The sequence below is a fragment of the Helianthus annuus genome, chromosome 16 (assembly GCF_002127325.2).
Source record: "Helianthus annuus cultivar XRQ/B chromosome 16, HanXRQr2.0-SUNRISE, whole genome shotgun sequence".
Classification (NCBI taxonomy): Eukaryota; Viridiplantae; Streptophyta; class Magnoliopsida; order Asterales; family Asteraceae; genus Helianthus; species Helianthus annuus.
The window spans coordinates 118507334-118578508 of NC_035448.2; the positions used below are offsets into that span (position 1 = coordinate 118507334).

Here is a 71175-nt window from a genome sequence, read left to right on the forward strand (position 1 = left end):
CATATTAATTTCATTAATTTAGTTGTTATTTATTTACCATATAATATAGAAATAAAAATGAAAACATGTAGAAAAATAATAATGTCATAATTTCAACTAAAAGTTGGATCCAAAACATACTGTAAATCTTAGCAAACAAATGAATGTCTACAAAAGAAGTCAAAACGTTCTTTCGATACGAATCATACTCTAAAAAAAACTTAGTTCCAAGCAATCCACTAATCTTGTTATCTCTATTCCTCCAAGGCTTCACATGTTTTCAGCTCTGTCATCAATATCGTCACTTCTTGAAGATGATAATTCGTTGCTAGGTAACGAGTTCCTAGGAGCCGAAGAACCAACGCGAGGGACCTAAAAAATTTAAATGAGAATAAATGCCAATACAAAGATATATATATATATATATATATGTGTGTGTGTGTGTGTGTGTGTGTGTGCATGTAAAAGACCACATAGTAGTACATGTATGTAAGTACCTGTATGTTTATATTGCTAAGAACTGTAGGCTACTAATCGAACATACCCTCTTTTCTCTGGGCCTTTAACTTTTGAGTATTCATCATTTGTAAAACCATGCGTATGGGTTTGCTTGCAGAGTCATTTGCAATAGCTTTTAGTGAAGCCTAAATACATAATAATATAAGTAAGCTTATAAAAAAAGTGAACATGCACATGAAATGTAAAAATATTTTAATGCATAAAAATACATTACCACAACGTTAGCTGCTTTATCATCAACAAAACTTTCGTCTTTACGAATGCGAGTTGTTATTATATACATTTCTCCTCGGGTCGAGTATACACCATCATTCTTCGTTGCCTATAATTTATGCTTAATGATTAGTAAAAGAAATGAAAAACTAAATTTTATAATAATATGTCAAAATAACTAGAATAATACCACTTCATGAGCAAGTCTAGCAAACAACTTTGTCCCGGTTACATGAGGATCCTTCATCTTTGAGCGGCTCAATCTTTTTGCAGCGCATGTAGTCTATAGTAAATGGTAATTTAACACATGATAGGATTTCTTTCATCTAGTTTCAGAATTATATATATTGCATAAGAAATAAAATTTACATATCATTGTTACCTGAAATTTCGGAGTGAACCAACGAGTAACAAGTTCTTTAAATTGAGTTGGATTCACTCTATCGTCATTATTAGTTTGTTGCGTCACAATTTCGTCAATAGTAAGGCTTGGATCATATCCCCGTGACTTTAATAAACCTTTCCACGTTCTCCATTTTTCCCCATTTTTTGGAATATCCATTCTTTAACCTGACCTGTTTCATCTGGATGAATAGCAAATTTGGACTACAAAAAAATTACATATATATTAGCGTATACCTCTTAACTTAATGAATGGATGCATATCATGTTTGATAAAAGACATAACTTAACAAGTGAATACATATCCTCTTTATTTTTCATGGGAACTTTTCTCCAGTCAGAATGCTCAATTGATACATGATCAGCCATCCTCACAAGTGTCCCAAGATACTGAACAAGTTCTTTGCCTTCTTCCCCCACTGGTTGTCCAAAGTCGTTAAATGTGACGGCTATTCTTTCAGCAGTATTCATTTTCCATATTTCGGCCTTTTAGGTATGACCTCTAACCTTTTTGGGAGCACCTAAACAAGTTTCGATAAAATAAGACAAATAAAAAAAACATTATATGTATTATCATCTTCATGAAGTCACAAAAATAATAATGCATATACCGTTAAATGTTCAAAAAAACTTATATATATTTTAAATCAGAACCTGTTGCTTTATCTTTTTCAGGGTCGTGCAATTGTTCTTGATCATTGTGTTCATCTTCAGAATAATTGTGATCTACCATTTGTATTTCGTCTATGTCTTTATATGCGTCATCTACTTCCATATCCACTGTGTTACCTTCTTAAAGCATAGAAGACAAAAGGTACTTTTGATTGAATAAAGTTTAAGATTAACAAAATAATACCTTGAAATATTTCCTCGTCCTCGTCGTGATCCTCATCAACAAGAATCATCCTTCTATTTGCTCCTGCTTTATTCGGTTTTGTTGCATTTGAAGTAGATGGAACCTTTTGAGAGACATTTGGAGCAAGCACCCGGCGTAGTTTCGTGAGATTAGCAGCTCTATTCATGGACATTGGTGGAATATATTGTGAACGGTGTCGCTAAAACATATTTATTTTTCGTTAGAAAACAAGTTTATATAAAATAAAATAAACAAAGTTTGAATAATCAAATTACCTTTTTGGGTACTCTAACACTTCTACCAACTTGTTGGTTATCTTCCACAATCATCACCTGGATTTGGAATATAGTCTACATCCCCCGCATGAGTGTTCTTCTTCACTGTTTTTTCTTCATTTTGTTACTGTCTACCAGACTTTCCATAGAGTCCACAATGTTTTTAACTCCAAATTCTCGTAGTCTTTTTTGGTTCTCCTGAATCCTCGCTAGTCTAGCTTCCAAATACTCATTTCCTTTTCCTGTCAAAGTCAAAAAGTCAAAAAGTAACCAATGAGAAGAAGAAAACAAACAATAAATCAAAGAATTTGGATAATTTGCATTAGTACCATGTGCATCATGAGAATTTGATTGATAATCTTGCATTTTACTAATGTCTGTAGAAGTGATGCGTAGTTGTTTGCGCCTACCCATACTGTTTATTCAAAAACATATAATACAATATCAATATTTAATATATAATATTAGAATAACATGCAAGAAACAAAGAAAAAAAAGAAATACAAGTATCCTAAATATAATACAACTGTGAACAGTGTGATATGTGTGATCGCAATAGGGTTCTGTGTTGAATCCGATCAAAGGTAGTTTTGAGTGAACAGGTTCTGTGTGAATCAATCCAGAAAGAAGAAAAAAAGGAAGGCTGATCTATGTGATCGAGAGAGGAAATCAAAGGCAGAAAAAGGATTTTAGGTGAACAGATGATCTGAGTCACGATGAGAATGAAATTTGGAGTTAAGTCGGATCTGTGTGAAGTGATCGAGCAAGTATGAATTGAAATTTGGAGTCACGATGAGAATGAATATCAAGTAAAAAACGAAAAGGTTAAGAAAGGTAGCTGTGCAGCAACTGATGGTCCGAAAGGCTGCAATTGATGGCTTGTAAAGTGGTGATCAGCAAGAGGCATACCGGTGTGATTCGAGAGCTGAACTGGGTCTGTTTCGGGGCTGCATCGATGATGAAACAATACCAATGGCACTGGTATCGGGCTGCTAAAACGGGTGAGCAAAAGAACATGAAGAGCAGGAGTTAAGTCGGATCTGTGTGAAGTGATCGCGCAAGTATGAATTTCGAGTCGGAACAAGGAACCTGTGTGGTTTTATCAAGGAGCAAGAAACGGATCAAGCTCAAGAATAAGGGGGTGAGTGTAGGTTAATCTTGACGGGTTTTAATATAGGTTTTCGGGTACCGGAAATGGAGCCTCGTCATCGGATACGGGTCAAACGAATCAGCAGAAAAGTTATTTATGTCACATGGATATGTTTTTATTTGGTCAAATAGTGGGTCTTGAGTCATGGTTAGTGTTCCTAAATCCTGATTTGTAGGAGTGCTGGTTAGTTAGTTTCCTTCATTTACGTAGCTAAATGTGTGTGTATATGTTTGGTTTGGCAATGAATAAAAGTGTGCGTTTTGAGCAGTAAAATAAATCTATTTTCATGAGTTTTTATTTGTGTGTGGTTGAAGCTTGAAACCCAACATCGAGGAAGAACGCATCAGTAGTAGCTGCTGAGAAAATAAACACCCAACAGCAACATTGGGCCGTCTGGTGGAACTGCCAGAGCAATCCAGAATCTAGTTCAGAGCTGGATGAATTTCAGCAGTGTACCAGCTTAATTTACAACTTCATTCTCTCGGATCACAGCAGCGATAGATGGAGCTGGGGCCTGGAATTGGATGGTGCCTTTTCAGTGAAATCATGCAGAGCACTTTTGTTCAGGTTCGCGGTCCCTTTCTTCCCAATCGACTGGGTCAAGGTGAGTCTTTGGTGTAAAATCCCACAAGTGTTCGCCTTTCACAACCAAGGACCTATTGAAGATACCCAGCTTATGCGAAGTAAAGAAAAAAAGTGGTTCAAGGAATAATAAGGGTGACATGTTGGGCAATATGGAAGAGTCGGAACGAACAATTTTTGTTGGAAACGGGTGGCAATTGATCAAATATTTGGGGAGATACAAGGCACAAGCTTCAGCATTCCTTAGAAACCACATAGACTAAAAAGGTGAAATTTTGTTAAACTAAAATTACTTAGACCAACTCACTGAGACTAAAATCAAGAATTACAAAACAATGGAAAACAACAAATATATAGGCTGCTTCTGATGGTTACACCTGCAAACTATACGCAACTTTAAATTAAGGACTAATTCCATTACAACAATTGAATATTCATGAAGATAAGAACCTGATGTAAACCAAAATCAAATGTATGAACTTATCTACTCTTAATGATATGAACAGATATGTACAACACTTTTCCAGATCTACATCGCCGATTTCATCAACATCCTTCCTTTGAACATATTTTAATTGAACATAATCATCTATCTTTTACAGTTTACTGACCTAAAATTCAAGGTGGTTGAGGTTGCGATTGAACCAATGGTAACCCTCCGATCACCGGCAGTTGACCCCTTCTAGCGATTGAACAAGTCGTCAAGTTCGATTTTCCCTTTGATCACCAGAATTAGGTTGGGAAACGTGGTTGGATAGCAGTTTGATAATGAGAAAGAGGGAAAATAAAAAAGTTTTAATTGTAATTACCGCCTAATTGCCTTTAATAATCTGCCGCCCATTTAAATAGATAAATTTTAAAAATTTAAATTAACTTTTTTACTCCTCCTATCCGTATATATTAATCTTATTCTAAAATTCAAGTATATCTAGGGTTGTTCATGAGCCGAGCTACGGCAAGCTCGGGCTTGGCTCGATTATAAACCGAGCTGGCTATTTGCTGACCACGAATTAGACACGCTCCACGAAAGGGATCTCGAGTGTCAAGGCTTTCGTTATTGGTTTACATCTTTCCCTTTGTTTTGACGCCCGAACGATCGGTTTCTATGCGAAGAAACAGATCCGGAGTCCTTATGATCGTCGAGCATAAGTATAGCTAAATCATTTAACGCCTTTCTCGCCCTCCTAAACTGCCACTCACTCATCGCATTCCTTTGTTTCGAATCAGAAGCGCTCGAAACAATCTCTAAATGCTTATTCCATACCCGGACTTTCTCAATCCCGTCACGAACAGCGTTACAGATATCAAGAGCCTTGATATCCCTATCGTAAAACTCCATAAGCAGCCTATCTAAAGGCGGTTTTGAAACATTTTCGTTGTTCAACAAAACAAGTTTGAAATCTTCTAAACACGCGACAAACGCGTCTAGCAGTTTACACATCCAATCAATGGAGAGAAAGTCATCCGTAGAAGAAGCTGATAGCGGATTAAACTGGCTAAAAACTTGATTCTGAAACTCGTCAAGTTCACGATCTTGTAACGATTTCGGCTCATTCTTCACCTCCTCAGAATGCACCTGAGTGTGATCACCCCCAAACCCTAAAACCGTTCGACGAAACGCCTTAAACGATTTACTAGAACTACTAGTAGAAGTCATTTCACTCCTACAACACTAAACCTCCACCAACTGTTCGAAGAAATGCCTAAAAGAATCCAATCAAAACAAATCAATTATACAAAACCCTAGCTAAACAATTCACAAGATAATAACTAAATTCACACAATTAGTCACATGGGTCTTGCAACAAAACAGCATATTCAAGCAAGCTTAACAAGAAATTAACAATTTTGTTTCATGTATATCAACAACTTTGATCACACATTCACTTTCAATTACCAAACAACAACACAAATTAACTTGCTTCTCTGCTTCAGACAAAAACCCACCACCCAATTTAACAAATTGTACAGAAAGGAATAATCAAAACCTACAAGAACTGTGCTTCTCTGCTTCAGACAAAAACCCACCACCCTCCAGCGACTAGATCCCTGCGACTTCTTCCTAACCCTAGATAAAACCTCCGGATGCGAATCGAGCAACGTTACGGCCCAGAGTAGTGACGAAGTTGAGGTGTCTTGTGACACAAACAGGAAGTCAAACAGGTGGCCGCCGATCTCAGTGTTGGAGGTGTGCGGCGGTGGTTTCTCGACGGAATCTTCCGCGACGATGATTTTGCGAAGTGTGTTTGATTTTGGATTTGGGAGAAGGGGGAGGACCGTCCTAAACGTTGAGACCCCGATGTTGGCGACAAAATTGGAACGGCGATGGAGGGCATGAAATGGAGAGGGGCGGCTTCGTACCGGGACGCGGCGGGGACGAACCCCGTACCGCATAGCCTTAGGGTTAGTAATGTTTGACTAGAGTTATTGATTGTCAACTTTGATTAATGGTAAGTTGGGGCATTTATTATTGTGTTTAGTCAAATTATTTTGGTTGACGTTTAATTAGGATGAATGATGGTCAATTAAGAACTTTGATGATAATTTAAGGCCAATAGATAGTGAATTGGAGCGGTTGATGTTCAATTATCGCCATTAAAGGTAAATCAAGGTAATGGATGGCCCATTATGGTAAATTATAATTAGTGGTAGTCGATTAGGGTCATTGGTGTGGGATTAGAGTCAATACTTACTGTTAGGGATAGAATTTCTAAGCATATGGATCACGGATCCTCAAGTGCAGCCAGGATCGCGGATCCTCAGTTCAGTTTGATTTAAGGATCCTCAGAAGACGTTGCAGGACTAAGGATCCTCAAGAACACCATGGTGACATCATCCTAGAACATCTTAAATCTAGTGATTTCACCGTTAAAAGTTAATTTTCAAAAGATAGAAAGGTGTAGGGGTGCATGTAGATCAAGAAGGTACAAGATTTAGGTTGAAAACTTACAAGAATCGCGAGAAATCTGAAGAAAAGTGGGCAAGGAACGCTTTTCGGATGAGAGAGATGCAAAAGGTGAAGTTGTGATGTGACAAGAGGTATTTATAGGGTTTCCCAAAAAGGAAAGTGGGGGAAATGGAGGAGAGTGACTGGTCGATCGGGTGGCAACCCGATCGGGTGGCACCTCGATCGAGTGGCAACTCGCTCAGGTGGCAGTCCGGTCGGGTGGCAGCTCGGTCGGTTGGCCACTCGATTGGAGTGTTTGGCGCGACTAGTTTTGCGGTTTCGATTTGCGTGCTAAGCGTTGCGATGTGATAGAGTTTCTCATTAATTACTTTTAATCCCAACTACTATATCTAACATACAATCATCCTATTTAACTTGCGTTTAGCGTTTGCGATTCGATTGCGATAGCGTTTCGATTAATCACCACATTATAAACATAAATAAACATGCACAAATAACACACAAATAGCACGCACACGTAAAACAATATCCAGAACGCATAATTCGAGTTGCGAGCGCGATTGCGATAAGCGATAAAGCGATAAAACATGCGATAAATAGCGAATAAACCTCTATTATTAACAAGTACTCCACATAATACAACTAATGCGATAAAATAAATAGATTATCTACAAGTCAAAGAAGTCAAAACAGGAATTGAGTAAGGAGTGACAGATTGCAATTAGCAATCTTTTCTTCCTTTGACTTCAATCTTGACTTTGACTTTGACTTTCGAAACACGGGGTGTTACAGTGAACATCTGATAACCTCCTAGGGACAGATGCAATGATCCAAGAACATCCATTTTCCTATATAAGAGCTTGGGTTTTCATTTGTTCATGCACACTTTGAAATTTTTACTCTCAATTCACTCTATGGAGCCTCCTGGTGTTCAAGGAAGCTTTCTCAAGTTCAATATTCGTGTAAGGACTCTTGTAAGCGTTCTTAGCTTTTATAGTTAAGGTTTTATTAGCTTAATGACCGAAAGTCAAAGATATGGTAATTACGCTTTGACTTTGTGATTAATTACTAACGGTCCAACCATTTTTCAAATTGAAAGTGGCTTTATGTTGGTAATTATGTAGGTGTTAAACCCTTAGAAGGGCACCTTCTAATTATCACGTTATCTCAGTCAATTGTTGGGTCAAATATATGAACAAAAAGTCAAACGAGTTAGTTTTAACAAAATAATTCATAACTGATAATGCAGAAGATATGGAACATGTTTTAACACTTAAATAACTTGGTAAATAATATAAGAACATGTTTAGGCATGTTCAACCCGACAATTCTGAGTTTAGGCTCGGTTCGCAACCGAAAGTCGAAAAAGTAGACTTTTGCTTTGACTTTCAGTTCTGATCCGATTTAGCTTAGTTTATTTATGCCTTAGGTTTCCTTTGGACTACATACATGTTAGTATAACCCTCTGAGATTATACTATATGGTTCCATAGAAATCTGATTCATTTGCATGTTCCCGTTAAATGCTTAAAAATGGACCATTATGCCCTTTTATCATTAAAACGAGATTTTTGAAAATGTGAGAGGACAAAAACCTTTATTACTGATATATTAGTATGTCTTAAAAATTTGACATCCGTTTCTGGTCTGAAATAAGAGTTATGCACGATATCGTAAAACAAAAGCTTTTTGTTAATTAAATGGCATTTTTGGCATAAATCATATTTAAACCTATATTTTGGCACCAAGCTTTCTACCCACTATTGTAATATAATATTTAGGGATTTTTAGAAATTTTTGTCAAATTTTATACTGACCACAACATAGAGTTCTTGCATGGACTCGGTAATTGACGATAATGCCATTTTCATTAATAAAATGAGTTTTATGCATCATTTGCATGTCAAACCTTTTTCTATTGATTTTACCCCCACCGTTTGACCCGAACCGTTTCGACCCGTATTGTGTCAACTCGAATTGTTATGACTCGAACTGTTTAGACGCGAATCGTTTTAACCAGTACGGTTTCGACCTGTTCTGTTTCTACCCATACGTTTTGACCCGAACCGGAGGTTGTGGTTGCCAGGGTGATGGATTCCGATGGATTCCACCTGACAACCAAACGCATCAAAAATGGAATTGAGATTTCAATTCCAACAATTTCCAACTCCAATTGAAATATTTAAATTCCAAATCCAATTCCTTAAAATTCTAATTCCTATACAAATTCCAATTCTAATGCCAAAATATTCTGCGAACCAAACGCCCCCTAAGTATTATACATAGATTTTATATCAAACAAGTAGCGTGGTCCGGTTCTACTTTGCTCCTAAGTTTTTGAGCTTGGTGATGTGGGTTCGTTTAGCGCTCTCCTTTCCCAATCTCTTTTATTAGAGTTAAAGCATGTTTTTTCTTTAAATTTTCTTTTTTTATTGTCATCATCATCCTCATACTCAGTATATCCCACCCATAACAAAGCTAAGGTAGGGTCTGAGGCGAGTAAGATTTAGACAACCTTACCTCTACCCATAGAAATAGAGAGGACTGCTACCAGTGAGACCTCCGGCTTGATTTTTTATTGTGTAGTATGTAAATATTAATATGGCAGTTTTGCTTTTTATGTTACTTTGCATGTTTATATATGAAAAGAACATACAGGAAAGCATCTTTTTTTTCATCATATGTGATGATATGAATAGCCAACTTATACTCATGAGAATAAATATGAACTATCAGGTCTGCCCGCATGATGCAGTGCCATACTTTACATGTATGTGTGCAATATGCAGTCTTACCAGTGAAGTACAGTACTAAAAACAACCTGCTATACTGCAGAATTAGCTATTAACATGTAGTCCGTAGAGCGATATGATTATGTACAAAACCAAAGATGCGGGTTGACATATTACTAAGAAATAGATTTTAATGAGACAGCTTGTACGTAGGTTAAGGGTGTAAAAAAACATTGCATCCATTTTTAAATTGTTGGCAGATACGGAGTAAATCCGATATCTTATATGACGGTCCTTTTGTTGGTTATAGTTGAAGAAAACAGTACACTTGCAGCATGTTGTTCTAGGCTTTGTTGTAGCAGCTCTATAATTGTTACTCTGCTTCTTTTAGCCTCTCCAACCATAACATTACGGCCTGTAAAACAGGTGAAAAGGAACCTTCAGTTACAGCTATAGGTGTTAATTTCTTAATTTGCATCAGGTCACCTACATAATCATTTAAAAAAATATATTATTTCGGTATAGAGAGGGATATTTATAGACCACCAACGGCAAAAGATGAATCAATGGCACATACGACACAAACTCAACTAACCACGGCCCCTGACCCGTTTCACGTTTTGTAGCAAATCGGGTGTAATAAGAAACCAAAAATCATGTCAAACTCGTACATTTAAGAAACCAACTAACAAACATTCATACATAATCAATAATATCTCACTTATAAATACGTATTCATTAATATCTCACTCATAAAGCATACTCTATAAAGAGTATCCCTCACGAAGCCTTCAAGGTGAATTCGGCCAACGAAATCTTTTACATCAAACAAAGAAATCGTGCACATGAACCAACTAATTCGCGACTAATCCTTTTTATCTAAAGCCATCTTGAGCATTATTTCTGGAGGCCACTGAATCCGCATTGCTGCATTTACAGTTGACCCTTTCACTCAGAACTCAGGCGTGCTTGCGCAAGGGTGGTACACCACTTCAAACGGCTGGCTAGCAGACTCAAGATTCACAGCCTCAACCACCAACTCTACACTCACCTTCACAGAATTCACAAACCCACCAGTCGTAACAGTTGCAGAACAAAAATGAGCAGACAAAAAAAACAACTGACTTTAAAAAAATGAGTATTTATACATATAATCATCATTATTTTTAATGTTTATCTTCCAAGTCCCAATACGTATCAGACCACTTCCCTGAATTTGCCCTCTATAAACTGATCCAAACCCACCCTCCCCTAAAAAAACAACCAGGGCTAAAAATACGAGTTATAGCTGCAAGCTCACCGAATGTGAAAGTCTGAGCTCCAATTTGACCAAATGGCAAAATGATGCCTTTTTTAAATTGAGCCATTCTGACTTGAACCCGTTTACATTCAAACATTAACAGAGCATGATCATGATCTGACACGTAATCCGACCCGATTCACATATTTTGCCGGCCATCTAAAATTCAGTGAATAATTCATGAACAAACAAAATGCATTTATGATCAACTAACTTGATCATTGCACATGCACACACTGATAAACAAAACAATAACGAAGTTTCAATTCAAACCGGTAAAAATCACAGAAATACATCTCGATTGTTGCACATATACCCACAATCACACATTGTTGACCATTTGAACATATTTTTTTAATTTTCACCAATTACCGACCAAAATCACGTTATATTCTTTTTTTAATCGAAGTTTCAATTGAAGGAGTTGAAGTTGCGATCCTCTGGCCGTGCTTGGTATCCCTTCGAGTATGGCAATTTGATAATGAGTAAGAGGGAAAACAAAATATTTTAATCGTAATTGCCTATTCAAATGGGTCAAAAAAACTTAACATGGCATATAATACGCTGTTGTTATGCTTATACACTTCAAGGTTCAATAACATAATGAAATCTGTAGCTTCATATTTGACTTTAAAAAGTCAAAGTCGTTTCTTTAACCAGCACTTAAAATGTCAAACCTGTTTCTTTTACAAAATATTTGTTATAGCTTATACACCTATTCGAACAGGTCAACAAAACATAACTAGAGATGAGCAAACGGTACCGGGTACCGGTATAGGTACTTGTCCTGTACCGAATTTACCGAACCAAGATATTATTGGTACCGACATTTAGCGTTTTCGGTACCGGTTTTTACCTACAAATACCGGTCAATACCGGTACTGAACTATACCGAACTGGGTATTTTCGATACACTTCGGTACACTGGGTACTGATACCCATTTTTGGGGATTTTCGGTACCAATTGAAACCGAGCTCATCCCTAGGCTTATACACCTATTCAAACAGGTTCACAAAGAGGTGGCAAGGCCGTTTATGTTGTCATTCTTTCAGCCTATACGCTGATGTTTGTCTGATATGCAGCTGATACCCTGCTATTAGTCTGATACGCTGCTGATACACAGCTGATACACAGCTGATAGGTACTGTTGTATAAAATACCTCTAATGGAGCAATATGGTGAAATAGACACAGTGCCGGCTCAACGTTTTCCGAATCCTACTGTAATTTGGTATCAATATGAGATAAAAACTAGAACAACCAAGGAAACTAACACATTTAATTTTCCTAAACCTAGTTTTTATATCAAACCCATAATTTCAATATCAGTTAATCGTTCATTTAAGATCAAATGCAAAGATAAATACTAGTGGAGACAAAAGAATATAATAAACCAACCTATAGGTCTAATCCTGAGAAAATTAAAGCCCATGGACTCATGCTAATGATCGGAAATGCAATCCACAGCAACACCTAATAAAACAAAATACGCAACAAAAGAAATCTCACTAATTATCTAAACTAATCATCTTCAAATAAGAAGGGGGAAAATTGCAGTAAAATCGAAGTCGAACCTTAATAGAAATTGAGCGCACTCTCCCTTCCGTTAGCCATTGTTACTTACCAGTTCTTGTATAACAATCGATGGAAACAACTTCTCTTCCCAATCCTATCACGTGAATCCCTGGATTGAATGATGGTCATGGGAGTGACTAAACCCTAAATAAATAAAAAAAAAAAAAAAAAAAACTGGGCCTAAACTAAAAGAAATTGGGGACCTCGAAAATTATGAGCCCTAAAGCAATTGCCTGGCTTCAGCCGGGCTTGAATAGACAACAAGTAGAGAAACATACCTAGGTCCTGATGAAACTTGAATAAGAACGAAAGGGTGAAACTGAAATAAGAATGCAAATTGATGAAGGTAAGGGGAGAGAATTAATTGATTTTGGAGGGAGATTTTTAACAAGAATTTTAAGAAAACCTGATTTTGTGAATGGAAAATTTATTTTGGAGGGAGATGTTACTATGAGAGGGAAAATTAAAAGAGAAGTTTCAAGCTGTAAATAGTATCATTAAAAATTATTAAAAAGTTTAGTAGCATATGTAAAGTGCCATTAAAACTCTAAATTAGTTTAATGCCACTAAAAGTGTATGCAAAGCAAATATGGCATACATAAAGTGCCATTAAAATCAAAATTAATGGCATAAAAGTAAAATGCCACTAAAAGTGAGTGCCACTAAATGACTTTTTTTTGTATCCAGCAAAAATCGGATCGTTATCGGGCCATAATATAAACTTGATTTAGATGATATAATGCATTTTTGGCTTGATTATAAGTCATTTAGTCTTTTTAAGGCTAACAAGTTCGTTTCATAAGTCGTAAAACGCGTTTGATAATTTTAAGACTTACTTGCAACCGTTGTGAGCAGTTAAGTGGACCGACGTCAGACAAATAATCCGCTTATAACGCAAGGAGTTTGGGTCTTCGAGCGCAAGACTTAAGCAACATTGATAATGTTAATAACTCCAAACGTTACAAAATGAAAAGTTAATACCGTAGAAGGTGATTTTAAACTATAGTACCTAAGTATGTTATTTTGTGCAAACCGCAGGGACTAACTATGTAATTAACTCTTAATACAATTTTAACATCATTAGCAGAAAAGACCTGACTTCATCATTTCCGTGTACAATCATAAGGTTTAGAAACAAAATTTCGATAAAGCTTTGAATGATTAAAATGTCAAAATTATTAGGTAATCGTCAAAATTGATTATTTGGTAGAATAAAACTCGAATTTAGGTCTGCGAAGTATTCATTGTTTTACTTAAAAGATAATTACTCAATGTCATCCAAACAAATAAATTAAGTTATACAATTCTATGTGTGTGGTTTAACGTTTTTACGTCTATTTTTGTTCAGTTTAATAGTCTTGCCGCAACGCATAGATCCTAAAAACTAGTTATATTAAATCACAATATACAAAAAGGTGTATTGAAATTGAACTAGTATTTGATGGCTAAAATTTGGTACAAGAGCAGGGTGTGGTGGTGAGTGATGACCATTGCCGTGATGGAGCAATTCAACGCGTGATACAATAACAATTCCCACCGTCACCAGTTGTTTATAACGCGTGAACATGGCAATGCGTGATTTTTTCAACGCGTGATGATTTGATTTTGTGAGAGGAATTGTTGGTTGGGGGAAAATTGTTGGGTGTGGTGGTGAGTGATGACCATTGCCACTAAATAAGGTTGTGAGTGATGGAAAAATGGTTGTTGACATGGCGGGGATGTTTGTGAGTGATGGAATTTCATCACTAGTGACCACCCCCACTCCCCTAACTATAAGAAATAAAAATCAATCCAACCAAATCAAAATTCAATACCTTCCATAACCTACATCAGATGCAGTGAACCAAAATCAAAATCTAGAAACAAGCCTCTGCCCAAACCACAGATCAAAGTATCAAACACACAATGATATCGTCAGTTTGGGTTAAACAAACAGCCCGAAAACGCACCAATTAACAACAATTGCATGCTTGAGTTTAACCATTGATATTAGATCATGACAATGGTGACATATAATATGGGCTCAAGTTTTTTCTCCAATAAAAATCAAGATATTACAACAGTTGCCTAGAAAATGAAGTAATAATCAGTTAAATCTATTGCCTACGCCTCACAATTCATGTTTAGAATGAAAACTGGTAGCATCAGTAGATAAATTCACTTTGAAGTTCTACAGAACAAATTTATTTTATTTGATGGCAGAATTCCAAATCTAAGATTTAACTATAATTTGAGTATATATTACAAAAAACAACTGATGTGACATGCATATGATTGATTATGTGTAATAATACATATGTTTCATAATTATACCAATCATACTTAATTGTATAAATAAACGACTCTCTGCAGATCTACACACACGACTGCACGGCTAAACAGTCTTGTTCATATGAGTATGTCGTATTCATCTAAAAACAAAAGGTAAACATATCTCATACGATTTAAAAAAAAAATGTGAAGTATCAAATAAACATAACATCTGTTATAATATATCACCCAGGTAGGTACACACAAAGATGACGACAAGGTCAATTATGCAATTTGACTAACAAACTTGCAACAAAACAAATAAGAACCATTGCAAAGTGTACATTTAGGTTGTCTGTCGCTTATAGGAAAGCATCCTTCTCCAGCAGCTTCAGTACATCATTATGGTTGTTCAGTTTCGCAACGTCAATAGGTGTTTTCCCATCCATGTTTTGCAGAGTGCTAAATTCATAATATTAAAAGTTAAAACTAAAAAGACAAACGTGATGTGGGTTAGGTAGATGGTATCGTAAGCTTACACAGCGGCACCATTGTCGAGCAAGAGGGCCACACACTCTTTCCTGCCATAACCGGCTGCGTAATGGAGAGCAGTGTTCTTGTTTTTGTCTAATGCATCCACCTTTGCTCCAGCCTCAAGGAGAACTTGAGCACATTTCACCTATAATCAGAGTTCAACTTATTACAGGTATATGGGTCAAATTGAAGATTTCAGATAAACAGGGATACATGTATGCATGCAAATAAAGTAGATTGATATGTTTGTTGTAGTTACACAGTCACTGAAAAAAAAGTGGCTCAGGTCAACCGAATCCAACCCGTAGGATCAAGTCAGTCGTTTTGACCCACTACCCATTTCGTCAGAAAATCTTACCTCGCCATATCCACAAGCAAAATGTAATGCGGTCCTTCCCTCTGAGTCTTCTTCATCTTTATCGGCACCAGACGCTAACGCGGCCTTCAAACCCTAGTTATTTATAAAACAGTCAAATAATAAGAATTTTCTGCCTGCCCGTCATACTTTCAGGAAGTTAAGTGACTGGTTTTTGGCACATCTGACCTTGATGAAGGACATCCGATATAACATCATCTTAAAAAGCACAACAGATTCAACAAAAAACGCCAAGAATGTATTTTCAGTGTATAACCTCAATTATTTACTCGAAAACTAGATTACAAAATATGATATAAAGATGACACATCATTTTAAATAAGAAAATTTAAACATTTGTGAACATAAATGCCTAACATTGTAAACAAAATGCCTTGGTACCCAACCAGTCCATTCTAACCTGTATAGAAAAAAAGTTGCGATTATCCAACCCACCCAATCCATTTTGCCACCTCGATTAAAAGCTAACAAACTACTTAATTATAAAAAAGTTAATTAAAAACCTAAATAAATAAGTTTTAGAAAAATCCAACCCTTGGAAGAGGTGGTTTGGAAATTGGAACTGACTTGATGATGATGATGATTATGATGACACTCACAATTTAAAAAAAAAAAAAAAAGTTGCCCGTTCGACCTGAACTTATTTTCACCCAAACCCATTTCGACTGATTTATGGCTAGAGTACCTCAAGGTCACCAGTACTAGCAGTCTGATGAACAATCGACTCATCCTCATTTGCATCTTCTTCGGCTTCATCTGCTACTGGATTCCCAGCGGAAGCAGTAGCATCTTCAGTGACTGCAAGACCCATTGCTTCACCCAGTTTCTTTAGAACATCTTGATCATTCCAGTACCTAATTTGCGGTTGATTATATTTTTAAAAAGATTCATAAATCAATTATCACCCGCGCAAATGGAACTTACTTCATCATTGCTGTTGGACCACCAGATTCTATCTCTTCTAAGATAGGTTTCAAGGATGGATCTTCTTTGATACGTGCCATACGTTCTTCAAGCTGATCCTTTTGAGCTGGGTTGGATAAACTTTCAAGCATTTGAGACATCGATGGATCCTGTAAATAAATAGTCAAATCAACATGATCATTCGCGTATAATCATTAACTTGTTAAAAAAAAAAAGATTACCTGCATCATGGCACTACCGAGGCGTTCAGCCATGTTCATGAATTGTGGGTTTTGCATGACCTGCTGCATGGTGGAATAATACTGTTGTGTATCAAACTGTGGAATACCTTCATTAGCCCCATGAAAGGTGTGCTGGAGTTGCTCAGCCATCTGGTTGAATGACGGATCTTTTGCTATTTGCTCTGCTAATTCCTTAATGCTTGGGTCCTGTAACCACAACAAAATACATCAAATCAAAACACTAACTTCCACAACCGGCATAACCAAAAAACCAAACCGGTTGTAACCGAAACCAAATGGTTATGAAAATAACAGTCAAAACATTAGTTATATATGAGGATGAAAGAAAGCTTTATACATTAAGTAGACCAGCCATCGATGAGAAGTCAAAAGGATTTCCAGGAAATCCAGCTCCAGGCATGGAGGTCATAGGAGGTACACCTGAAGAGCTTGATTCCGATGAAGTTTTCTTGGCAGTATCAGTTTTCTCTTCTGCATGAGAAAAAAAAACATATTTAAAATAATAAATAAACAGATTTGAGAGTATTATCATGTCAATTATCAATAGTCAGATAAAATTATCCATATAGTTCAGAAATGCCTCTAATCATCTTGCTAAATCTAGATCACAGCATATATGATGCAAATAGAAGCAAGAGTGTTCATCAGAACATTTTCAGGTTCCTCGCTTAATCGAATCGGTTTCCTTAAATCAGGTTTTTTGAAAATGAACCCGAATACAAGCTATGTTTCATAAAACTGATTCAAATTCGGGTTAATTCGAACAAACCAAATTAGGAGAGAAAAACGTAAATGAAGCAATGAGACTTGGGACTCGAGAGCGTTAGGGTTTTCTAATTCAGTTGAGGACTTAAGTGTTGACGCATCACGGAAAAAAAAACTATATGAACTCGGATTTTCAGTTGGCTACTCGGCTCGGTTCGAAACTCTCAAATTCATAACTCAATTTGGAAGTCAAAATCTGAATTTGAATTCGTCTCTAATCTGAACCGAGCAAATGTAATTCGAATACAGGTTTGGTTCAGTACTTGCGTTCAAATATTGAACACCCCTAAATGGAATCCTCAAAAACCAAATAGATATTTTTTATTAACCGTGTTTTCATATTCTCAAAGGTTCAAAAAGGTTATTTATTTAAGAACAGTTTAATCAAAATATTAAAAAATAAAAAAAGTTAAGCAAGCAAGCTGTTAGGTTAAAAAAGAATAGAAATATGATGTGATCAAACTATGCAATTAAAACCACATGAGATGAACTTGTCAGATCAAATTGCTGTTCTGTATGGAGATAAACGAAACTTGTTGTTGACAATTCTTGTTGCATTAGAAGAAGAAAATGATGAACCCAAACGCAGTACAAAAAGCATGAAATCCAACCACAACCATAGTTATCGATAGCGAATAGCGATATATAGCGATAAGGTACCTATATGCTACGTAGCGATAGCGATGAGATAGCGCCCGCTATTTCGTGTATAGCGATAAGGTAGTTAAAATTTTAAGAAATAAAAAATAGCTATCTATAAGGGGGTTAAATGTACAAATATACAAACTAATTTACACTTTTTCAGTAATTTTTACAAGTTTTAGGGACTAAATGGAAACTTGTAAAAGATAAGAGGGGTTAAATGTTAAAGGATATAAAGTTATTTAAAACCCTAAAGCCTAAACACGCTGAAAAAACCAGCCGCTATCTTCTTCTTCATCTTCTTCCTGGTTTCCGGCAGAAAGCATTACCGGAGTGGTATTTTTTCGCCGGAATTCGCCGTCGGAGTCGCTATATGCTCGATATGTGGTCGCTATGCACCTCGTAGCGGTGATTGGCCGCCACGCCACGCTATTCGCAATAGCGTCCGCTATGGACGCTATCGATAACTATGACCACAACAATTAATATATCCAACAAGGAAAAGAGATATTGCCAGTTAGGATTTTATGAAGCAATTGGATGAGAGTTAAAGTCTTAGACACTAATGGAACGGGAAGAAGCCAGAGGTATTTTAAAAGTGTACTTCCGCAAGAAACCTACATACAATATATCAACAACACATTGGCGTGCACTTACTATCAAATCTAAACCATCTATACACGTATCACAAAAAACCACAATTTTGATTGTACATAAAGCTTAGTCGGCTGTACATAGAGCAACGCCTTGCGCCAGCTCTGTAAATCAATGTTGGGTCAGCCTATTCATTCGAACCTGCTTAGTCTTAGACTATGCAGTTAATATCGGTGATATATTGGTTATATCGGTCCCTTAGTAAAATATCGGTCAAAATATCGGTACCGATATTATCGGCGATATTGACCGATATAACCGATATATCACTGATATATCACTGAATTATTGGTGTTAAATTGCTATATATATAAATTATGCATTATATTAAAATTACCGATATCTCACCGAGATAACCTATATTTCAAATATCGGTCCTTGACCGATATCCGATATTTTACCGCATTAACTGCATAGGTCTTAGAGTAAAGACAAATACTTTATAAACACTGGACTTCTTTTGCCCTATTTTCTAACTGGTTTTATTTTCAACTTTTTAAAGTTTGAGCGCGATTAAGGAAGGAAGCAAAATAAGATGCTCTATGATACTTTAGACTTTATCCGATTCCAAAATATTGTCTTGCCTCTTTAATCCCCCCCCCCCCCTCTTCTACACTCAAAGTATTTAAAAAATAGAATCCTTATACTTTCATACTTGTACATTCCGATGTTAAATCAAAACAAACTCACCCTTCAAACAACCTTTCTACCAACGAGACGAGACGACTAAAAAGCATATCATGTTCAATTTATCAAAACTTATCAACTCAATCTAGCATTAATGCTTAAATAAAACATATAATTTCATAAAACAAAACAAACTTAATTCAACAAACTAAGACAAACATCAATCAATCTTTACTGATCAAAAAACAATTACTCGTAACAAACACATACCAACAGAGGTCTCAGGTTTGCCAGCTGCATCTTTCTCATTCACCTAACAAACACACAACAAATCAAATCAACAACAAATCTAAACCCTAGCAAAACTCAACCAACAGTCGTCACTTCTTACAGATCAATGTTTAATATTGGTATGTTTAAATTAGAAACCCTAATTGCTGAAATAAAACTAAATCTTGAGGAATTACAGAGAATCAAAGGAGGAGAATTAGGATAAAGCGGTGATAATCATGATTTTAATAAGGAAAAGCATAAATTGTAGATTGAATTGAGGAGTTTAGTTGGGTACCTTAGACATATCGATTGAAGTGATGATGATAATATAAACAATAATATAAGAGAATAATAATGATGATTCAAGATTGAGATTTGGGAGAGAAGACAATGTGGTTTTGGTTTTTGATAAAACTCTTTAAAGGGATTGAGTACAGAAGGTGAAAGGGTGGGCCAGAGCACGTGGATCTGGGCCATTATTGGGCCTGGTAAATAAGTTCAAGTAGAGGTGCACAAATCAGGTTTTTTTTTAATACCTGGTTTCGGGTACGGCCCGTGATTTTAATTTTTGGGTATTCACTATACCCGGGTCGGGTTTGGGGCCGGGTTCTGGCCAGGAATTCCATACGCTATGTACCCGGGTTCGGGTAGGGTTTTATAATACCCGGGTATTATAATACCCTATTTCCGAGTTCAGGTATGGCTCGGGTAGAGTTCAGGTACGGATCAGGTTCGGGTTTTTTATATTCACTTTTTGGCATAAAAAATAGAAATATAAATGCAAACATTTTATTTCATAAAACGTAGATTTAAAACACACATGACACCTAAATAACAAACATAGATAGCGTCGAACAAGAAGATGAACATAAATAGGTACGAATAATTTGATCATCTTCGTTTATTGTTCGTCTCGGGGAGTCGGGGATAACACTTGCGGAAATGTTGTTTCAAAGTCGTTATGGATTTCGGGTCGAAGAAACCACCGCAACGAACATATCGAGTCGTGTTTGGACCGTAAGGCATTCTTAGATAGTCGAAATACTTCCAAATAGGTGATAATCGAGTGGCTCGAGTTGCAGAACCCGACCCATTGCTAGAGGAATCCATATATATAGAGAGAGAGAGATTTATAAGGATTTTAGATGTTCTTTATAAGTTGTGATTATCCCAAACATCATATACCATTTTATAGGGTACAAAGATACAATGTAAACCCAAAAGTTGGTCAAAATACATTTTCTAATGGCTATAAAGACGTTACCAATGTGCAGATTTTGAAAAAAGACAAAAAAAGGCAAAACCCGAATCAGGCATTAGAAAACACGAACCAAGTATTAAAAACCCAACTGGGTATTTGAAAAACTTGCATAAGGTATTGATAAAACTCGACCGGGTATTTGAAAACCTAGTTAGCGAAATAAGAAACAGAAAGTGTGTAGCGAATTTTGTGGGTGTTTTTTTTTCAACTTTTTGTAATTTTTTTTAAATATAAACATATTTGAGTGTGTAAACATAAGGATATAAGTAAAAAACTTCCAATATCATTGGAAACTTAATAATTAGACAAGATTACATCAGAGTGAATACATAATTTGCTAAATACTATGAACTAGAAGTATTGATTCTTGAAAACATAGATAAAAAAGATGGATAATGCTTGAATCGTCTTCGCTTCTTGATCTTCTTCATTTTTTGGTCTTCTTCATTTAGTCTTCGTCTAGGGGGCTTGACATTCCCATTTCGACCTCGTCCTCGTGTATCTCCGTTGCAACGCCATTTTCATCTTCAAGTGACTCCACATGTTGAATCAGCTCCGCCGCATCCAAATAGTCCTTCAAGCAAATACACATTTCCACTGACTCGGGACTAAGCTTCGCCATCCTTAATGAAATGACCCGGCCACTAAAAGAAATTGGGGTGCCATTTCTTTCCACCAAGCCAAAATGTCGAAATTATTAAATTCTTCTTTAGAAGTGACGCATGCTAAAAAATATGTTCAAGTATATCTCCCGAACTCGCTACTTGGGGTGTTACCATGAGCTCGTTTAGCATTGTCACTTCGCAAAGTATTAAACAAAAATATGTTTAAATCTCTATTACGGCTTGTTGAACCACTAGAAGAACCCGCATTTGCAAATTGTTTGTTATACAACAACTACATGTGTTTGTTGCCTTATTTCGATGTAAACGTTTCCGTTGTTGTTGCCTGCAGCCACCAATATTTATGATAGTTTCCAACACTCTACAGTTTAATAACAAGATTGGAACAAAACATTTTATATATACACTAGCTTGAGGAGGAGTGTTAGAAAATATTAGAGTTAACCATCATTAGGGTTAAAGCTATTAGCTTATCGCAGTAGAATTAAGTTTCGTATTTTGTGTATTTATACCATTAGGGTTGTAATCGAGCCAAGCCAGGCGGAGTTGGAACTCAAGCCAGCTTGGCTCGGCTCACTTATTTTATCGAGCTGAAAGTCTATCAAACTCGAGTCCAATCGAGCCTGCTCATTATTTTTTATTATATATTTTTTAATTTTTTACAAGTATTGATAACATACAAACAAAAAACATAAATAAAAAATAAACATAAACTTATGTATTATTTTTGTTTTTTCGAACACAGAACGGCATATTAAAAATATTATATACATTATCTTTATTCCGAATTTTCATATGTTATATAATTAATTAAACTTAAAATGTTACCACTTTAACTCCTCCCAATATATTTTTAATTTTAATACATTTATAAAATAAATTAACATATATAAAATAAAATAATTTGAGCTGGCTCACGAGCCGAGCCAGCTCGCTTTCAAGCGAGCCACAGGCTTTTTGAACACCCTTTTATGCCATTAGTTGATTACCATACGATTAATCTCAATAAAACATTTTTCTACCTTCACAAAACGACAACCATGACCTTAGACCACACGGTGTGGGAGGACATGAAGAATGGGCGTGAAACGCCATATGGCAACCAAGTCAACATTGTGGCATGGAGAAAAAAGCACGGGTGGGACATGGCATGGAAGAGGAAAAAAAAAATAAACTTCAACGAATCAAAACAAAACTAAATTACACCCATCAATCAAGAGCATCCACCTCAGCTACACAATTGTCTCCACGCCGGTGGAATTCCTACTGCCCCTTCCACCACGCCAGCCACAACGCCGTTTACGGGGTGGTGTTCCGGCGTGGTTGTGGCTTCCAAGCCATTTTTCTACGCCCACATCGTATAGTCTTAGGGTGACCTATTTAATTGTTGTGTTGTCTTGAATCCAACTTGCAAACGATGAGTAATCGAATAATGGTTTTAGTATAAGATGGTTCACTTATTTTATCATTACTAGACGGGAGCCCGCAAGAAGTGGCGGGAAACACAAACATTGTCAGGGTGTGTATAGTTCGGTTGTTTCGGTTCTTACCCTCAACCAAAGCCAAAATCAAAGATATCAGTTAGTCTATTTTATTAACTAATCGTTTTTGGTTAATAAGTTTGGTGTATTCAATTAGATTAATTAACTAATCGTTTTTGGTTAATAAGTTTGGTGTATTCAATTGGATTAATGGTTTTTGGTTCGATTGTTTAATTTCGGTTAATAACCAAAACCAAACCTGGGCTAAAACTTTTGCTTAGAAATACATGAAAAGGTTTAAATACATGAAATGTATGTATAAATACTTAAAATGGAATTATAAATACATGGAATGAAGGTATAAAATATGAAATACATAAGCTGGAGGTATAAAAGCTAAAAATATATGAAAATATGAATGCTTTGGTTAATTTTGGTTAAACGAGGGTACAAAAAGAAATTGATAACCTTTTTTGGTTAATTCGGTTAATCAGTTATCAGTTATTGCAGATTTTAGTTGATTTCGGTTCGATTTCATCTGTTTCGGTTCAATTTCGGTTAAGGATTCAGTTATTGCTCACCACTAGACACTATTAATCACGTAACATATCAAAATTTATAATTAAAAAAAAAAAAAAAAACTATAGCAATACTACACTAAAATTAAATAGAATAAAATGCCATTTTATTGTATAATTTTTTTAAGTATTACGGTAAAAAAAATCATGGCGGTTTAAAATTGTGGGAATAATTAGTTTTCCACAAGAGGATAAGGCGTAACTAATATTTAGTTAATCAGAATTTGGTTAAAGATGATGGATTAAAGTGTGATAAAGATGAGGTATTTAAATGAAATTAGTGTTTGAAAGACTAATTTAACCTTTATACTTTATGCGTAAAAAAAGTTTTTTTAACTTTTGGGATTATATATAGAGCTATAGATTACCCTTGTATTACTCAGCTTTATAACTTTTTTTAGTTTCAAACGAAAGTTGATTATAGCTTCGAAAATGTGCACTTGCATGTTAGTTAAGATCATTGTGCACGATGTTGGTGAAAACGAGTAGAAAAATTATGACGACCATGATGACTGACTCATGCCTATATTTAAATATAGGGAAAATTACGAAAATGGTCATTAACCAAAACTACTTTCGAATTTGGCCACCTCACACGTCTTTGGAGCGGCGCATCATGCACGGGATGCGTCCGTATGCAGACTTCTGCAGCATCCAATAAAAAATTGACATGTGTCGCTCTAGTGGGCCCAGACCCAATTAAAATAGGGATGTAAACGCATCCAATAAGAAATGTACAGTGTTTACTTTCACATTTTAAGAGATGTGCACATCTCAAAAAACCATTAGTCTCTCTTTCCTCTTTCTACTCAAAATCAAAACAAAAAATATACGTCCTTGACATCCAGAAGTGCATCATGTAATGTGAAGAAGAGGGTTGAAAGGTGTATCGTGATCCATCTTATTTCATCACCACCTATGAAGGCCAACACAACTACCCAGTTCCCCTTAATTCTGCACATCTAGTTCCCTCCTGTAATAATTACATCACAAATAATTACATAAAGCATCACCTGCTTGAGGACGCATGAATCGCCGGACCGTTTACCCATCACTGCAACTCGCCGGAGACGGAGCCGGAGGCGTCTACAACTCGCCGAAGATGACTGCAACTTTCAGACGCATCCCGTCACTTCCAGACGCATCTTCAGTGAAGGGATTTCCAAAGACGCACCCCATGGACTTCCAGACGCATCCCGCGCATGATGCGCCGCTCTAAAAACGCGTGAGGTGGCCAAATTCGAAAGTGATGTTGGTCAATGGCGATTTTCGTAATTTCCGTATGAAACAGCAGGTTTTATTATTTGCTTAGGAATCTACTCCACTGAATAACGAACACGGGTAACGGCAACTTTATAACTAATTTAAATGATTTCTTTTTGTTATTATAGGATCGGAATTTACGTCATTAAAAGTTTTGTGTTTTTTTTAAATCCGCTATTTTGGAAAAAAAAAATAAGGATGTTCAAAATCAAATCGTGGGTCATAGTTACCCATAGAGGGAACTATTATGTCGTTAATAGTTCTTCAGCTGAGCCGGGCAAGGCCAACTCAAATTGAGCTCAACTGAGCTGATAAAGTCCGTTCTGTTTGGCTCGGTTTTAAAAGGGCCGGTTCAGCTCAATTGGATTGTTAAAAATTGATTGTTATTAGTTGAGCTACAAAATATTACAAGTTGGGCTTAATTTGAAAGAGCCAAATGAGTGAGCAAACCTTAGCTTGAGCTCGACTCGTTTAAAAACCTAGTCAACTTCGAACGTGGGGCGAGCCACGAGCTATTTGGAGCCCTACTATCAAATCGTATAAAAACTTTAAACGAGAGAGGAGCCACGAGCTATTTGGGCAGTCCTTGTTGTTGCTCCAGTGGTTGGATAAAGATCCTCAAATCAATTAATGAAATCAAGAACTATCTTTAAAACTTAAAAGATATCTGTATCATCAGATTTGCCACTCTAATACAAACAAGATCTTGAAGAAATCAACTTTGCATCAAGGGCTGTTCATAAAGCTCGCGACTCGTAGCTCGCTCGAAAAAGCTCGAGAAAAACTAGCTAAAAAACTCAATTTGAGATGACATGAACCAAGTTGGCTCATTTTGTAACCAAGCCCAGCTCGAGCTAAGCTCGGCTCGGCTCGTTGGCTCGTTCTTAGGCTCATTTAACTCCGACGTAAAGCTCAAGCCAAGTTTAACCGCCTGAATTAATTTCGAGCTTGAGCTGACCCCACCCTAGCTCGACTCGGCTCGTTTAACTCCTTCCTATTTCATTCTGAAATATAGATGAATCATAATGACACAAGCAAAAACTCTGTACAAAGTACCCTTAAGAATGTTCAAATGATTTCATCAATATAACACAGGAAAAAGAAGTAAACCTATTGTTTTCTTCGAGTTCTTTCTATATTTAGCAAGTTGTTTCGATTCAACGTGTCAGGCTTGAATGGCATGACAGAAACAGGGGTAGCGGGCACAGTGTCCCAACGCGCTCTTAAGAACCTCTTGAACTTCTTAACTGTTTCCTTCCTGAACTCGAGTTCTCGTGTGAATAGATCGAATATAAAAAAAGAAAGAATATACTTGAAAGGGATGATGAGGAGAACAGCAGAGCCAAACAAGAGCACCATAGCCACTTCGGTTGTTATCTGCAAATTTTCCAATAAACTGATTATTTGACCCTAAGATAATCAAATTATTAGAAGCAGAATATGTTTACCATACCTGTGATGTTAAACGGGTCGTGTTTGCAGGTTGGCGGGCCAAACCCAACACGACCCGAAAATCTTGTTAAGATACATTAACCCGAACACAACACGAGTCTAACCCGAATCTAATTTATTTTTTGGCATATTATACTCTAAAATTAAAATCAACAATAAAAAATAAAGAGAAAAATGCCCGGATAGTCCCTGTGGTTTTACCTTTTTTCACCTATAGTCCCTATCTTTCTAAAACTACTTGAATAGTCCCCAAGGTTTACCGTTTTGTTCTCGGATAGTCCCTGGGTCTAACTTCAGTTACTTTTCTCTGTTAAAATGATGTGAAATGACAAAAATACCCTTTCCTTAAAAGGTCAAACCACAGGGACTATCCGGGCGTCTTCTTCATTTTTATTTATAAAACCCCACCACCACACTTCATCTTCAACCTCCACCCTCCACCATCACCGCCACCATCACCCTCCTCCACCCTCCCCCACCACCCTCCACCATCACCGCCACCTCCACCCTCTACCATCACCGCCACTATCTTCTTCAGCGACACAAACCAATCAACTACTGAACATCAACTACGAATCTGAAATCCTTTATCAATAACATTTAACTGATTCGAGCTATCTTCTCAAGTACAATGCCTTCAAATAACACCAATCAGTCAATACAAAAATCGAATAAGATCCGGCCGTAATACAACTCAAATCGATTTCACTTCTTATATGACTGAAACTCAGATTTTGTTCAATGATTTATAGTTGATTTAGACAATATGATCAATGTAATTAAACTTTCAGTTGAATTTTAACTGTTGAAACAATCCAAAATCTATAAACCTTGAACAGACACTCAATAAAAACTCTTCAAACAACTCATCACCAAACAACTGAATCGAGCAAATCTGCAACTTCTTTTTTAATCAGTTCTATTGCAACTCTAATTTCTTCGGACAAAAACAACAATATATTGATTCAGATCTACTTGCAGAACAACCAATAATCCGATTTTGACTCAGAAAAACACCAAGTCAGATCTGCATACTCATACGCACACTAAACTAACTGAATTAAATTGAATTTTATCAGTCCAAAACTTTCAAAACTTGATTCGAAACACACTGAATTAGTTCGAAATATATGACACTTTAACCAGAATTCACGAAACACACTGAAAAACGAGACGAAGAAGATGACGAGTTCAGATGTTACCGCCGGACTCATCACCTCCATCTCCGCCTCCAACCTGAACCGGCCTTCCACACATCAGCCGCTGCCCACCTCCATCCTCTTCACACTTCAACCGCCGGCCGTCTTCAACTACCGGACTGTCAAATCGGCACCGATTTGAGGTGAAAATTATACCATTCTACTCGTATTCATGGCCTGAATAAAAGCCCTATAGTTTTTGAGTGGCATTCGTACCGATTGAACAAGAATTTCTGAAATGAAATCACATGGCGATTTCAAGGGTTTACACATGGAAGAAGGCACAGTGGGTGGAGGAGGCGGTGGTGGCTGATTACGTTGATGAAGGTGGTGGTGGCGGATGATGGTGGTTGGTGGTGGTTGTGGCAGTGGTTGCTTGGCGGTGAGAGACGGCGAGGATGATGGGTTGGTGATGGAGGTGTTGACAGGCGGTGGTGTTTTATGGTGGTGGTGGAGATGAAGGAGATGGTGGTTTAGAGAGAGAGAAAAGGGTCTGAAGGTGATGAAGAATGAATGTGGTAAGGAATTATAAATAAAAAGAGAATAATGCCCGGATAGTCCCTGTGGTTTGGCCTTTTAAGGAAAGGGTATTTTTGTCATTTCACACCCTCTTAACAGCCACTTAACAGAGAAAAGTAACTGAAGTTAGACCCAGGGACTATCCGAGAACAAAACGGTAAACCTTGGGGACTATTCAAGTAGTTTTAGAAAGATAGGGACTATAGGTGAAAAAAGGTGAAACCACAGGGACTATCCGGGCATTTTTCTCAAAAATAAATGTATATAAATAAACTACGTTTAACCTATAAAACTTATGCTCGTTGAGTCATTTCTCTTTTATGTTTCAAACTGCGACATAAAATACCCAATCAGTTTATGTTACGAGAAAACACAGTTTTATAAAAGTAAATTACTTTTTGAGTCTCTGTGTTTTAGTGGTTTTAACCACTTGAGTCCAAAATCAAAAGGTTTAACGCCCTGAGTCCCTAATCGCTCATTTTATAACGTTTTGAGTCCAATTTTGTTCATTTTATAACGTTTTGGGTCCAATTTTGTTCATTGTATAACGTTTTGAGTCCAATTTTGTTAAAAAAAAAATTGGACTCAAAAAGTTATAAAAAAAGCGTCTAGGGACTCAGATCGTAACATTTTGATTTTGGACTCAAATGGTTAAAACCACTAAAACACCAGGACTCAAAAAGTAATTTACTCTTTAATTTTTGTAAAATAAATTGGTCAGCCTGTGAACCCACCAGGTCGACGAGGGTTCAACCTGCGATTGACCCAAACGCGTTTGGACTGAACCCAAACCTGTGAATTTTGTGTTAGGTTCGTGTGATGTTTTCATGTCATGATAAGAAATTCACACCCCTACCTGTGGTTGGCCTGCAAGAAGAATTGTACGGATTTTTAGAAGGGAAACGTTAACGGTCTGCATATACTTCTCTAAATCACGCATGGCTTCTTTCACAGCTATAATCTTCTCAATCGTATTTGATGGTGGTTGATCATGTATGGTAACTTTACCAAAATGTCTTCCTAGCCGACCCTGTTCCCTCAACCCTTTAACTACCAACATGAACGCTGCTGACGCCATTAACGCTGTAGGGAACACGTACGATAGCAAATTTCTGAAATCACATATAAACATCATAAGTTGCAAAACTAACTTACTTCAAAGTAATCTTAGCTTAGGTTACCAAGTTTATATTAAAAATGGGTTGTTTTTTTTTTAAAAAAAAATTAACTGAGTTCACAGTTTTGTTTTGTTTTTTTTGTCTACATTTCGGAATAAACTTTAGAGTAAATTACAAAAATCGTCCTTTATGTATGTCACTTATTGCAAATTGTGTCCTTTGTCTTCAATAATTACAGAAAACGTACTCGATGTTTGCAAACCCTTGCAAGTTATGTCCTTTAGCCCTAACTCAGTTAATTTTTGTGGTTAAAGCTGACCAAATGGACCCCACATGAGGGTATTTTTGTGGTTAAATCTGAACAAATGGACCTCACATCTAAGTAAAATGACCAAAATACCCTCATGTGGGGTCCATTTGATCAGATTTAACCACAAAAATTAACTGAGTTAGGGCTAAAAGACATAACTTGCAAGGGTTTGCGAACATCGAGTACGTTTTCTGGAATTATTAAAGGCAAAGGACACAGTTTGCAATAAGTGAGGACGATTTTTGTAATTTTACTCTAAACTTTATTAGAACCGAGTTGTATCTCATAAATCAAACTCAAACAAAAAAGACCCATTTGTCGGTAATGGTTTTTAAACAACCCATTCAAATAAAAAATGTAATTTACCTGAAGATGACTGCATAAATAAATGCAAGAAAAGATGCGGTCAGGTGCGGTTCTTCCCATCTTCTAAGTTTCTCAAAGCTCTTGGCAGCCACAGTCAACGGAAGAACAAGCTCCTGAAAAGAATACCATAATTCAGGTAAGTATTCGGCCTGTAAGTATTTAAATATGTCGAAAAATATAATTCGATCATCAGAAGCGGATATTTATTCAAAACACAAATCCAAACAAAAGAAAAAATAAACCTTAAAAAGGTCGATATTACTCGGAATCCCTTCGATCATGGCGGCATCAATGGTGGCTTGTGTACTTTCAACCACCTTATATTTATCCTTGCAAACAATCGCCGCCTTTTCAACCAAATTCTTATCTCCAACAACATGGTTTTTACTCAACACAAGATCTTGTCTCACCAACGCGTTCTTCCAAAACGCGATAGAATCGTTAGAGTTCCACGATGAATGTCTCATCCACCTCCTTAAATACACACTTCCATCAATGTCATACACATGATTATTGTAAACTTCTGATGCTTCAGAGTTGACTTGCTTCAATCTTGTGGTCAATGGTCCACCCCAAAAATTGACCGCCAACGTTTGGCGAACGATGTCACCGTAAGGTGCGTTTTGTAAATACGAGAGCTGAACAAGTTTTGTAGGCTCGTCTAGTAGTTTTCTGACGAAATGTAGAGCTTGAAGCCTTGCAATGCTATTAATAGCACAAGCTATTGCCTTTTGTTTACCCTTTTTAGTACCGTAAATGTTGTATACTAATTGGTCGTTTTCCTTGGGTCCGAAATCTTGTATAAATTGGTGTACGGATATGACTTCTTTTATGAACGCGTACCATACGTCTCGTCTCATTTCACCTCCAAAATCAACAAATTCAAGTATCCATTTTTCAGAGCTGATGATAAGATAGGCCCATGTGAGATTTAGACAAAAATATAAATAAAATCAAGAATATTGGTCTGTGAAGCTTACTCACTCTGGACCAGAAGATATAGAAACGGCTGAGTCGAAAAGATCAAAACCCAATGGTCCAACTCTAGCTTTCTCTACCCGTGAACCTGTGCCGGTAAGATCCAGTCTAATCGCATCTCGTTGGCCCCTCAAGCCAATTTCCTGCAAGTTTACAGTTTAAAAGGTGAATCTGCTTATGTAAAAAAGGGTCATGTTTTTAGTGATAACGATAGTCAATAAACTACAATAGTCACCCAAAGTTTATTCAAGTTTTTACATCCTTTTTATTCAAATTAATAAAAAGAGTAAAGTACACGGATGGTCCCTGTGGTTAACCAAATTTTTGGATTTGGTCCCTATCTTTTCAAAAGTACACCATGTAACGTATTTAGTCACCAGCTAACAAATCTAAAGGTTTCAGCAGGTCAAAGATAGGGACTAAATTCGTTACAAAGTGAAAACCACAGGGACCATCGATGTACTTTTGGCAAAAGTTGGGGACTAAATGTGTTAAAAAGTGCAAACCACAGTCACCATCTGTGTACTTGTGGAAAGCTAGTGACCAAATCTAAAACTTTGGTCAACCACAGGGACCATGCGTCATGCGTGTAGTTTACTTTAATAAAAAAATGGTGGTGGCAGGTCAATCTGAACTGACCCGTTTAAAAACAGTATTCATTTGATCCAAACTGTATTCTAAATGACACGGGAAAAAGGGTAGAACTGGTCAAATGGGTTAGAAATTATCCAAAGTGTATCAAAATTTTTCAATGTATAAAGCCTTAACGACCAGACCACTTTATTAAAATATATACAGATTATAATTTGTAATAATATAGATTTTTGTAATTACGATTAACACATCAATTTTTATATAATTAAAAAGGGAAGGATATAAATAGTGATGTGGGTTGGCCCAACCAATCCGTTTTGACCCATTATCCAATCTACCAGACCCGCCCATTTTTTCGACCCCTACATGGTTGAATGGGTAAAGATGTAGTTACTTGAAAGTAAAGTGCTTTGTCGGTCAAAGTTAGGTTTCCGGGCCATGCCATGTTATTCTCCCACTTAAGAACAGGTCTTTTTCTGCTTGAACCGAGGCATAAGATTCTCTCACCAGAAGAAATAATAGGACTCTCCTCAAAAACGTTTGATTTCTGCCCTTCATAAACTCTGCATCACGGAGAAAACCGTCATATGACCCAAAATACTTTTTTTCTTTCCTTATTTAGGAAGTTTCATGCAATTTAATTACACTTAACCTGATTCCATTTTAGCTATTTTTTTTATTTGACCTGCTATACGAACCAAATCGATCCATTTATTCATAACGGGTCAAAAGTTTCACATGTAATGGAAGATGCAAAATAAGAATGGTAGCATGGAGCTCACTTGAGAAGTTGATGAATATATGTTGACCACACATGGAAGGAGATTCCGTTCTGAGCACCAGCTAGAGCTTTGAAAAGGTTATGGGCCGTTGACCAATCAGCTAGCCCAGAAATATGAGGAGCAATGCGAACAAACGCCTCTTCTCCTACCACCTTCCTCTGCAAAAATTTAAAAATAGCTCTAATTTGCAATACCTTTTGATGGTGTTAACGATTTAGGATCTTCCTAACGCATAGAAAATCAGATATCCAAGAGGTGGCAAAATGGGCAGGTCAAACACATTAATTAGACGCATGAAACTGCCATACATATATAGCAAACGTCCAGCCCGTGAAACAAATTAAATAAAGAGAAATGAACCTGAAATGAAGCTTTATCTGTGATGTTACCCAAAGAATCTTTCCTGTAGGTGTAAGGATGCTCCCATGCAAGCATAGTTACAAATATCAGTCTTTGAAAGGCTTGATCCTATCAACCCAAATCCATAGAACCAGGATAATAAATACACAAATACTTCTAAATTTACATAAAAAGCCTTTAAACGAACGAACACAAATGAACACGTTACCGAACGTTCACGAGCATAAACGAACGAACGCGGCCTTTGTACATGTTCGTTTGTTTAGCTTATCTTGTTCGTGTTTGTTCATTTATTAAACGAACGAACAGATCACGAACTGTTCGTTGAACGTTCGGTTCGTTTACAGCCCTAGCGGTCATGTTCAATTAAATCTATAAACCTTAAGGCAAGGATGGATTTCAGAATTATCTCTGCACAGAAACCTAAAGCAGCAATACTCCACCAGATTACGGGCATTATCAGACACATTTTCAGGGACAAGAGCTTCAAACGTCATCTGCATTTTCTTCCCGGTCAATCCATTCATCCTGCGGTATTGACTTGTTAAACTTAGATTTTGCTTGAAATAACATTTGTTGAGAATTAACTTGAGAACTTCACTCAAGTCTATGCTTACAGCAGCTTACCTACTAAACTGCTCAATGGAGATAATGGCGGCTAAAGAAAGATTTCCCATCGGTGTTCTTGTGTCGATAGTGTGCTCGGTCATTAAGAGTTCCTCCATGTCATCAATTTCATATGCATTTCTGATTGTGGGATTGTTATCTTGAACATTTTTTACTAGTGGAGAAGTCAAATCATTCACAAAGTTTGTAGTCTTTGATACCCACATGTTTATCTTGTCTTTAAAAAAACCTGTCACAAAATAAAACTGAATTTTAATTGCACGTCTTGGTTTCAAAAAGCACAAGGCATGCGCCTCATATAAGCTTTATTTGCAACCAGAAGTTGCATATCTCTCACCTTTTTTTTATATATATAAACCTTGGGTTGTTTTAACTGCCTATGGACCCTAAATTTGACCCAGAACTACCTACATGAGGTGCGCCTTTTTGCCCCTGATGCGTTTTCCTTTTTAAATAAAACCATGTTGCATGTATTTCAGTTAGGCTTTTTGATGCAAATCACTAATCGGAGTATTTCATACGAATTTGCTAGTAGTAAGCATGGTTGTAAAATCCCGCCTAGGTGACGATTAGTCATCGATTAACCACCTTGGTTTTAAAAAGCGATAGGCACACAAAAGCGACGAAGTCTAAAATTGAGGCGCAAAGCGCAAAAGCGGTGGGCTTTTCGTACCCGATGCGCAAGGTGTTTATATAATTTTTATATACATCCCATAGGTTTCTAGCTTCCTTTAACCAAAATTTAGCTATAATTAAGGCTTTTATACCATTTTACTTGCATGTGAAACAGAAAGTCAAAAAACCCAAGGTACGACATTTTTCTGCAGTAAAACGCCTCAGATACATGAGGCGCGCGCCTCAGGCCAACCCCCCCCCCCCCCAAAAAAAAAAGCCTAAAATCTGCGCCTTTTGGGCGCTTCTTGTAATTACACAAGGCGCTGAGCGAAAAGCCCCAGAAGCTACGCCTCAGTGCGCAAGCACGCTTTTTAAAACCAAGTTAACCACTAATCAGAGGTTCCCAGAGTAATGGCCGATTAATCACTAGGTGGTCAATGGTGGTCCTATTCCGGCAAAATTTCGACCAAACGTTATAAATTCCCTCCAATTACTTAAACAATAGGTCAACGAGGGGTTAAAACATGTCTACTTGAAAAAATTACATATAAAAATGTGTGTGTATATACAAAACTAAAGATTACGTATAAAAATCCCAATCCAATTACTAGCTAGTCGGTGGCCAACTAGCGCATACCGATTCTTACAACACTGCCTATAGGTTTGCCAAATATGTGACTACATCACTACTGATATACACATATTAAAAGTGATTTTATGATACTGTATAACAACCATAATTGAATAACCAATCCCCCCCCCCCCCCCCCCAAAAAAAAAAAAAAAAAACAAACAAACAAACAAACAAACAATTATTCAGTTTATAACTTTTCTTGAACCCAGTCTGATCAATCTCACTTTTTTCACTGACCCATTAAGCATTTTCAACATAAAAATCAAGAAACAGGTAAAACCCACAATCAAGAAACAGAATTTAAGCAAACAGAACATAAAGAAAGCATACTCACTGCTGCTATCCAAATCATTTAGCCTTATCCTATAATCATCCAAAGATTTACGGAGAATCTTGAACCCATTTTTGTTCTCTGATGATGATGATGAGTTCTTTGCACAAGAAACAACTGTACGGAGAGGCTGATACCGGTGCTGTGAGATTGGTTGGAATGGTGGAGGGGGTTTGGGTTTTAGGAATTTTGATTGCATTGTTTTGGGATTTTTTTTTATAAAAAAAGAATGTTATGGTCAAGTCAAGATTCATTCATGTTTCTGTTAGTTTGTGATGTGATGATTCATTCTTTATGAAGAAGTGGAGATGGTGGTTTTTGTGGTCTTGAGGGTGTTTTTCTTACTGTAGGTAACGTGTACGGATTGAATATTTATATTTATATTTGTTTGTAAAAAAAAAAAAAGAGTTTGTTTAACAGCATGTTTGTTAAACACTACTTTCAAAATAAACCAACCAGAATATATTAAACATACTCGTGTATCAATTTTTTTTTATTAGAGGAAGTTACAAATGGAAATTATATCGAAATAGAAGGTAATCGGGCAACAAGCTGCGCCACTATCTATTTATGAATAGAAAACCTAAGTCTTTTAAAGACGACATTCATAGATGTCAGAGTTAATTAAATATCAAATAGTTATTAATAAGTGAAAAAAATAATTTTTTTTTTGAAAAATATGACTTAATAATATTATTATTAATATATATGAGAGGATTATTATTTACTAAGAGAGAAAAACGGAAAAAAAAAATTATGATTGAAATTTTTTTTTGAACGGCAAACAATACTTCATTCCATCACCAAAAATTCAATGTTACATAAACTAGTAAGTTACCAGACCCAACCCCCTTTTACTCACCCGATATAGCATATTTTAAAACTACAAAACATATTTGCTATCAAAAGTCACCCATTTGCTCTATTCCATTGTTTGTTGCTTCGCCCTAGATTTAATCCACAAGAACGTCGTTGCTTGAATCTCTCCAAACATGATTTAATATTGTTATTTAATACAAGAGAGAGATGCAAGAAAACAAGGATGATGAGCCAACTAAAAGTGACATATTTCTCAAAAAATTTCCGTTTATAATATTGTATAGATATAGATAGATTGGTTTAGTTGTTTGTAAGAAGGGCCCACCCCCTTCCATCCGAATGCATTTTAATTTCGGATAGAAATAAACACTCAAACAAGAGTCCTCTCATGCGGACGTCGCCTTTCCACTCGTGTCCCATTTGAGTATTGGAGATGTTGTTAGTTGTATTTGCTTCCCTTTATATTATGTCACCTCAATATACATGGATTTGATGTATATATAGGTAAGCTAAACATTAGTTGTGTATCGTATATGGTTAGTAAAAATGTTAAGCTAATGTAAAAAGAACAATTTAGTCTTTTTCTTTTTAGAAGTATGGTTAGTAAAAATGTTAAGCTAATGTAAAAAAGAACAATTTTAGTCTTTTTCTTTTTAGAAGTATGGTTAGTAAAAATGTTACCCTAATGTAAAAAGAACAATTCAGTCTTTTTCTTTTTAGAAGATCAAGGAAGTGTGTCTTTGAGTAGAGGGTGTCAATCTATAGGTTTTTTTTTTTTTTTTGTCTTTTTGAAGGTACAAGGTGGTCGGAGGTGGCATCCTAAGCGTCGAAAGCAATTGTGAGATGCAGAGAGTCGGTATAAAAGGAGGGGAGTGGATGTTGTTGCTGGTATGTTTGTCAAATACAATTGGACTATAATTGTTACTAGTTAGATTGAAAACACGCCCTGCGAAAGGGACGCGGCTAGAATTCGGTCGGTATCGGTACTCCCTGTAGCAATCGAAAGAAAAAAAACCCAAAACTGTAGTCGTATCATAACAGATGTCGACACGTGTTAGATTCTTTAATTTTTTTAATATACAACTGATTAGATAATATAAACAAAACATGTAAACTTTGATGAGTTGATGCCGTTATTATAGAAATAAGAAAGTTATCAAGTTAGGAGTTATTCTTCTAAGGCTAGGGGGTATGGGATTCATCCCCACCCCGTCGAGGAACGGCGACGGCCGTCGCACTGTGCCGCCTCCCCCACGTCCCGTCCTAATCGTCGTTCTCTGGACGTTGGCGACGAAGCGAAATTGTGGGCCCCCCTCCAAAAAAGTAACCGTTAGATAAAAACTAACCTCTGTTTTTTTTCTTCTTCTTCAGTTTTGTCCGCCATTAAAGAAGCTTTAGGAGAGACTGTGATGAATTTTTGGAGGGCTCATTCTATACGCACCCCCCCTCTTTCCTGATTATACCCCCTTTGTGAGAGGAAAACTGTCGGTCCCACGCAGGCCCCACCTGTAAGTATGTGAGAGGAGGGGGGTGAAAAAAGTAAATAGGGGGGGTGTAGAAAGTAGCACCCTTTTTGGAGAAGATGAGTGAGAAGGAGAGAGAAATGCCCTTTCTTCTGTTTTGCTTCTTTCAAGAAAAAGTGGAGTTAATTAATATTTTAATTGTTTTTTAATTTTACTTTTTTGGTTTAGGTTTAGGTTTTTTTAATATTTGCTTTTCTTCAGTTTTTTTTTTAAATTAAAAATGTTAAAAAATAGTAGATTAAATATATATATATATATATATATATATACTATATTATAATGCATGAGGCAAGGGCATTTTAAGATACCCAAAAAATAAGAATTTTCCTCCCCTTTATTTATAGAAAGACCCCTAAAATGAGGGTAGTTTGGTCTTTTAAACACTATTTATTTTTTAGCCCCTAAACTTATTACACTTAAATCCCTAAAGTTTTAACAAAACTATAGATAATTAGTTACAATTCACCATTCCACAACAAACTTATAATTATTTTCCGTATTTTTGCCATATCGTATAAACTATAATTTATACTATATTATAATGTATGAGGGAATAATGTTCTAAGATATAAAAAAAATAAGATTTTTTTTCTTTCAATCCATAAGGTACAACACTAAAATAAGGGTAAATTAGTCTTTCAGATATTAATTACAATTTAATCCCTTTATCTTAATTATACTTTAGTTTCTTTATGTTTAATAAAATTATAGATAATTAATTAGAAATTGCACTTTCCCCCCTCTCATACAAAATTGTAATTCTTCTGTTTATTTCTATCATATCTTTTAAACGAGGATGTTTTAAAAACATTCGAAGGTACTATGACGACCTGCTCATTTTTATTGATGTTTGATGTTTCTTTTAGTCAGTATCAACGTGTGAATTAGAATGCACAAGTAAGATAATGCTTAGTGTTGTAATACTTGAAAAATAAAAAAGCTAAGATAATAATTATAGAAATGAATTACTAACCAACACATTATAATCTATCTACAGCTACGTCTCCATAAAGTACCAAAAACAAATAAATCTTATATTTTTGCAAATAAATCTTATATAAAAATAATAGTTCATACGTTAAAAGAATAACCTATTAAAAGAAATTCAAATTATAACTATTTATTCAAATAAAAGATCCGCTCCATTTTTTTCAAATTCAAAACCTAACAAATCTCTTTATTCGCGAGATGACGGAGATTGTGCAGAGTTTGTTAATTCGGAAGTCAAGCCTATTAAATCGCAAGTCACATTTCATCCCCTCCATAATCACATTTCAAAGTTCAAACCCACTTCTCTCACTCTCTCAAATTCTCTATGAATCAGATCTGGATCCACTCTCTAGGTCCACCCTTGAATCAAAAGAGAAGAACATCAATGCATTTGTTGCTGACGACGATCCATTTGAATCACCACAGGGGTCCGATTTGGAACCCTCGCTGCTCTCATACCAAACCACATGGAAACCTTGTTTGACCTTTGTTTCGATTTACCACACCAGGTGAGCATCATAATCCTGTATGTAATGTGTATTCATTCCAAACCCTAACTGATGCTAATTCGAACCACACAGAAACATTCAATTCTTAATTGATGTTTACGGAATTAAAAGCTTTATAGGTCTAATTTCCATACCAACTCATTAATGGAACCTTGATAGGCCTTTCCTCACAGCCAAAGGTAATTTCCGCTAGGTATATCATCTTTCATTTCTCTTGCTTAATTGCTTACACATATTTATAAGTTCGTACGCGACTAGAAATATAAAAAATTGTTGTGAATTAACATTATAGTAATGCTTGTGTTTGCAACCCTTATTCAGGAAGAAAAGTTGACATCTGTGTTGGTTGAATCAAAGGGGAATTCAGTGGGTATTTGGTATTATTTAAAGGAAATTGCTTATCGTTTCACGTTTTGTTTATACAGTTTGGAATCTAAGAAGCCTATTGGTTGTTACAATGCTTCACTCCAGGTATGGTCATGATCTGTATAAAACAAGTAAGGATCGCTTATGCTACTGTTAGTGTTTTCTCAGGTTGGAGGCATTTTCAATAACTATTATGTTGAGGGTAGCCAACCAGTTGATCTCTATAAGCACCATATGGAACTGTTTCTACACTATAGTAAGTAGTTATGTTATTCCCCTTTGAAATCATTTTATGACAAATTTGCATGCAAAATTAGTTGGATATAGCAATAGATTTGGATCATATTTCTTAATTTTGTTGGTCATTGCCATTTAATGTTGCTAAATTAAAGTATGAGTCTTTATTGTCTTGAACAGGTTGGTTTATGAATAATTTTGATTATTGTTTGTTTTTAGGCTAATTTGTCAATGTTAGAGATTTCAGCCGTTATCAAAGAGTTTAGATCCCGCCACTTGTCTGTGCTTACCAATGTATCCATATTATTAACTATAATAAAATATAATTTGTGTGCCCAATAATAAAATGTGATGGTTGTATTGAAACAAGGTGAAGGGAAAGAAAACGAGAACACCTCTAATGACTTATGGGAGAAGTGGAAACGTTGAGGTCTCATTGGAGTAGCTGCTTGTGGAACCTTAATAGCAATCACTGGTGGTATTATCTTTATTTTCTTAGTAAAGCGTATATATTTAATTGAGGTGATTATATTTATTAAGGTAACCGGCTTTTTTAAGCCAGAGAAAAGTTGAAGTTTTAATAATACGAAATTAAGATAATCTAACCTGATCAAATTGATAACGTGGCAACTGAAATTGACCATGCTGACGTTTCATTGTCGTGGTGCCTTGATCCCATTAAAATGGAGATTACCTTAAATCCAAAATTTTGAAACTTTAAATGGTCTTTTGCTCGCCATTTAGTATTGTTGGCAATATAGTTACTAAATAAAAGTTAAAATTAAGTAATGTACCAAACATTGTATTAAAAACAACATCGTACTATCATTTAAGTTCCCATTTTCTTTGAGCCTTTTTAAACCCATTTGACCCATTTTTTAGCTATTTTCCCACTTGACCCATTATCTTTTAAATATATCTTGTTTTGAAGATCTAATAACTTTCTTTCGAAAACGTACATGCATTAGATGGAAATGTTTTAAGACCAGCACAATGAGACTTGGAGCATATGTGATAGTTTTCAGCCATTACTTAACTGACAGGATTGAGTTTTTTTTTTACTCTTTAACATCAACAGACAACGAATCTAAACGCATACTACTGAAGCAAGTGGGTTTGATTTAGTATTTAGTTGACTTTACTGTTGGAAGATTATAATATATACTAAAATAGTAGATACATGGTAGTTTGAAGATGTTGGTTCTTATGGTACAAAAATCGTTGTATACAATTTATGGCTTGATGATGATGGTAATATGGACAAAACTGTTTCATATCAACTTACCTTGGCCCATTTAGTTTGCATGATTTAACTTCTTGTTGTTGGTTTATGACAGGTTGACTTCGGTTGTGGCTCTCGAAGCTTATTGGATTCATTATTGCAAATTTACTTCGGTTCTTAAAGGGAATTGTAAACTCGATCACATACTTTTTATGAATTCTGTTGTGATTAAATTTGTACTATGAATATGACATATTTGTGTGATTCATAACATAACACTTCGTATTGCTTCTTTCAATGTTGTGAGTCGGGTCAAATATAAATATTGTTAAGAAGGTGATACTATAGGTACCATTGCTTTTACGTTTCTATTTAAACTTTGTTAGAAATTGGTTTTTCCGCCGCAAAGCGCAGGTGAACCCACTAGATGATTTATAAACTGATCAAGAACTTAAGCAACCTTATACGCTAATGGTTGTGATTTTGAATGTTATTAGGCGTGGAAAGCGGCTAATAGAGTTCAAACAAGCAATACCATCGAATGACTTCCAAGAGTTGACTTTCACTTTCACCTTGTGTATTGGTTGCTCTAGAAAAACAAGAAAGGATGTATCTGACACCACAAGTATCTTTATTAATTAAACACACTGTAATTACATGAATATTAAATATGATTTTCTCCTAATCACACATTCCGGGTTATGTGTTTTAAGCTTAGTTCTAACACCAACTATCATTATATAGTCACCCTTTAACAAACCCTATGGAGTATTTGTGTATTTTACTCAAAATTAAATACATATAAGTGTAATTTTTTTCGTTCGATTTGGACAAATATTGCTTTTAGTAAAAAAAATCTCAATTTTAGTATATTTAATTTCTGTTTCATATTATTCAATGGACATGAGAGTTGAAACTAACACTCTGTTTATGTTCTAAAATGAGGTGTTACACATAAAAGAGTGTAATTCACTTAAACTCATTTAAAAACAAAATAAATAACTAAATAACTTCCTTTAAAGTGTTCAACCTCAACATAGTTTCTTTAATATTTCTTCTTCACCTTGGCCCACACATTTTCTACTCTCTAAAATAGCAATAACTGACCTGATGCTTCTTTGGATCATTTTCCCAACTTTGACCACCAATGAGTTTTACAATGAAATCGTTACTTTGTCGCGCAATAACAAAACAAACATAAAGGGTTAACCAAGAATTCTAAGACCTGTTGATGGAAATTGGTTAACAAACAAACAAGGTCGAAACAAAATGATAACGTAATTCAAAAACGATGATATTGTAGGGCTTTGTGACGTCTGAAGGAGATGTAAACTACACCAATGCAAAGTGTCACCCCGCCGCATCGCGCGGACACCTTACTAGTATATATATATAAAAGTGGTGAGGAGGACTATGACTAGGACCATCCTTCATACCCTCTAGTTTTATGGGATGGACCATCCTTGGGAGGACTATGACGTGGCGCCTACGTGGCGGATCATCCTCCCTTGGAGGACCATCACCATACCCTCTAGCCTAACAAAATATAGAGTTTTTTCCTAAACTAGTATAGTTACAAAAATTATTTACCTTTTTGGGTACTTTAAAAAATATTTACCAAATTAGGTACTTTCCTTTATCTCTTTTATTTTTATTAAATACATGTTTCTCTCTCTCCTAATCTAATTAAATAAAGCCTAAATTAATGGTACCTAAATCACATATGATAGTTAATTTAAAAAACTTACATTTTTGTAATATTTTAATTTTTTTATTTCATGTTTTTTAGAGAGTGTATCTCAGCTTTTAATTTGTAACAAAAAATACCCTAAGTTTAAATGTAAATATTCATGTATTTAGTTTGGCTTTTATTTTAACAATAAAAATAATTTACAAATGTAGTAATCTTGTTCTCCTTATTATTGTGCTTATATTATAGATTAAATAATTTAAAAATAATCATTTACTCAATTTATTAATATAGTAATCTTGTTCTCCTTATTATTGTGCATACAGTATGGATTGAATAGTTATACGCTAAACTAAAAATAAATAACTTTTGATAAGAGAATCAAACAATAATTAGGTGAACAATTATACAAATATTATATCTTACTAGTTTTTTTATAGTTGCGTTACTGTAATTATTAAGAATAAAAAACTAATTTAATCATTTACTCTTTTTTTTTTAGTAAAGGGTTACCCCGGTGAGTTTAATCGTTTACTCAATTTATAATTAACAGTGTAATCTTATTCTCCTTATTATTATGTATAGTATAGATTAAATAATTATACATTAAACCAAAAAGAAATAAATTTGATAAGTGAATCGAACAACCGGGAAATCACAAATTCGGGGATATGCTGTTTGACTTTGATTTTCTGTCCTAATTTCATATTTTCTGGGTTTTCTTTTTTGTCTAGTTTCATTGTCGATTTGTGTTCTTGTTGTGTTCATGTCTTCTTATTTTCTAGGGTTCTTTTTGGATTTGCAAATGCAAATGGCTGAGAACATTTGATACTAACAAATATATGCAGCTTTGATAAATTTCAACAATGGCACATAGATAATATGGAAGACAAAAAAGATTCATACTTGAAATGCTACAACAAGAAAAGATGGACCACATCACTAGAACTGAAGACCATGTTCTCGAGCTGCATCAGCAAGCGCTTGAATACGTCCGTGATAGGGATAACCGCCTCGATCGAAGGCCACAGCTGTGATCCCTTTCTCGATGCATGACTTTGCAATAGCTTCCCCAATTTTCTTAGCTACATCCTGACACAAGACATTAACACCTAGTGTTGTGATACATATACGCCTAATGAGACACACACACACAGACTTAGAGGTTCAAACGAGAACCATTAAATAATTGGGAACCGAATCTACCAACTTTTTGCCCTTAGATCATATTTCAATGAACGGGATTTGAGACGATGTCGCTTCTAGTCCATTAATGGCAACCATCCCCTCCTCCATGGCCGGCCCTGAAGGTGGGCGGGGAGGACCACCAGCCAGGGCCCGATATTTCGAAGGGCACATTATTTTTTAAAAAACTCCCATATGTATATGTAAAAATAAATAAATTAATAGGGTATACCCATACAAACACCAACATAGGCCCACTTACAAAACTATTTTTATGGTTTAGATTAGTTATTAGCCCATTGGCATTAGGTTTAGTGAGCCCAATACTCAATTTCGTTAAGGCCTATGGGCACGTTGTTTCGAGCTCGAACATGGTACATGAATTCTCAGGGCCGGCCCTGCCCTCCTCGTCCACACCATGATCAAAGGCAAGAAAGTGATTCTTTTGGCTCCTAGTTATAGATTTACACACACACATGTATACATATATTGGATCATATATTTCAATGGATGTCTGGAATATGAGACAATTATGTCTCTCCAACTCCATGATCAAAAGCCAAAAAGCAGTTTCTTTGGTTCATAATTGTTCAATGGTTCTCAATTACAAACACATATGCTGATATGCATATGTATATGTGTGTGTAATGTGTATGTATGAATACACCGGATCATATTTCTATGGATGGCTGAGATCTAAGACAATCATGTCTCTGCATATTGATTAACGGTAGCAAGAACAAACTAATATTGCCTATGTTAATATGTTTGCACTATTATGTAGGAAACTTTTTAAAAATGTTACTTACAGTAGTGGGACCAGAAGTGAAATCAAACTCCTCAGAGAGCGGTTTCTGCATTGTTGAAGCTGATGCAAGAGTATGCATTTTAGTATCATCAATCACCTGGACATATAGATGCTTGTTGGAACGAAAGACGCACATTCTTGGTCTTTCCGGTGTCCCTTCCACCTACAAGATTAGTAATAGTAAATTACAACAGTGATTTAATCAAGAAAACGCCATAGGAAAATCATGCCCTCTACTTGGTTTATAAAAATGTCAAGCGCTTCAATTAAATAAGCTTTATTTACAGCCGAATTTGCATCTCTCTCATCTACTTTACATATAAACCTATTAATCAAGTAAACCTTTCATAATTTCTCCATCCCTTATGTTGCTTTTACATATAAACCTCCCATTGCCCCTAACTTTGCAAATTTTCACCATGCGGTGAACCTTTTTGCTGCTCAGTTTCCTCAGCAGGCAGCCTTTCTAGACCAAGGCCCTCCATATAAAATTTGCCACTAATTACTTCTTCATCCTATAATAACAGTACTGAAGGCAGCCGAAACCGAGAATAAAAGTATAAACTGAATACCATACAAAGTTTGTCTGTTTGGTATCGGTATCATTAAAAACGCGAAAAATACTGAAACCGAACTAATGAAAAACAGATACCAGTACCCGTACCAATACCGGACCGGTATACCTGACAAAAAATGCACATCCCTAATTAAAGCTGCAGTCTACTTGTTTTCAAATGTCCCAACAAACAATTCCTTATCTTTTTTTACATATTTAATTTAAACAATTACACATTTCTCTCTTCTTAGGTTTACCATTTGACCAAAAACTAATGCAAACAGAAACATTAGGGTTTAAATTTGGATTCCAAAATCAGCATTCTTTCCTACTTTAAACTAATAATATTACGAAAACACACATAATTAATTCATAAAACTTAATAAAAAAACACAACTTAACTTATAAAACACAATCAGAAATTCACGTAATATCTAATTTATTAGAAAAGAAATGAATTAGGGTTAGAGAAGCGGTACCTTCTTACGGATACGAGCATGACGAGCTTTTCGGTTATCTTGACGAGTTCTGGCGGACGCTTCTACGATCAAAGAAGTTGTTCTCCGGTGAGAGTGAGACGACGAAATCAAGAGTTTATTATGTTGCTGATTAAGGTTTGAAAAGGAGCATGTGGTTTGAAGAAATGATAGCGAAATCGATGACATTGTTACCCTTACACACACCACACTTAGCAACTCACTCAATATATCAAGATAACGTTTTAGTGACCAAATACCGTTTTTACTCAAATGCTCCCTCAACTTTACTAAATTGTAATGAACAAAAAGATCCATTGATATAACCAGTGTTGTAAGAATCGCTAGTCGCTAGTCGGGCGGTGGGGTACCGACTAGCTATTAATCGGGATTAATAGGGACTAATCGGATTGAGAATTGTATATGTAATTTTTAGTTACATATATACACACACATTTTTATATGTAGTTTTTAAAGTAGACATGTTTTAACGCCTCACTAACCCATGTTTTAAGTAATTGGAAGGAATTTATATGGTTTGGTCAAACTTTGGCCAGTATCTAGCCAAAATTTGGCCAGCATAGGACTGCCATTGACTGCCTAGCTATTAATCGTCCATTAATCGGTGAACCTCCGATTAGTGATTAATCGGCGACTAATCGGAGATTAGTCGGGATTTTTACAACCATGGATATAACTACTGGAAATTCAGTCGGTTTCGATTTGATTTGGTAGTACAATAGATGGAGGGGAAAATTCAATAAATAAAGTCATGATATGATCAACAAGAACGAATTTGTTGAGGGCCCCAATAGTATAGATATCGTACGCTACCAACACCAGATATAGCTTAGGATACAAAAAACATTGTTCGGTCAGAGTCGGAATGAAACGTATATCCGAAACCATATGAACAGATGCTATTCGGTTGGTGATGGTAAAGAGAAAAATCAGTTATATCTGACTCGTTCGATTTTGAAAAAATTTTATCAACACGTAAATAACGTCGCAATGGTATATTCGAAATTTTATAAAACATTACATCATATTATTAGACTAAATAAAACTAATTGTGAGATTGTTTTGATGCATGTATATTTGTGTTCGATTACTTGTATATTACTGCTTATAACTCGGTTTCAGATTTTTTTTATCCAAGCGTAGATAAAAATAGACATGTTGGAACAACATTTACTCAAAATTTATAAGACGTTATATTCTAAAAGTTAAAAAAGTGAACAAGATTATTTATAAAAATACAAGATAACTCCTAACTTGGCAAATGTTTTACTCCTAGTAACTTTATACTCGCGTGATGTCCCGAGGAAAACGTATGTTACAAAATATTTTTAAAGGTGTTAGGTTTAATTACATATAAGGAACCCACGTGTAACTAAAAGATAAAATTGTTCGTGTGGAATATGTAATTTTACGGTTTAAATAAAATTGTGCAGATAAAATAAGCATGCCACAACGGTATATGCAAATTTTATTTAAAAAAACAAAATATGTTTAAAATTAATTATAATATTAAAATAAGTTGTGTATTGAGCGACCTCTATCCTATGTTGTCAAAGGCGTAAGGCGCAAAGGCCATGCCCGGAGCCTAGGCGCTTAAAAAGCGAGGGTCTAAGATAAGCAAGACGCATAAATAGGAAAAATAAATACTATATATAATAGACAGTAAATAATTAATATATAGGTTTTAATAAAACACCCTATAATTTAACTATAAACAATTTTATAGTTTAATAATAAATTAACTTTTTATACTTTTAGATAAGATAAGATGAAAATTGTAAAACGAATACTGCAATTCTAGGTTCACTTTTAGGGTCACAGGCTACAGTTGTCAACACCCTCATTTGTCTAAGCGTTCATTCACTGTTTACTGTTTATGAACAATGCTAAATCTCCTTTTTATATTGTTTAAACATTTAAGTTGATTCTTTTAATTATCTCTTTTATACCCATCTTCTCCTCCACGAATATGCAACAGTTCCGGCTAGTTCAGGCATGTGCTTTTGGCTGGAATCTGGCCTGAAAGTCGCCGGAAAAGCCGTTCTGGCCAAAATCTCGCCTGAAGAACGCCTGTAGTCACCTGCGCCTAGCTTTGAGCGCGCGCCTGGATGCCGTTTTTTGAAAAAAAATCGCAGATCTGCGCCTATGACTCCACTAGGCGGTTTAGTCACGCTTCGCTGTGCCTCTGTGCCTAGGCGCGCGCTTGGCTCGCTTTTGACAACATAGCCTCTATCTATGCATATATCACAGACGTATGTGTCTAAGGGGCTGTTTGGCAACATCTGAATAGTTAAGTGTTGAACCAGTAAGAGGTCTGAACCATTAAGTGCTGAACCAGTAAGAGATCTGAACCATTAAGAGCATGTATAATGCTTAACCGTTTAGAGGCAAATGTCTGACTAATTCAGATTAGAGGTCTTAACCATTCAGACTCTGTATAATCTTAACCATTCAGAGGCAAATGTCTGAACCATTCAAACATCTGTTCGTGAAACAAACAGTCCGAACCATTAAGTGCTGAACCAGTAAAATGTAAGATGTCTGGACCATTAAAAGACTCATTAAAAGGTAAACAAACAGCCCCTAATTTCAGGTAGAGAGATGCTAGAATGCATCCTCCTAGTATGCATCAACCACATCCCTGATTTCTTTAATGCATAATTTATTTTTAATAAATAAAGATGGAAGGGGTGTCTAACTCAGAGCCATGCCACTGTTGGGACGAGTAGCAACTGGTTGGGCAGGTGCATCGCCACAAGCCCTGTCGGTAATGGCAAGTTTCAATCTTTGCAAGTTACACAACCCGGGGATGAAGGTTCATAACTCAAGGATGAAGAAAATAAAGAGACCGTAGCCAAATGGTAGCCATTTGATTGTCCCATCTCTCTACCCGTCATTTCGACTCAAAGAATGAGGCTGATATAGGAACTAGGTTGCTGAGGGTGGTTGTCACCTTTCTCCGCCAGTGATTTCGGCTCGGGGAATGAGGCTGAGAGAGGAACTAGGGTTTCTGAGGGTGGTTGTCACCTCTCTCCTCCGGCGATTTTTGTTTTCTATAAGGCTACCAAACACAAGGTTGTGAAGATCCAAGTCAACATTGGGTCAAGATTTCAGATTGCCACAGCTTGGCATGGCAGAATCTGACAGCCAGTACCCCATTTCTTCTCTCTAACCACAAACACTTGTGTGATTCATAATCTCTACTTAACATTTGTTATATATCCACGTTCTTATATATACATGTGATGTATGTAAGATAAATCCAAACAAACATACAAGATCTCAAGCCTATAAAACCGCTCAAGAGTCGAGCTTGAGTTCTCCACACAAAGCTTAAAACAAGCCTTATTTAGCTCGAGCTATAAAGAAAAAACCATATGCCAATACAGCAAATACAAGTAAATTTCTTGATTTTTTTCTTTCATAATAATAGTAATAAATAATAAACCACAAAAGCTATTTTTGTTTAATTGGAGCCCTTGTCAAGGAAAAATAAAAAGCAAAACCAACAAGAAGCCAGATTTCTGTGCACAACGGAAGCAAATTTCCCTAGGAACCTATTTCCTATTATCTCTTCTTTTTATCACCAGAAAAATCCCACAAGTCAAGAGGGGTAGAACAGTCAGCTTAAAGAAACATGACTTGGTTTACATCAAGCTATAACGGATTCAACCCGACCCGTATATGTACTATGTATTCCCCATCTCTCTCTGACTGCCATCTTTTCAAAACTTTCAAATCCCTTCTCACTACTACCATCTCCATATGAAGAAAAAATTAACCAAAAAACAAGACCTTCTTAAGTTTTCTCCGTAAATTCATGATTCCATCTGAGTCAGGACGAAATATCACCATTCTTTCCCATCTGTGTCATCAGTAACTTTGGCTGTGACCCTTTAAAGATCTTCGAGGCTGCCTGCGAATTCAGGTACTGCACACACAATACACCAAACTCGTTCAGAATTCAAGATCAATGCATTTTAAAGTTGAATGTTACAGATAACTCTTCTTACCTTGCTTACGTCTCTGTAGAAAGAATTTATCTCCTCTTCTGTGAGACCTCCCTCCTCTTCAGCAGTTTCTTCCCATCCAAATAAACGTAACAATCTAGCTTCTTCTTCCTCTGAGTAGAGAATACCATTAGAGTTCAAATTCGTCTTCACACTATCGTTAGCAGAAGTAGATCCCTTGGTTGCCACATCAGCATCACCATTGCAGGCTATACTCTCACTAGACTCTTGTAACCCACCTTCAGTTACAGTAGAAGCCTCAGCTTCATCAGGCTTATCACTAGCAGAGATGGATGTACCAGTATTATCAGGGGTAACAGGAGTCAAAGACTTCTTCCTCATGAGGTTAAAAAAGTCATTTCTGCTCTGAGCTTGAGACGAGGGTCTCTTCTCCAGTGTAACTACATTGGGCTTGCGCTCTGCCACAGCGACAGCTGGATTGTTTCTCAATGAGGCGGGACCGACAGCAGATGCTACACCGAGAGGGCTAACTGGTAATTTTCCACCACTTGTTGGACTCAAGTTATCCTTTGTGATTGGTGTCACGCCGTTCCTTTCACGTGATGGTTTAAGCACGTGAAGTTTTCCGACAGGAGATGTCTTTATAGAGTCGAACTTTGTAGAGACGGGTCGAGGGGAGTGTGCATGGTTAACAAGGTGAGAACTCTGAACCTGCAATGGTGCAACCTTTGGCTTGGGCTTATCACTAGAGTTCAACGCCTATAAGAATATAAAAAAAATTAACAATTTAGACAAATTTATGTATAAAATAAGTCGTGAGTGTTTGAAGCCGTATGCTTACTCATGCACCAAGAAGTGTTGGAAGTCATGCAAGCAGAATGTGAAATGACAAATAACAGTATATACTCTAATTAGAAACCAGTTATACGTAACGGGTTAAACTAAAATCAATAAGTGGTTCAGAGACACTCTTACCAAGGCTTTAGGCATAGAAGGAGTCATGGGAATCAATTGCCTGGATTGCTTGACCGCAAGCTCTTCGAGCCTTTGGGTTCCAGTAGACAACTACATCAACATACATCAACATTAACATGATACTTCCCAAAATATATAGTTGGTAAAATAGGCAGGTTGGTCAGGTACGCCCACAATGTAATCGGGTAGCGCTTTGGTTCAGGTCTAAAGAAGCCGACTGACCGGAAACACTTTTTATCCAAATATTTCTATATATAGTTAGTGTCAAACCTAATAAAAGAATTATATTATTTTACTTTTTTAAACATAAAATGTTTTCGAAGGTCTAACGCATAAAGAACAATTAAGGCAACTTTCTACTTGTTGACCACTTGACCCATATGATCTGTTTCCTTTTAAGCAAACTTTTTTTTCCTATATTACCCATTTAAGATAATAACCAAAACTGGTGGCTCAGTGCTCATAAATACACTATACAGTCGGTGATGTGTCGGTTATTGGTCCCCATGTAAAATATCAGTACCGATATTATCGGCAATATCAACCGATATATCACTGATTTTCCCGATATCAGTACCTCTTCTTAGTTCTACCATTTGTCTTTCTTCCCATTGCTGCTATTAGTGTTTTAAGTCTTAACTGTTAAACGTGGTGTTTCAAGTCTTAATCAGTTCCTACTTGTTACAATTGTTATGTGTTTTGCAAGTTTCAAAGAGTTAAATCTGTTAATGTTAGTGTAAAATTGCTATATATATAAATTCTGCATGATACTAAAATTACCGATATCCCACCACGATAACCTATATCTCAAATATCGGTCCTTCACCGATATCCAATTTTTTACTGCAGTAACTGCATAGTAAATACAAAGGTTAAAAGATTCTTAAGCTACCTGGGGAGCAGTCTGAGCGCGAGGAGGACCCTGTGCCAAAGTTTCAGCCATGTTCCTACCAGTTGTCATGCTTGTAGTTGCAGAGATTGAAGTCGGTTGTACAACAGAAGTGTTGCTTCCATTACTACTGACTATCACCGGCACCTCAGCCAGCGCTGAGGTCCACCCATCACCACCAATCACACCTGAATTACCAACCGGTAGGCTCTGAATGGCACTACTCAATCCAGGAGACGGGACTCTTCCAAGCTCAGGATCCGTTTGTTTCTCGTCTGCTCCAAGAGATGGGAAATCCCTCTCAAACGCAATCTTTACACCGCTAATGCCGCCACCAGACCGTAAAGCGCCACCATTGCTTTGGCTATGGATATTTTTGTTAGCACCAGTTGAGTCAGCTACTATTTTACGGGGCCATGACTCACCACGCTTTGCAGATACACTTGAGTGTGATCGTCTTAACCCATCTTTCTCAAACCTACTTGGTAAAATATTACCCAAAGGATCAGAATAATCGCGATGCCTGCTTTCCGACTTTTCTTTATCAGAATACCGACCAAAACTACTGTAAGACCTTGAATGAGATGACCCGTTACTACTAGAAGTGCGTCTGAAGTATGAAGAAGTTGTTCGCTCTGAAACAGAAGAGCGTCCTAAATCATTATCACTTATATTAACATGCGACTTATTTCTTGTGCCCTTTGATACAACTGGTTCATCTAAGAAAACAATATTGTCAGACTTCATATATATATATAACCAAAACCGTATAAAAATACAAAATAACAAATAATATAATTACCAGAATGCAAAGCGGATAACTGCGATTGATTGTGAGATGCTGTGCTTAAACTGCCACTGCTCTTTAACCATTCAGGTACAAATGTAGGTTCACTTCTTTCCATAACTAACGATGAACATCATATAAACATCATAATATTCAAATATGCATCTGAATATTATAGCTCAATCTCTCAACCCTTTCGCACTTCCCTCCAACAAAACTTATATATGCTCCATCCAATTAACAAATTCAGCTACAAAAAGCCCCTGAGAGAGAATCAAACCTCCAAAACCTTCAGAAACTACCCTAAATTTCTAAGCCTTCTCAACACCACCACTATCATATCAAATAAAATAAACCAAAACCGATGGCGTATACAGTCAAACAATACTCATCATCCCCATCTACCCTTAATATCCACTACAATTTCAATTCCAATCAAGAAAACAGATCAACTGTCTAAAATCCATCCATATTTCAACCCTAAACAAATTTACAAGACCCTCATCTTATAAATAACTTCAATCAGCACCACTACCATACGAAAAATACCGTCTTATATCATCAAGAACCACAAAAGTAATCCCATTACACACCAAACCCTAAAAATCCGTCACAAACAGGCAAAACAAATCCTAACCCTAACTTACGTTCGTCCGATAATACACAATCGTGAATAATCAACAAAACGACGTTGTAAATTCGTAACAAGTGCGAACAAATAACCGAAATTAAACTAACCGTCAACCGCTGAATCAATCGAACGCTCGAAAAAAACCCTAATTCGCCGCCTCTGTTATCAATTTCAACGAAAAAACCCTAATTTGTTAGTGCGATTGGATTGTATGGAGAAATTAACGTGTGTGATGAAGAAAGATTGTGAAGAATTTGTGAATTAGGGTTGTGAAATTGGGGAAAGTGTGTGTGTGTATGTAGTGTGTGTGTGTTTGTATCGGTGGAGAATGAGAACACCGGGAAGAAGCCGCTTTGATTGCGCCGTGTGGATGAACAATTTTTATCTCACTGTGTGTTTTGTGTGTGTGTGTGTGTGTGAGAGAGAGAGATACTATAGAGAGGTGTTGGTTTTGGAATTGTCAATTGTGTGTATTTGGTGTGAGGGATTTGTTTTTCTATGAAATTTCAGAGAAATTTGAGATGTTTTTGTAACCCTAACGAGTGGACGTGAACCCGTGCGTTGCGGCGGGATGTTTGATACCAAAGAATAAATAAACGTTAAAACATTGAATCACAGACGCGTGTTGGGGACTGTTACGTAAAACTTTTTCTATGAAAAGAATGACTAAGTCGAAACAATAGTATTGGGTCGTTATGCAACGGACACTCACTACATCCCAAAAATCCCAAATGCCTCAAAGGATTTACATTCATCAAGAAGTATATAGATGAATGTCGATGTTGGTTATCTTATTTTGTCTCTTATATTATAAAGACTATTAAAGTTTGTCAATGAAACATACAATAACAACAGCAACAATCATACCCAGTAAATTCTGGAATTAGCAAAGTTAATGGCAAACATAAATATATAGAAATACTTATATAAGTGTCTCTTGTTTTGGGGAATGGTAAAATATATGTATAAGAGAATGGTAATATATTTATTGTTTTCTGACATTGTATGTAAATAATAATATTAGGGAGAATGGTAAAACAGTGGGTGAAAGATTCATGGTAAAACAATGGGTGAGCACCAAACAACTCTTCAAATACCACCATCATATACATCTATATCATCTAGATACCACCATCCTAATAAACTTACATCTCCATTATTCGATCTTTCAGTTTCTTAAACATATAAATACCAAAAGTTGGCATCAAAGGCCTCGAAGAAATTAGTTGTCCACACCACCAACGAACCACCACCACCACAACACAACCACCGAACCATGTCCACCGTCACCACATCACCACCATCTAATCAATGAGACCGATAATCTGTAATGTTTTTGTTTCAAATCAATGGAACATATAATTTTTATTATCGTATCAGTGGTGAAAAATTTCTCCTCTCTCCTATAGAACAAAACCACCATCTCTATCTCTTAAAACCGGCAGTGTTCATAGTATTGGTTGAGAAACTACCATCTCTATATCTCTTTCGGTTCATCCTCGCCATCGCCGGCTTGATCTCTTCCCCCTGGCTGTTGACGCTTTCTAGCAGCACCCATTTTTCTCACCATCAAAAATTCGGATGTGGTGGCGGTGTATGACCTTTTAAAAATAACAAACATCAACAAAAAGATGGGTTCAAAAGAATCAGGATTGTATCACCGGTAGCCGGAAGCAGGATTCGACAGAACATACACAACAGCAATCAAATATAATGGTTTATGATGGCTTCAGTTTTGAAGGCCAAAATTGAAACCACGGAGGGCCTTATCAATAACCGTCACTTTGCAAAATGAAGAATAGGTTACTTAATTCATCGTCCAGTATTTATAACTTTGGGGATTTTGGTGAAGGGTTGCGTTGCAAACTTTGGTGAAGAGGTGCTTATAAAAAAACGACGTGATGACCCTTCAATATATTAAATGTGTGTCGGTTAGTTTGTGTCGGTTGATTTCCGTGTGTAGTATGTTGGAACGTGGTAACCCTTTGATAAACAGTTGTGTCTTAAGTTGGTTTTTGTATGGATAGATAATTAGCTTTAGGTTTATTTTTGTCAATGATCTATTAGAATATTTTATCATATATCATATATTACACCTAGTCACCTAGTGTTAATTATGGTTTGTTTTCATTTTTTTTTCAAAAATTGCACTTATGATTCTAATTGTTTAATTGTGAGATTTTGATACGTTAGATTAACTATGTTAATTTTTAGGGTAAATTACTTTTTGAGACTTTGTATTTTATAGGTTTTAATTATTTGAGTCCAAAAACAAAAAGTTTAATGACCTGAGTCCCCATAAGCACTTTCTTTAACCATTTGAGTCCAAATTTCTAACACTGTTAGAATTTTTTTCTTAAATATTATTAAATGAGCAAAATACCCCTATAAATAAAAAATAAAAAAACTAATTTATTTAGATTTCTCTCTCTCTCTCTTCTTATCTCTATCTCTCTAAAAAAAACAAATCTGTAACTTTCTCTATCTCTAAACCACCTCCATCCTCCCACCATCTATGTATTAAGCTTATATGGTAGCTGGCTATGTTTTTACATTTTATACGGACACACAAGAAGAAAAACCAGCTACCATCAATGGCGGCACCAAAACCAGAGCTCCAAAAACCCAATCCGAGTCACAAGATCTTCGTCAGAATCGAGTGAAAACTTAAGCAAAACAATCCAACAACGATTTTTGGTTCGGATTTGGGATTTTGGTTCAGATCTGTGATTTTCGCCGGAGGCACTGTGGGAAGGGTATGGGGTGAGACGGTGGTGGGGATGATGGTGGGGGGGGGAGGGTGGTGATAATGGTGGAGGTGAGCTCAGACTACATGATTAGAGGTCCAGACTCTGTTTTTTATATGTTCGTATTCAATTTTGTTTAATAACGTGAAATCAGGATCAGTCAACGATTTGATTCACTGATTGAATTTAAATTTTAGGTTTTACAGAAATCAGAGCTATCAACTTCGTTTTTCTTGTGCGTTCGTATTTAATTGTGTTTAAGAAAGTGAAATTAGGATTAGTCGACAACTTGGTTCATCAATCGAATTAGGTTTTACAGTAATTAGAGCTCTTGACTTTGTTTTTCTTCATATGTGTTTGTATCATTTGTGTTATATGAAAGTGAAATTGCGATCAGTCAACAATTCAATTTACCAATCGAATTTCAGTTTTTTTACCAACATTAGAGCTCTAGTCTCTGTTTTGTTTCGTATGTGTTCGTATACAATTGTGTTTTGGAAACTGGAAAGTGAAATTAGTGTCAACAATTTGATTAGTTGATCGAATTTCGATTTTAGGTCTTACAGAAATTGGAGCACTTAGCTCTGTGCTCGTATTTAGTCCTGGCTCTATTTTTCTGCTTGTGTGTCCCTATTCAATTATGTTTACATGGGGCGACACTGTTTTTCTTCTTTGTTCCGACTCTCACTCTCTCTGAATCTCTCTCTAAACTGTTTCTCTCTCTAGATTTTTTTGTAAATAGAAAGTGTGTGTGTGAGTTTTCTTTATGGAAGAAGAAAAGGAAAGAAGAAGTGGAAGAGAGAGAAAGAAAGACTAGAGAGAGATCAAGGGTGAAGAAAGAGAGAGAGAGAATTTTTTATTTTTTTATTATAGGGGTATTTTGGTCATTTAACAATACTTAACCAAAAAATTCTAACAGTGTTAGAAATTTGGACTCAAATGGTTAAAGAAAATTCTTATGAGGACTCGGGTTGTTAAACTTTTTGCTTTTGGACTCAAATGGTTAAAACCTATAAAACACAAGGACTCAAAAAGTAATTTACCCTAATTTTTATTGATCGGTTTATTTTGGACAAGTTAATGAGTGTTGCAAATGAGATTATAGGGAAACGAAAAAAGGGGGTGCATCTCTGATGCCGCCAATGACCTATATGAAGTGGCACCTGCAACCACCGTCCCAATTTATGTGGACTTTGTGATGAGAATCCTAACATTGTCGTGTCTTTCTCTGCCGCGTGTTATGCTAGACAGTCAAACCCTTGGTGTTTTACATTTTTTATATCAATCATGACATTGACAACAGTTTTATCTCATAAGAATACCGTATAACAAGTTAGCTACGCATTCACTCCTCACGTTCTCATGCTTCCTAGCACTCTACCTATCCTCTCATGATCCTTCCAATAACGGTGAATTTTCATAATAAATAGGTAGAAGACGTGTATAAGTTACACTTTATTACAACTTCTCGTGTTTTTATTTGTATGTCGTTACTTTAACACGTAGTATTTAGCTCAAGACTCAGTTCGGTAGATTCATAACACTTTGTTTAAAAAGAGTATCGTAGGTACAATACAAAGTTACAACAACAAAAAAAAGCCCATTTAGTTATCATACTATTTTCAATCTAAAATTTATTCTTAAAGTTTGATTTTTATTAGTTGTTGCTTCTGTTTTCAAATAACTCATAGATATATTTGGCATAGATGATAACGTCGATGATGGATCTTGTAGATCGAGAAGTATTGAGTTCTTAATGTTTTATATTTATCGTTGCATTTGATTTTTCAATGTGTGAGATGACGGTTGTTAATTGTTGTTTAAGTTTGAGACATGAGGAATGGTTCATGTTTTATCACTTGGGAATTCATTTGATGTATTTGGGTTCTTATTATCAGTGTTTATTTTATTAGAGATATTAGACATGGGAATGAGGTGTATGTAACGCTTCACATTTTGTACTTTCCTTATTTAGAAAGTGTAATCCTATTTCTATTTATGGAAACTTGTATTCATATCTTGTTCGTATTTCATTTCCAACTTTGTATTCCGAGATCTTGATCACAATGAAATTCTTATTTTATACATACATGTCATACTTACAATCAACCATTATACATGCTTACTTGCAAAACGACACTTGTTATACGTGCTAATACTCATACATACATTCACGACACTCAAATTATACTTGTATACACTCATACTATACTTTATTACACTTTGAATACCTAAAAACAGGCTAAATGCAAGTTTAAGGCATAAAATAACCAAATTACAAAGTTCAGGGACCTAAAATGGAAATTTACTGACAGGTCCCCCAGGCGACACACGAGAGGATCCTGGTCTTCCCCCGTGATGCTCCGGAGGGATCAATCCGCAGCAGCACGCTGCCAGCTCGCGGGTTGGTCCATTTGGTCACCTTTTTCACCTCCAATCACCTTCTAACTCATTTAACTCTAACCCTATTCAACCCCATTATAAATATGAGCCTCCTACACCTCATTTTCACTTTCCAAACACTTAATCACTCCCAAAACACTCCCAAATCATCCATAAATTCTGATTTTCTTGGCAGAATTATCTAGTGCTAAAAATGAGTCAAACTCCCCTTTCTTCATCTCCTCTTCCACCACAAAGCTTGGAACACCTCTAGGAGTGTTTCAACAAGTTTACCATGGTAAACTAAGGTGGAACATCACCATTTTGAGGTCCAAACTTTCTGTTTTGGAAGAATATATGGAAAACTTTTATGAAACTTAACTTTTCTTCATGAATCTCATGCCTAACATCTTCCTAAACCCATCTATGGTTATGGGACTTGTTGGAGATTGATTCTTACAAGTTTAGAGGTATAAACACCCTCTAAACTTTCTGTTTTGATAGGTTTTAGACAACCCATAAGTGTTAAAACCATCCAAGTCTACCATAGTTCACATGGCAAGACTTGTGTTTTGGTAAGGGTGTGAACCTTGGAAGCCTTGGCTATCCTAAACTTGTTCCACCACCTCACTTGATGTTTTAATCATATTCACTAAGTAGTTTCCTAGTCCTAAAGTAAGTTAACCCCGTCTCGCCTCCAACATTTATTATGTTAGGTATGCGACGCCCGGGTGTCACACCCCGATATTTCCACATATCACCGGGCCCGGTGGGGAGTATCGTGACGTAGTTGATATCATCATGGTCAATCATACACAGAATAGCACAGCAGAAGTCTTGGAATATAAAATATTATTACAAACTCAATGTCTGAAAATGTCAAAGTATTTATTATAGACGAGTCTGTAATATCAAATCCACAGTGTAACATTTGTGCTTGTAATCATTGTGAACAGTTCAATTATCAATAAAATAATGTTATTTGATCCCAATGTTTGTTTGGTTGTGTTTTACATTTTTCATGTTTTGAGTTTTGTTCAATTTCAAACTCTACATCGCTTTCTGGAGCATTATACGCAAACTGGTGCGTAAACGTACTCAGTTTAATGCGACAAATACTCCGGAACATCAACATATACTCAACATACCTTAAATAACCTTTACATAACTTAGAAATAAGTTTTGAAGGCTTTGGTATAGCAAAAACAAGTTAATTCGCTTACAGGGACTAAACTTGACAAACTGCGAAAGTATGCCAATTTGAACTGTAACGAACATTCCGGAACATGTCCATAAGTTAGACATACCATAAATATCCCTTACATAGCTTAGAAATAGGCTTTGAGGGGTTTGGTATGCTAAAATAAACTTTTGGGTCATTCAGGGACTAAAAGTGTCAAAAAGTGCACAAGTTTGCACTTTCGCGCATAACTTACGTTCTGAATACATCCGGACATCCAAAAATTTATGTAAGCATCCTTATATTATGCCTTAGTGTTTGGCATGAGAAAAATCCATTCGTCGCGTCATTTGGATCATTTTTCGCGCTTATGCGCATTCCGTCGTAATTAAGCGAACATCGCGTTCGTACGACCAAACGAGCCAACATCCGGAACATTTTTGAGCATGTTTCATGTCCACAATGTTTAGGCATCATTTTAGGGCCTTAAAGTTGGCTTTACGGGCCTTAGAAGTGTCGGAAATGGCTTAAACACGCAACAGGGACCAAAACTGTCATTTTTCAAAGTATGTGCAGATCAGACGGGCTCAGGCGGCCCGCCTGAGTTTTTGCATATCCTGATGCGGGCCGCGTGGGACTGTCAGACAGATTCAATGCATCTATTTAATGCAGTTGGCCTTTCGTTCGATCAAGGGGCGATGCCCTTCACCCAATCAAGAGCCAAGGGGCATTTTCTGACTTACCACAAGAATTTGACAAGTGTACGCTCGAGATCGCGGCACGATATTCGATAAACGATCCTAACGGTTCCACTTTTCCTATAAATACCCCCCCTTTGTGTAAAAACCCACAAGAATCAGATCTAAAGCTCTAAGTTGGAACCATTGTTTCATACCTGAGCTATTTGATCTAGATTAGCACTCGGGGACCCTCCGTAAGTCTTCTTTCGCTCTTTTATTCGCTTTTCGAGTCCGAAAGTCAACGTTTTGTTGACTTTCTGCATTGACCAGCTTATGGTCGATGCGAAGTTCATGGAACTTCATAACGTGAGCGTGATCACGATGGTTATGGTCCGTAGTGACCATACCTACTGATTACCCCGTTATCTAGGCTCAGTGACGAGTCGTAGTTTCGGCCAAAATGCGCATTCTTGCGTATTTTGTAACCAAACTACTCGTGGGCATCAAAGCCGTTTGTTTTGATGTCAAACCTGTTTTCAAACTTAGTTAAGCATGTTCTAACATGCTTAGCTCGTCACTTTTAGTTTAGTGCTTATATAGGGTCGTAAGGTAAGCGATCTAAACCATCGCTTATACTTTCGAACCCGACCCATTTGGTCGATCACTAGGATCCGACCAAACACTTTAGGTGGCCATAGTTGTAACCTTCCGGGGTTATACCTAGTGGTCACGATGTTAGGCGTTCCAGACACGTTCTACGCAAACGACGCGTAAGGTAGCATAAGCTACCTAAACGGGTCGTGATGGACCGTAAGCACTTAGGTTAAGTTTCATTTTAGTATGTAGGCTTTGTTAAACCATATTAAACGAGTCTCCATACTCGTTTGGTTTACGAACCCGCGTACTATCCGATCCTTCCGATTTGGTCCAGTATATTAACATAGCTACCTATTAGGTGCAGTTTGATATCCCGTGACCTCTAGCATTATCTGGTTATTATACAAGAACTCCAAAGCAATCTCAGGTGAGTACATTGAACCCCTCTTTTACTGTTTTCCAAACTGTTTTTGGGGTGAAACACATGTGCCTATCTGTTATATTCATGCTTTCCATGTTTTCACATCATATGCCTGCTATGTTGTTAGTACATTATAGTACACGATTTCATTACATTTCATGCTATGTATGCCCATTGTGCGCGTACTTAGTACATTGATTTACATTACATTTCTGCTGCATATGTTTACTCAGCATATGGGCACATTGATTTACATGAACATTTCTGCTGCATATGTTTACTCAGCATATGGGCACATTAATTTACATGAACATTTCTGCTTCGTATGTTTACTTAGCATACTTAGTATAATTGTTTACATCACATGCCTTCATTTTGTTACGACATTTGGTTTGTTTAACATGGGACAATACATTCATTAACATTGATCACGCCGTTCGTTAGTAGGTAGTGGTACCATAGGAATTGACAACTCCCATTCCTGAAGTCCTGGGTTTGATAGGACTGGAAGGAATGACCGAATTCGATATACATAACTTAGATAAACCTTTAATTTGTTTAAGGGTTTATCGCCGCAGTCTCAAGGCTTGGATGTATGCATAGTTTACAATACCGCATAAATGTTAATACCAATAGAGCATGCATTTTTCCACAGAACATAACGTTGATTTAAACCACGTGTTACTTCAACGACTTGTTTTGTGCATTTTACATATGGTTTAAGTTGATACATTTCGCTTACCATACATGATACATTTTTGGGATGCACATTACATGATTTACATTGAACATAAACACGTTGACATTGACATACACATTTGGTGGTTTACATTATGGTTTACACAATAACACTTAACATTTGGTTTACACATGAACAATTTACATGGTGGATTGGTTTGGGTAAATGATGTAAGTAACGTGGCGTATGTAATATGATACAAACATGGTGGATACGCCGCTGGTACTTCCTATATATAAATGTTTGTATAATGTTACATATCGTGGCGTTATCTAAGTCATTTCAGTTTCGACACATTACATTTTACATAAATAACATATTCTTCACAAGACATTATTTTCACAAACAACTTATCTTATTCAACTCATTTTACTTGGTTATTCGTTTAACCTTGCACTTATCTATACATATCATTTGATGTTATCGTTTTTCAAATGGTTTACAAAGCAAGACAAATTACAAGGTTCATGACTGACTGTTATTAAACATTCTTTAAACTCAAGTCATGAATCCCATTTTCACAAAACCTATCTATCTCACAGGCATTTTTTATGCTGACGTACCTACTTTCACATGTGTTTTCAGGAGCTGTTCCATAGGACGATGAACACGACACTAGGGCGGACCTGTGCCTTAGAGACTAAAAACTGAAGATAGAACTAGAATAACTGTGTTCTGGATTCTGTACGTCCTTTTAAGACAATGTAACACCCTTGTTTAATAAATAAAATGCAACTTTAATTTCCATGGTTGTATAACAATTAATTCTGTCCACGACACTCCCCGGCGTTTCCGCCGCGGTTGCATGTTATACGCGGCCGGGGTGTGACACACAGGAGGATCATTACAGAATGTTTAAAATGAAGCTTAGCAGACTTTATGGCATCTTTAAGGATTTGCAAGATCCTCTTTTTCGACACCGAGCAACTCCCAGGCTATTACGAGTAGTACCTGCCACTTAGCCTTTTGAAAATACGTCAGTTTTCACTGGTAAATACAATTTAACCGACTCATTTGAAAAGAGTTTATGAAAATTTATTTAAATGCACAAGGCACAAAACCTTTTATAACCTGGGACAATTATTTAAAGATAATCTTGTATACTGAATTACATGTTTACCATACATATGGGGCCCAGTACAGAGACTGAGAGATGATTAAACGACTCACCACTTATAAAACCCATAAAGGAGTTATCCCCAACTTGTGGGTAATTAATAATTTATTATTGGCATCTTTTCGGTGTATGCCTACACCCTGCGCATCGGTCGTGGCCATTTACAAATGAATGAGCCAAGGATATATCCAGGACACGGTCGTTAACCCCCAATGTTTAAGTTATTAACAGAACAGTATCAAAACAGGTTTTGTGGATTTACTAGCCACACTCCGGCGTTTGATTGATCCACACCCGACCAAGCGGTATTAATCTACCGTATCCCAAGCCCGTATAAGGGAAAATAAGTTAAAAGTATTTACCTGAGTTAATACTTGATTCACAGCAAAATAACTCAGTCGTATTCAATCTATCTAAATGCAGGTAGCTTTTACCGGGTGGCTCTAGTCTGCAGTGATGGCAATATATAACCAATTTAGAATGCTAACGGTCTTATTTAAGTCGTAGACTTAGACCTGCTAGCTTAAAATATCTAGAACGGTATGATACGCTAGATTAAGCGATGACCGGAATAGAATGTTATTTAGACCCTACAAGTTTGGATACTTGTATTATATGGGTAAACTAAACACATTCCGGATTTTGAAGTGAAAACGATAAGGTTAAACCCGTTTCGGCTATTTTACGTAATCTAGTTACGTAAACCGATCCAAACGCATAAATGCGTAACGGGTAACCAAATGAACTATATACAAGTCTTAGTTTTTATTATGCTTAAAATATGTTAATACATCAGTAGGATGTTAACATATATGCCCAAAAAGTATTTAAAGCCATTCTAAGTCCCGTAAGGGCATTTTGGAAATTTTAATACTTATAAAAGAGATTTTATAACAACCCGAAATTCTTGTCCTTTCTAATTAGTAAATATATTTAATTTATCTCATTACATCAGTAAGATATTACACATATGTGAAATGTACTATTTATGACCAAACTATGTCCCGAAAAGGGCATTTTGGTCATTTCACATAGGCTTTTAAGGGAATTTTTGGAAACCTGAGTTCATAACTTATACCTACTGTAATAATATTTAAATTTGTTTAAAATTTCAGTAGGTAACAAGTCTTAGATATTAAATATGGTTTTAAACCATACTATGCACCTATTTAGCGAAAAACTCGCTTATTGACGATAATCAAGATGTTTTATGTGAATCTGAGGTTTTGATCAGTTTTGAATGCCAAAATAATTTATTTAATATATGAAATCAGTAGAAAAAGTTTTGGCATTCAAATCATTTGTTAATCTCATTTTATGCTTAAAAAGGGTATTATCGTCATTAACCGAATCATACAAGAACTCTATGTTTTAAACAGATAATAATCTGACCAAAAATCTTAAAATTCCCTAAAAATAATATCTTAACAGTAGGTAATGAGTTTTGGTTCAAAATCCAAGTTTAAACATGCATTATGCAAGATATCGCAAATTAACTAATAAAAAGCTTCTAATTACGATATCGAGCATAACTCCTATTTAGGACCAAGAACTGATGTCAAATTTTCGGGACAAGTCTAAATATCAGTAGCAAAGGTTTTTGTCCTCTCACATTTCTAAAAATCTCATTTGTACGTCAAAAGGGCATTTACGGCATTTATGAGCATATTAACAAACAAGAGCATATAATTCAAACCACAAGGAACCATGCAATATAACTCCAGAGGGTTATACTACTGAATAATATGGTCCTAATGGAAGCTTAAAACATGGAAGAATCAAGCTTAATCGGGTCAGAACTGAAAAGTCAAAGTAAAGTCAAGCTTTTGCGACTTTCGGTTGCGAACCGACCCTAAACTCATAATTGTCGGGTTGGACCAGCTTAGACATGTTCTAATAGTTATTACCAAGTTATTAGAGTGTTAAAATATAATTTATAACCTCTACATCTATGGTTTTTAATTAATATTCACAAATCTGCCAAGTTTGACTTTTTACCTAAACGGTTTGACCCGACAATTAACTAAGCAAACGAAGGAATTAGGAGGTGCCCTTTCAGGGGTTAATCACCTACCTAACTATGGTCTTATACCCACTTTTAATTTGGTTAGTGGCTGGACCATGAGAGTTTAATCCGAAAGTCAAAGTTAATTTACGATACTTGACTTTTCGGTTTATAAAACTATGAAACTGAACTATAAGGTGGGCTAAGGTACTTACAAAGGGTCCATGCTTACTTTTCTACAAGAATACAAGTTCCATTCAGCTTTGGAAGCTCCAGATTTGAGAGATGTGATGATAGAATGAGAATTATGCAATGAAATGAATGAAAGCTTGAACTATTTATAGGTTTTGGATATGATTTAGATTGAGACAAGTGTTAGATGGATCTTTAGGATCACCACAGGTGTTACCCCAGCTGTCCAACTTGATTTGGAGCCCAAGGAATCGTTTTTGATTGGTTAAGAAGTGAATGGAGTGGGCTGCAAGCAAAAAAAACAAAGCTGCCCAAACCTGGGCGTAGGCTACGCTGCAGGGGGCGTAGGCTACGGCCTGCACAGATCAAACAACTTGCAGAAGTTGCAGTTTTGGTCCCTGCATGTGTTTAAGCCCATATTTGACATGTTTAAAGCCCGTTAAGCCATTTTCAAGGCTCTACAACGATGCCTAAGCATAGGGAACATAAGACATGCTCAAAAACATGTCGGATGTCGGTTCGTTTGGTCGTACGGTCGCGTTGTTCGGCTAATTACGACGAAACACGAACGGACACGAAAAACGATCCAAATTACGCGACGAATGGAATATTATCATATCGAACACTAAAATAAAATATTTTAATGCTTACATAAATTTTTGGATGCCCAGATATATTCAGAACGTAAGATATGCGCGAAAATGCAAACTTAGGCACTTTTTGACGCTTTTAGCCCCTGTTGATCAAATAAGTTTATTTTTGCGCACCAAACACCTCTAAGCCTATTTCTAATTTATGTAAAGGATATCTAGGGCATGTTTACCTTATGATCATATTCCAGAAGGTTCAATACCATACGAATCGGTATATTTTTGCAGTTTGACGCAATTAGTCCTTTAATCGCACAAAGTAGCGCGAAATGTCATTTAATCATATCCAAGCCTTTCATGGCCCATAATGGGTATTCCCAAGTATGTGTTTAATTATTGATATGCTCCTGTTTGCTTAAATGGTCACCGAAAGCCGTAGATTCAAAAGTTGACGCTTTTGGTCCCTTTAATGCGCAAACTTGCGCATATCATCGTTTAATAGCATCGAAGCCTTATCTAGTCCATGTTAGGAATTCTTGAGAGTATTATAATACATCACGATGCTTCGGGTTCGTTAAAAGGTCATTCAGAGGTATAATTAAACATGTTGACACTTTTAATCCCTCTAACTTACAAACTTGTGCGCAACTTCACTTATTGGTATAAAAGCCTTGCATAGCCAATATTAGGCATTCCCGAGAATATGATGAAACATAATGAAGCTCTCGGTATGTTAAAAGGTCACTCAGAGGTAAGAATTAACATGTTGACACTCTTAACCCTTTGACGCGCAAACTTTCACATAATTACGCAAACGACTCCTCTCGTCCGACAAGTGGCTCATTTGAGAATACGGACACCGTATAAGGTCACTCAGGGGCCTAGTTTAGGCATGTTGACACTTTCAGTCCTTCTATAATCATGGTTTTTGATTTTTGACAAAATTAGTCCCTCATAGTCAACGTTTGACTTTATTAGGGTTCATTACACGTGTCACCACATCATTGGACACGATTTTACGAGGTGTTACACCGGGTTATTATTATTTGGCTACCTAGTATGTAGTAGATTAGTTATACTATACTTTCATTCATGACCAACCGGGTTTACCAACTAAGTTGGTAAACTTTGTGCTTTGGTGAATCATACAATGAGGTGTTCATACCTCCATGGTTGACTTGCGTGATATCTATGACATTCATGATGGACTTATTATAAGATATATTATATAATATATATATATATATATATTATCCGGATTCATGATGCTAATAGGTTTATGGTTATCTGTTATGGACTTAGGTTATTTTATCTTTGTTCTAAGTTCCTCATTTTTTATTCTAATGGGCAAGCTAGGACCCATGAAATCACATAAAAACTTAGTGTCAAAACGAGTACTTAGACAAGATATATTTTTGAGTAAATTACAAGTTTTGTCCTTTATGTTTACACCACTTTGCGGGCGGTGTCCTTTAGCGCAAAAGTTTGCAAGTTTTGTGCTTTATGTTTCAAAATCTTGCACATTTTAACCTTTAGACCAAACCCAGTTAGATTTTTTAGTTAAATATGGTCTTGTGCCTTGCACATGAGGGTATTCTTGTCATTTTACCTCTCTGGAGACTGTTAAGTAAATAACTTGATATTTAAGGGACTAATTGTATAAGAAATAACAAATAAAGTATAAATATTAAAAACCCTGAATTTTCTTTCTCTCTATCTCACTCTCACACCCTCTCTCTTCTCTCTCTATCACACATTATCCTCCCTCTCTCTCTCTCTTCACCCACTACCACCACCTCCAACTCTCACCACCAACACACACCTAACGGATACAATCGAAGCATTGGAGGAAGATTCTGGAAACTTAAATCCTATTGTATTCACATCACCTCGAAGTACGATTATCTATACTGTGGATCTTCACTGTACGGTAACCTAAGTCTGCAACGGATTCGTGAATAGACCGCTTATCATGTCAAATGTAACAGTGCAGGATATTCGTGAGGAAGAACGATTTGATGGCTATTATCATAATCAGTTTCTAATTGTGAATGATTGTTTGCACATATACATATTCATGGCGAAATGGATGTTCTTTTTTGATGTTGATGATTTTATTTTTGTTCCCAAGAAGAGTACTCTGAAATCTGTTATGGATTCATTAATGGAGTATACATAACTTTGTTATGGATTTATGAACTGTTGTTGACCTTTGTCAAAGTGAATAATTGTGTGGTCCAATACGTGCATTGTTGGAATAATTTCTTACCTAATGCTGTAGATCTGAATTTGGAAAGAGTTAAATTGTTTAATCTATTCTTTTTGTGAACAAGCATTTGGGATATTTAGCGGTTTATGTTACATGAGGGAGGTTCATTTGAGAAGAATCTTCTTAAAAGAAGAAAAAATGAATTAATATAGACCATATATTTTTTGATCAATGGTTGTGAATCAAGATATCATTTTTGTCAACTTTTAATTAATGCTTTAATTACTAAGGGTAGTATAGACATTTTGATGTAGAATATTAATAAATATTTTAAAGAGTTACTCAATTCTTATTAATGCAACCATAAATTTCTCCTTCACCATCATTAATGTATTGGCTCCTACACAAATTTTATTAGAAGTGACAAAATTATTTAAAAATTTTGTGTCCTACACATATTTTATTATGAGTCGCAAAATTATTTAAAAGTGTTTGAGTCCTACACCTTTTGTATCCTACACCAAAATATTGTTTTAATGGTGTAGGAAACGTTGAAAATGTAAGATCATGTGCATGATTGTTTTTATTGTGTAAGATGCACAACTATTTTATAAGTGTTTTGGTCAAAAATTACCTAAGCAATTTAGTGATCAAATTAGTTAAGTGAGGTAGTGTGCTAAGAATGTGTATCGAAAATTTCCTAATTTAGTTGTTTGCAAAAGACAGTTTTCAGGATATAGCTCAGGATATCGAGCTATATCTATGATCAAACAATGAGCAAAAAGTAAAGGGTGACACGAGATGTACGAGGAAAGCCCTTGATCAATCTAGATCGCCGGCATAAAACCTCGGGAGCTGACAATCACAGCTGCATTGTTCTTCTTATTACTTCAAACGTCAGGATACAGTGCAGGATATTGACCAGATCGCTACTGAGTGTTACAATGTTTTTCAGAAAGTGAGAGTTGCGAGAGAAAGTATGAGAGCTCGAGAGTAGTGAGTGTGATGTCCTATTTGATTTTGTTTATCTGTCTATTTATAGCTAAAAAATGAAAACAAAATCTCCTATAATTGGGGGATGCCAACGAATATTCCCTAGTTAACATTGGAGACCAAGTAAAGCGGCCTCAACGTCTTTCTTCGAACAACTTGGACCGAGTCTTCAGGGGAAGAGGTCTTCATGAACGTTGCAAACTTGAGCTCGCACTCCTGCACATAATCCGTTAGTAATCCTCAGGATACACTATCAGGATGTTACCAATATCCTGATCCAGCATCCTGGTTATGAACACAAATTATAAAATCAAGATATAATTCAAGATACTATCCAGGATATGGGCTCAGAATTTCACCCATAACAATTGTCCCCAAAAATATTACCGTTGAGGATCCTAAGACTAACGGTTACATTTTTTTCACGATAAACGAGGCAATTAAGAGATAAGACCCCTGATTTGACCGCTTATAACTGCTCAGACTGAATTCACTCATTACTCCCCTATATCTTCTCAAGTTGATACCCATTTAATCTCCACCGAAAAGTAAAAGGTAAAATCCTCTCTCTCATCTCCATCTTCTTTCCCCTCTATTCTGCACAATATTCCGGCGATCATATGGCGAGGCAAACCAGATCCAGCTCTGGCGACTCTGCCCCTTCGTTTATTCACAAGAATATTCTCCAAGATCCGGAGAAATAAATATGTTACTTTGACAGCGCTCATTTGTTGGCTCTCAAAACCTCCGGCATCTTCCCAAAGGGGACAGTATTCCGGCCGTTTGATCGGGAAATCCGATCGGACATGGTTTCCGACGAGTGGTTGTGCTTCAACGCTTTTCCTTTTACCTTAGGGCTACAATTCCCGTTTCCTGACTTTATTACCGAGTTTTTCAACATCACAAAAATCTGTTTCAGTCAAACAATGCTAATGCTTTGGCGAGTTTTGCTTGTTCTTGATCAAATCAAGAACACCCATGTTCCTGATCTTTCTGTTCATGACCTCCCCTTAGCATACCGGCTTAGATGCCACGGCTCTTGCTGATTCTTGTTCTACTCCACCTCCAGTGATCCACTGATACTCCGTGCCACCAGGAATGAGGAGGAATGGAAATCCAACTTTTTCTTTGTAAAAAGAGATTCAATCCCTGGTGGAGCGGATTATCCGGTGAAGTGGTTGAGAAAGGGTAGGATTTAGGGTTTTAGGATGATCCTGTCTTACATCATGTCTTATATCTTGAACTAATTTCTTTATTTCCTTGTACGCAGCTGATTTCAGAAAGCTTGCACCTCCTCTAGCTGACTCACAGAAGAGAATTGATACCATCAGACTTCTTCCAGAAGTTGAAAGAAGTTTCAATCCATTTCCAGCATCTCCAAGCCAACTCTCTAGCTCAAACATGTCTGGTAAGGATCCTTCCCAATATCCTACATACATACTTTTATTTGATATGTTTTTTAAAAAGAGTTTTAAAGTTACTCCCTGTATGCAGATTGCAGCAAAGTTCCAATCCTTCTGGACCTCGATGAGCTTGACAGCTCTCCCACTCCTGTCAACGTCAAGAAGGAAACTCCTGCCACTACCGGCTCCAAACCGGTCCCGGTTCCTAAGCCCAACCCAAGAACTCGTGCCTCCACCGCCAAAAAAGAAAGGGTTCCGAGGTCAGCACCCCAGGCTCTGAAGGGTTCTCTTATGAAGAACTCAGCTTTACTGACTCCTTAGAGCCGATGACATCCTTCCTTAACAAGGTAATATCCCGGTACTATATCCTGCGTATATATCTTGATAGAATATCCTGGTTAGTAGGTTTTAATTTATACCTGAATTTTGACTTGCAGGGTCTCCAGCATCTGCTCCATCTCTACACCGATGCCTGTGGTACAGCCAAGCTTCAAGAGGCCAGGATCAAGCAGCTTGAGACCACCGTTGCTGACCAGGGCACGATTGCTGAAGCCAAGACCCAGAACTACGAGGATAAGATGAAGAAGGTCACTCAGGACGCTGAAGTAAAGCTGGCAACCGTCCAAGTTGAGCATAAACAGGCCATGATCTCCTTTCGGGAAGGAATCAAAAATTCTGTCGTTGTCTCCCTGCTACAAGCTCGTATTAAGATGGCTTATGAGGCCAAGGAGACAGGTCTTGAGTGCCCATCCTGGCCGGTTGATTCCTGGGTGGCAAAGCTGAAGGAACTTGGAGGCAATCATGTGCCATATCCTGCTAAAGATGGGGCTGGTGAAACTTCTAATGCAGTAGAGGTGGCGGACAAGGCTAGAGAAAAGAAGGATGCTGGTGAGGATGCTGCTCAGGATGCTGAAGTTAAGAAGACGGAGAAGGCTGGTGAAGATGCCGCTGTGTGAGGGCACTCAAGTGGGCGATGATGGATATTTGTCACACCCCAAAATTATCAGAGCTGGCGTGACTGGACTGGTATCGTCATTGCACAGCGGAAGCAAAATAAGCTAAGACTTCTAGAAAATGAACGCCACTAAGTACTCGACTCTTCATGGTTCTCCTATTCCAACCGTGCCTTAACTTCTGAAACGCAACCTGAGAAAGAAACATGCGAAAAATCAACATAAAGTTGAGCGAGTTCATAGTTTGTTTGAAAAAGATTTGAAATAAATCTTTTGAATAACCGATTTATGAAATAATATTGAGAAAACGAATTTAAAATCATTTTCTTGCCTGGTTATATGAAAACTTTTTATTTGTAACGATTTATGTTCGTAAAACCATGTATTTGTAAACTCTTGTATTTGCAAAATTTGTAAAATTTGTATAACCGTCAATGCCCACCC

The 71175-nt window shown here is 36.4% G+C and overlaps 6 protein-coding genes and 1 long non-coding RNA gene across 24 annotated transcripts; 1 reads left to right on the forward strand and 6 right to left on the reverse strand.

Moving 5' to 3' along the window:
- Positions 1-66: 66 nt before the first annotated feature.
- On the reverse strand, positions 67-4749 carry LOC110917308. Of its 2 annotated transcripts, XR_002580470.2 has the most exons (10): positions 4588-4749; positions 2574-2659; positions 2245-2486; positions 1970-2168; positions 1768-1878; positions 1094-1634; positions 902-994; positions 713-820; positions 477-623; positions 67-351 (listed from the first exon to the last, which is right to left on the reverse strand). XR_002580470.2 is itself a non-coding variant. In XM_035985209.1 (6 exons), the coding sequence occupies exons 2-5, from the start codon at positions 1271-1273 to the stop codon at positions 510-512; spliced, it is 495 nt and encodes a 164-aa protein (XP_035841102.1). In that variant the 5' UTR covers positions 1274-1634; positions 1768-1893; the 3' UTR covers positions 67-351; positions 477-509. The 2 variants fall into 2 exon arrangements, 1 of the variants encoding a protein (XP_035841102.1); XM_035985209.1 differs by lacking the exons at positions 1970-2168; positions 2245-2486; positions 2574-2659; positions 4588-4749 and having other exon boundaries at positions 1768-1893.
- Positions 4750-9915: 5166 nt separating this feature from the next.
- Positions 9916-12896, reverse strand: LOC110917990. 2 transcript variants are annotated; one of them, XR_002580995.2, is made up of 4 exons: positions 12769-12896; positions 12490-12599; positions 12314-12388; positions 9916-10030 (listed from the first exon to the last, which is right to left on the reverse strand). It is a non-coding gene; the product is annotated as an uncharacterized LOC110917990 (long non-coding RNA). The 2 variants fall into 2 exon arrangements; XR_002580996.2 differs by having other exon boundaries at positions 12490-12584; positions 12769-12890.
- A 2006-nt stretch (positions 12897-14902) lies between these two features.
- Positions 14903-20197, reverse strand: LOC110918458 (ankyrin repeat domain-containing protein 2B). The gene is made up of 9 exons (XM_022162767.2): positions 20073-20197; positions 19775-19817; positions 17154-17287; positions 16796-17002; positions 16575-16723; positions 16336-16504; positions 15633-15725; positions 15280-15419; positions 14903-15202 (listed from the first exon to the last, which is right to left on the reverse strand). The coding sequence occupies exons 1-9, from the start codon at positions 20079-20081 to the stop codon at positions 15103-15105; spliced, it is 1044 nt and encodes a 347-aa protein (XP_022018459.1). The 5' UTR covers positions 20082-20197; the 3' UTR covers positions 14903-15102.
- Positions 20198-25980: 5783 nt separating this feature from the next.
- Positions 25981-35176, reverse strand: LOC110915228. 2 transcript variants are annotated; one of them, XM_022159893.2, is made up of 11 exons: positions 34875-35135; positions 33289-33517; positions 33042-33189; positions 32662-32769; positions 32302-32459; positions 31914-32082; positions 30932-31068; positions 30190-30850; positions 29948-30060; positions 29010-29265; positions 25981-26360 (listed from the first exon to the last, which is right to left on the reverse strand). In XM_022159893.2, the coding sequence occupies exons 1-11, from the start codon at positions 35065-35067 to the stop codon at positions 26094-26096; spliced, it is 2439 nt and encodes an 812-aa protein (XP_022015585.1). In that variant the 5' UTR covers positions 35068-35135; the 3' UTR covers positions 25981-26093. The 2 variants fall into 2 exon arrangements, with proteins under 2 accessions (XP_022015585.1, XP_022015584.1); XM_022159892.2 differs by having other exon boundaries at positions 26023-26360; positions 34872-35176.
- Positions 35177-38391: 3215 nt separating this feature from the next.
- Positions 38392-40832, forward strand: LOC110917625. 15 transcript variants are annotated; one of them, XM_035985210.1, is made up of 6 exons: positions 38392-38709; positions 39135-39180; positions 39244-39331; positions 39532-39606; positions 39683-39790; positions 40650-40832. In XM_035985210.1, the coding sequence occupies exons 1-4, from the start codon at positions 38399-38401 to the stop codon at positions 39534-39536; spliced, it is 450 nt and encodes a 149-aa protein (XP_035841103.1). In that variant the 5' UTR covers positions 38392-38398; the 3' UTR covers positions 39537-39606; positions 39683-39790; positions 40650-40832. The 15 variants fall into 15 exon arrangements, 5 of the variants coding, with proteins under 5 accessions (XP_035841103.1, XP_022017812.1, XP_022017811.1 ...); XM_022162120.2 differs by having other exon boundaries at positions 39532-39590; XR_002580715.2 differs by having other exon boundaries at positions 38392-38902; positions 39532-39790.
- A 2221-nt stretch (positions 40833-43053) lies between these two features.
- Positions 43054-45582, reverse strand: LOC110915997 (50S ribosomal protein L18, chloroplastic). Its single transcript, XM_022160748.2, has 3 exons — positions 45253-45582; positions 44219-44380; positions 43054-43316 (listed from the first exon to the last, which is right to left on the reverse strand). Exons 1-3 carry the CDS (start codon positions 45565-45567, stop codon positions 43167-43169), a joined length of 627 nt encoding a protein of 208 aa, XP_022016440.1. The 5' UTR covers positions 45568-45582; the 3' UTR covers positions 43054-43166.
- Positions 45583-48663: 3081 nt separating this feature from the next.
- On the reverse strand, positions 48664-52991 carry LOC110917283. The gene is made up of 5 exons (XM_022161870.2): positions 51908-52991; positions 51109-51824; positions 50217-50306; positions 49284-50000; positions 48664-49201 (listed from the first exon to the last, which is right to left on the reverse strand). Exons 1-5 carry the CDS (start codon positions 52008-52010, stop codon positions 49106-49108), a joined length of 1722 nt encoding a protein of 573 aa, XP_022017562.1. The 5' UTR covers positions 52011-52991; the 3' UTR covers positions 48664-49105.
- Between the last annotated feature and the right edge of the window lie 18184 nt (positions 52992-71175).

Coding starts and splice junctions, on each gene's coding strand:
- LOC110917308 (XM_035985209.1), bottom strand. CDS start 1,273: ATGGATATTCCAAAAAATGGGGAAAAATGGAGAACGTGGAAAGGTTTA. Junction 995..1,093: donor GGTTCACTCCGAAATTTCAG/GTAACAATGATA, acceptor CATTTACTATAG/ACTACATGCGCTGCAAAAAG. Junction 821..901: donor CTAGACTTGCTCATGAAGTG/GTATTATTCTAG, acceptor CATAAATTATAG/GCAACGAAGAATGATGGTGT.
- LOC110918458 (XM_022162767.2), bottom strand. Junction 17,288..19,774: donor CAAACCTGAGACCTCTGTTG/GTATGTGTTTGT, acceptor TTTCTCATGCAG/AAGAGAAAACTGATACTGCC. Junction 16,724..16,795: donor TCGGTAGTGCCATGATGCAG/GTAATCTTTTTT, acceptor ATTTATTTACAG/GATCCATCGATGTCTCAAAT.
- LOC110915228 (XM_022159892.2), bottom strand. CDS start 35,067: ATGCAATCAAAATTCCTAAAACCCAAACCCCCTCCACCATTCCAACCA. Junction 32,460..32,661: donor CAGATAAAGCTTCATTTCAG/GTTCATTTCTCT, acceptor AAATTTTTGCAG/AGGAAGGTGGTAGGAGAAGA. Junction 32,083..32,301: donor TATATTCATCAACTTCTCAA/GTGAGCTCCATG, acceptor TCCGTGATGCAG/AGTTTATGAAGGGCAGAAAT.
- LOC110917625 (XM_022162116.2), top strand. CDS start 38,399: ATGACGGAGATTGTGCAGAGTTTGTTAATTCGGAAGTCAAGCCTATTA. Junction 38,710..39,134: donor GTTTCGATTTACCACACCAG/GTGAGCATCATA, acceptor TTGTTTATACAG/TTTGGAATCTAAGAAGCCTA. Junction 39,181..39,243: donor GTTACAATGCTTCACTCCAG/GTATGGTCATGA, acceptor GTGTTTTCTCAG/GTTGGAGGCATTTTCAATAA.
- LOC110915997 (XM_022160748.2), bottom strand. CDS start 45,567: ATGGATCTTTTTGTTCATTACAATTTAGTAAAGTTGAGGGAGCATTTG. Junction 44,381..45,252: donor ATGCTCGTATCCGTAAGAAG/GTACCGCTTCTC, acceptor CTAATCTTGTAG/GTGGAAGGGACACCGGAAAG. Junction 43,317..44,218: donor TCACTTCTGGTCCCACTACT/GTAAGTAACATT, acceptor GTCTTGTGTCAG/GATGTAGCTAAGAAAATTGG.
- LOC110917283 (XM_022161870.2), bottom strand. CDS start 52,010: ATGGAAAGAAGTGAACCTACATTTGTACCTGAATGGTTAAAGAGCAGT. Junction 51,825..51,907: donor GTTATCCGCTTTGCATTCTG/GTAATTATATTA, acceptor TTGTTTTCTTAG/ATGAACCAGTTGTATCAAAG. Junction 49,202..49,283: donor TCTACAGAGACGTAAGCAAG/GTAAGAAGAGTT, acceptor TTGTGTGTGCAG/TACCTGAATTCGCAGGCAGC.